Below are 72089 nucleotides of genomic sequence, written 5' to 3'. Positions count from 1 at the left end.
ACTGAAATTTGTGTTTACTTGTAGTTCCCGGTCTGGGATCAAAAATTTGATCTCGGTTCCCCAATTTTAAAAGGAGATGTTTTCTTCCTCCTTGACTAATGGACTGAGAGAGGGCATGTCAGGTGATCTTTGCTGAACTAACTATCCTAGTTATGGAGTTCCATGTCATTAAGACAAGAGAAAGATTCTGCTTCCTAGGCTCTACTAACCCCCCACAGTCCTGGGAGAATCTATCATTGTTATGCCTGTTTTAGGAGAAGGACCTTGAAAACTGTTGGTTTTAGGAGTTGGTGAGTCATTCTTTCGACGACAAGCTTCAATAGCTAAAGTAGACACGGCTTCCAATGAGCAGGACAGCAGCTCCACTTATAATAAGTTAATCCAATGGTTTTTGTCATGAGCAAAACAAGAAATCATGTTTTTAATCACACTAAAAGGTCTCTGCATCTTGTTAACATCTGGAGTTCAATCACTTCTGTGCTAAAAACCGGGGAATGCTTCAGCAGGGCATAAATCTTGCCCCTCGTTGTACATGTGATCCAGATGCGGAGGGGAGAATTAACGTTCGTTTGTAACACATCTGGTGTCGGCAGCTTTGAGCAGCTCTAATAGAAAGAGTGCGGAACTAACATGGCATTACACCTTCCCTCGGGCCAGAGGTTCTAGACCGAAGGTAAAAGCCTGCAGGTGTCCCCTGAGGCTTAGCAATAAACTGCATTAATCAGCTCTGGCAGTGTGGTAAGTGTGGGGGTGTTTTAAATTTTCCACAGAAACTTCACAACCTAGTGAGTCTACATTCCAACTGTCGGGTTTTGACAACTCTTTACATTGGGCACCATCTTGAAACACAGTTCAAACCAGAGTTTGGACTATCCAATAAGATGAGGAAAGGGGGCGCACAGCTAGCAACATTGGAAAGAGCAAATAACAACACTCATCTGTAAATGTATGAGATGGTTTGGCATCATCAGGGGGAGACTAAAGTGGGGTTGAATTGAAGAGAGTAGATCTTAAGTCCGAGGAGTGGTTTGTGTAGGTAGATCTCCAAACGATGAGGTTAGATTCTCACAAAGGTCACAAAACAACCAATCAGATGGATTTTTGTTTGTTTGTTTGTTTAATAAAGTCCAGATTTCTAGGAATTGCATTCCTTTTTCAACCTCTTTTATTCTTCTTATAGCTAAGTTTTAAGCTATAGCAAATGTCTTAGTTTTGAAAAATTGATTCAAAAATTTGTGTTTAAGAATGTTTATCTGTGCCATTCCTATCTGAAATGCCTTCACTCAATCCTCCTACCTTCCCACTAACTCCTAGACACTTGACTTAAGATTCCTGTGTAGAGAAAGTGTCTTCATCATAGTGCTTGTCACAAAGTTTTACACAGTGTCTCTTGATTTTGTGCTTTATCTCCTTAGCTAACTGATTCTGTTCTGTGAGAATCTCTGAGAGAAAGGGTAATGATTAATTTAACATGGTAGCTCATGCCTATAACCCCAGTACTAGAGGCTGAGGCAGGAAGAATGCCATGCATGATGTTAAGATCAGAACCTCACAAGGTAAATTGTAGGCCAGTCTGGCTACAGAGTAAGGCTTTGTCAGCCAACCAAACAAACAAAAAACAGAAAGGAAAAACAAAACAAAATAAAACATAATAAACTATTGAAGACATTAATAGTCTTTTTGTTTTGTTTGTTTAAAAATATCTAGATTTGTGTGAGACTCCTAACAGTGAGAGCAGAGGCTATCTATGACTCTATTGCCTGCTTTTGGAATCCATTCCTCCTAGTGGATTGCCACATTCAACCTTAACAGAATAGGAGGTGCCCAGTCTCACTGCAAATTAATACACCACCATTGGCTGATATCCATGGGAGGCCTGCTTGTATCTGAAGAGAAACTGTGGAGAAGGAATGGATAGGGAAGGGAGGGGGCACTGGGAACAGGGGAGAGGGCAGAAACACTGATTGAGATGTAAAAACAAAAGTAGATAAATAAATAAATAAATAAACGAAAAGAAACAACAAAACATACTTCGATTTATTTTAACATATTTTTATTGATTCTTTAGGAGTTTCACATCATCCACCTCAATCCCACTCATTTCCCAGTCCCTCCATATCCACCCTTCACTCCCACAGCACCTTTCCCAAAAGAAAATTATCTTAAAAAATTAATTTAAAACAAAACAAAACAAAACACCTTGTTCCTCCTGTCGCCTCTGGCTTCTGCTGCACCCTCACCTAAATGCTTCAGATACCCTGCTGCTGCCCTTAGTTATGGGGATCCTGAGGCTGTGCTTCTGCCAAGACCAGTCCCTTCACAAACTAATGCAGGTGGTAGATGGGTAGATGTTGGGGTGGGCCAACTCAAAGCCTTGGATGTGGGTTGTGGGTGGTAGCTGATTTGATCAGTCCCAGACACTAGGATGGCTCCATTCAGCCAAGGAGCAGAGCCAGCTCTCCCAGACTAACCACTCATCACAATGAACATCTGCAAGTAAAGGTGAGTGGAGAAAAGGGTTTACTGTGTGGCCCACTGCAGCTTCCAGTGTGTGTGTGTGTGTGTGTGTGTGTGTGTGTGTGCATATCTCTGAATAGGTTTGTATTTTAAATTTTACCAGCCAGTAGTCATTCAGGATTTTGTATTATGAGGATGAACTGACTTTATTTTTAATTTTGGTGACTATTGACTTTGTAGTATGTTTCCAAGTCAGCTATTTTTATGCCTCCAATTTTGTTCTTTTAGCTAAGGTTTGCTCTGGCTGCTTGTGATATCATTTTTAAATCAGAATAGAGAACTTAGACATAAGTCCATATATACATGGTTTTTCAGTGGTACTGTTATGCTGTGAATAGGAAGTTCCCCCTACAGTCTGATGTTTCAATGCTTGCTTGTTCGCAGGCATTTAGAATGGTGTTTGGGGTGCTATGGAGCCTTTAGGAGGTGGAGTCTAGCTGGCAGAATATGGCATTGGGAACAGGTATTTGAAATTTGAAGGCTATACCTGGTCCAAGGTTCAAATCCAGTTCTTTATTTCCTAGTCTTTTTTTCCATCATCGCCTAAGTGCACACACTAAGCCTTCATGTTACCTATACCTATCAGTCTAAACTGAAACCTTCTAAAATGATAAAGTCTGTATGATCAGATATATAAGTAATAAACACAAAAATAGGGATAAATTATTATATCATATCCTACACACATATACAAAAGTAAAAGTTGGTGGCACATGCCTTTAGTCCTAGCACTCATGAGGCAGAGGCAGGCAGATCTCTGTGAGTTTGAAAAACAAAACAAAGCAAAACAATGCAAAACAATATTTCAAAACTTTAATCACAAATACATATTCTTTTAAACAAGTAATTCCACTTAGAAATTTAGTATGTGGATATATTCACACACACACACACACACACACACACATATATGTGTGTGTGTGGATATGTTCACATTTACATGATTAATGTATGTACATATGATTATTTATGGTTATTTCCTAAACTTTGCTTATAAAGATAATATATGTTAATCACCTAAATAATTGTTAATACTGTACTATTTGTATAAATTATAATGTATATAGGTTGTAGTTTATTATAAACAGGAAATAAAGAATAAAAAAGATTTTTTTTGTAGAGAGATAGGAGATGATCTCTGTGATAATCAATATTGATTGCTAACTTGACAAGATTTAAGGTCAGGTTGAAGGCAAATCTCTGACCTTATCTATAAAGGATTTTCTACATTTTGGGTTAACTGAGATGGAAAGTCCTGCTGTTTATCAGCACCATTTCATGGTGTGGAGTCCTGAACTGTACAAAAAGAAAAGAGATAGCTGAGTGCAGACATTCATCACTCTCTGCTCCCTGATTGTGGGTATGGGATGACTGGCCCCTGCCACCTCCCGACCATGATGGAGTGTCCATTGGAACAGTGAACCAAAACAAACTCTTTCTCCCTTACGTTGCTTTGTCAGTGTGTTTTATCAAAGCAACAGGGCAAGTAGCTAGTGTAGAAAATTGATACTGAAAAGTGGGGGGGGGCTTAGCTGGGGCAAATCTGACCATTGTGTGCTTTGTAAGCTTTTGGTACTGGTTTATGGGAGATGCTAAAGGTTTTAGCTTAAAACAAGTCTTTGAATGCTTTAAACAGAGATCAAGGAGTGAGAGTTTAGAACACTGGAAAACCAAGAGAAATGTAGACAGTGGAGGTCCAGCTCATGAAGTTTCAGCATACAACAGGCCTCTAACAGGAACTGGACCAATTGTGTATTCTGGCAGACTCTGTTCTCATTTCTTCCCAATTGAGTGAATTGAATTTAAAGGTCTATAGGGAAATAAATTGAAAAGTAGAACATAAAGGCAAAACAAATGTGTTTGGTGAGTTGAAGATGTATGAGCAAGTTCAAAGTGTCAGACAAGGAGAAAGCAGAAGATAAAGCAGCTGGAATTATTAGGGAGACTAGAGCTTTGTACTGGATGGTTTTGTGTGTCAATTTGACACAAGCTATAGAGTCATCAGAGGAAGGAGCCTCAGCTGAGGAAATGTCGCTTTGAGATCCAGCTGTAAGGCATTTTCTCATTTAGTAATCAACGGGGGAGGGCCCAGTCCATGGGTGGTGCCATCCCTGGGCTGTTGGTCCTGAGTTCTAGAAGAAAACAGGCCCAGCAAGCCATGAGAAGCAAGCCAGTAAGCAGCTCTTGGCCATAGCCTCTGTCAGCTATGGCCTTCAGCATCCTGTTTTGACTTCCTATCCTGACTTCCTTCAATGGTGAACAGCAATGCTGAAGTATAAGCCTAATAAACCCTGTCCTCCACAATGTGCTCTTTGGTCCTGGTATTTCATCATAGCAATGGAAACCCTAACTAAAACAATCTCTAAAGAGAAACCTAGCACACAAGGGAGGGCCTAGGCCCTGCTCCAAATGATATGTCAGACTTTGAAGATTCCCCATGGAAGGCCTCACCCTCCCTGGGGAGCAGAAAGGGGATGGGCTAGGTTAGTAGGGGACAGGGGAGGAGGGGAGGAAGAAGAAACTGGGACTGACATCTTAAAAAAAAAGAAAAGCTTGTTTCTAATTTAAATTACAGAAAGAGAGAAAGAGAGGTGGGGAGGGAGGGAAACCTGGCAATTTTCTCCCAGCAATAGGGAAGCTGTCTGAGGACAAGAACTCACCCATTGGAGGCTCCATCTTGTGAAAATGTGAATTCATTTGAAAGGAGAAAGCTTAAACCAAGAGACTGAAGGGGCTCCTTGCTTAAAACCAGCTACATTGGAAAGTGTTTCCCAGGATCAGGATACACAGGCAGCTTCAACTGTAGTCTAAAGGGGCTAGGGTCTATTCCAAACTGACAGAAGTTGGCAGTGTCATCTAAGTGGTACTGCTTTTGCAGGTATGAAAGACGAAAGGTTGAGGAGGTCATGGAGGATTATTTTATCATTCCAGAGAGCTTTTATGGCCAGGAAATGTGTGGCAGAGTCAGAGACCCTGAAAGGGACAGGAAAAGCCATTGCATGCAGCTGTTAAGATGAAGCCTAAATTGCATTGGAGACCTCAGAATGTTAGAAATGCCAGAACCAGGAAGTGTCTGCCAAGGAAAGCTGCAGGCATGGAGTGGAGCTGGCTGAAGAGAGTATTTGTTGCAAGTGACAGAATTGAAAGGCTATCCCTGGAACTAAGATTAGTTCATCACAAGCCTCAGATGCCTGGCATGGAACTACACTATTTGTTCTCTTTGCAGCTTTGGTTTTTCTTTGGTCTGATCCCTCTTTGCTGTACCCCATTTTCCTTTTTGGAATGAGAATGTTTAATCTGTGTTATTGTATGATGTTGGAAGCAGTAGCTTTTTTGTTTGTTTGTTTTGTTTTTTATGATACAGGGGCATATAGTTATATGATACAGAGGCCTGAATCTCAGAAGAGACTCTGCACATAAACTTGAATAGTACTAGGTCTATTAAGAACTACAGGGTCTTTTGAAGAAGGACTGGATGCATTTTGCATTGTGAGACAGAAATAATCCTTTGGGCACAAGAGAAGGAGGACAAATGTGGCTATAAATTGATCTCTTGGTGTCAAGTTGACAAGAGCTAGGCTTGTGATAGGAAATATTGTCAGTTTGATAGTCTACAATCATTTGGGGAGAAATATCTGGGCATATCTGTAAAGGATTTTTAAGATTAGGCTAACAGAGGTGGGAAGACTTACTCTAAATATATGATGCATTCCATGGGTTAGGGTTCCAGAGAGCATAGTAAAGTGAAAGCAAGCTAAGCATGGGCAAGCATCACAGGTGAATACAATCTAACAGCCACCTAACCCGAACACTCTATCCCAAAATTGCTTTTGTTGGAGTATTTTTATCCCAGCAATAGGACAAATAACAAATATAGTCCCCAAGACATCGTTGAGTTTTTGGCCAAGGGAGCCCTGATGGAAATCCCCAAGCAACCCGTAATGTTGCTAAGACAAAGGGTTGCTCTCTGCAAACTGACAGTGTGGCCTCATTGCTGAGGACAGCAGCCACACAATTCACTGTACATGGAGAAGTAAGCGGGTTCCTTCATGGAGCCTTCACCATGATGCTCTAGTCTCTGGTGAGGGAAGGTACTCTGCAGGCTATAGAAAGAGAAAAATTGACACCAACTTAGGTGCAAAACATTTGACCTCTGCTTAGTCCGTCCTACCTGCAATGATGGCACACAATTTGTGGGAGTAGCCAACCAATGTTTGATCTGATCTAAGGCCCACTCCATGAGTAGGAACCCATACTCAACACTGCTTAGGTAAACAAGAAGCCATATAGCCCAAAGATGTAAGATAAAATCAAATACTACCAGTTAAAACAACAACAAACAATACAATGATTTCTAATGATATTCTGCCATGTTCAGATTAGTACCTTATCCAGTCATCATCAGAGAAGATTTCCCCAGCAGTATATGGAAGCCAATGCAAAGGCTTACAGAAAGACATTGTTCAGAGAGGAAGGGGGGGTCTAAACTGGAGGACTCCATCAAATCCCTTCCCCCAAAGCTCAGGGAATCCCATAGAAGGGGAGGCAGAGGGATTGTAAGAGCCAGATGAGATGGAGGACACCAGAGGAACAAGGCTGTCTGAATCAACCAAGCAAGGCATGTGTAGGCAGAGTTTCTCTGTATCCCAGTAGCCTTTCCCAAATAGCCATTCAGAGACTTGTTATTAACCATAAATGCTCAAGGTTATTACTAACTAGCTTTTATAACTTTAATTAACCCACTTTTATTGATCTATGTGCTGCCCCAAGGCTCAAGGCTTTTACCTCTCCTACATGTCCTGCTTACCCTCCATCTGGCTGGCAACAATTCTGACTCTGCACTTCTCCCCAACATTCTTTCTGAATGTCCTGTCTAGCTATTAGCCAATAAGCTTTTTATTAACAATGAGAGTAATATATATCATATTGTACAAAAAGATTGTTCCTCAGCAAAGATGCATATGAACTCAGAGAGGCTAGAGCAGCAAGCACATGCCTACATGGATCTACTACATTAGATCCTCTGCATATATATCGTAGCTATTAACTTAGTACTTTTATGGGACTCCTGAGTGTAAGGATGAGTGGGTTTCTGAGTCTTGTGCCTGCTTTGGGGATTCTTTCCCTCCTGTTGGGTTGCTGTATCCAACTTTGATATGACAGCTTTTGCTTCATCTTATTGTATTTCATTTTGTCATGTTTGGTTGTTACCTCTTAAAAACCTATTGTTTTCTAATGAGAGACAGAAAGGGAGCAGATCTAGAGGGAAGGGGAGGTGGGGATGAAATGTGAGGTGTAGAGGGAAGGGAAAAGAATCCACTTTGAATAAAAGAAAAAAGGAAAAATATTTAAATTATTGTTTATAATATACACTCATTTGAGAAAAAAACTAATCACTAGATTGACAGACAAAATTTCAGTACCATGAATTAGAGTGCCCCACACAGACCCTGTTAGAATTGCCATACCTTTGATTACATCCTTCCCTATATAGAATGTCTTTTCTGATTTTTTTTTTTTTTTTTTTTTTTTTTTTTTTTTGCATCTCAAAAATTCAATCCACCATTACACCATCCCGAGAATCATTGTTTCTCCTGTGTTCTTTCTAATCGAAGGTAACAAAATATATCAAGTCCACATAGCTCTATCAGAAAGTAAAGAACAGGCTGCTAAATACTTATCCACCAGTCCTTTTAATGTCCTATGATGTTTAATGCTATAACCAACCTACAATGCAAGCCTATTGCAGTATGTGGCAACTGGTCTGAGGATATCAGAGGATGTACCCATATAAATCATCATATAATTGAAAATAAAGAGGTAAACTCAGATCTCAGATTCTAAAGATTTCTTTGCCAGTTACACACCGTTGGCTTGATGGAACTCCTGCCACTTTCATTAGAATTCAAACTTCTGAAATCATCTAGTTTGACACTTCTGATTTACAAACCAGGAAAAGAAAATAGGAAAGGTTAACCGCTTTGCAAACTAGTTTGTTAATGTCAGTGGGGTTGGATGAGGTCTATAAAAACACATGTATGTAATTAGGGCAAAGGATGTAAGGTCAGCCTGCTATTTTACACTTTTAAAATAGAATTTAGAATTAACAAGATAATTGATGGTCTTTGAAATTAGAATACTGGCACATACCACGGATAGGGGAGGCTCAATAATAGAAAGCAAAGCTATCTGAGAACGAATGACCATTTATGAAAAGTAATGACCACCCATGACATTTATATGCATACTTTTTTGTCATTAATGCTTTGCCAAACATCTTCCTGTGCTAAAGACAAAATGAGTTTTTGGCATTATGATACAAAGCCATGTGCCTGACAATAAAACCAGGAGGTTGCCAGCACTTGCTGACTTGTCTCCTCCCTCCAGTATCTGGCTCCCACCCCACAGCCTCTACCACGTTGGCTCAGGAAGTAGGCAATTTCCTGCCCTGGCTGAGCCGGATATTAAGGCTTCTTTGTTCCCTTATCTCTGAGAAATAACACCTCTCTGTAACACTCCAAAGGTGGACTGGCTTGTGCACACAGCCACCTAAGTGACTCCCCGCTATTCTTTGGCCTTAGTGTTTTCCGAGATCAAGCAATTCACCCACAGTCTAATTATAATAAGCCATGGGGTAAAACACAGCACACTGTATTTTTATTGTTTGTAGACTGTCATATTAGAACTAAGGAGATTAAAAAATAATAAAAAAAAAAACAGCTAAAAATGCTAGAGGAACTTTTTCCATGCCTTCCCACCAGTTCAGTCCCAAACACACTTATTTTTAAATCATTTTGTGTTTGTAGAATCACCTTTTTTTCACAGAGACTTGTAAATGGATTTGTTTATATCTGTGTGGATTAAACTGAAATATGTAGGCTGTGTGACGTGGGCAACTTGTTCTCTTTGGAGACAATACAGACAGCGATAACAACAGCTGCTGACAACTTCTTGATCCATGCCAGCGTCTGGAGACACATGCCATATCGATCTGTACAATAGGCCATGTTCTCTGCTTGACTGACGGTTGGTAATTCCACGTGCGCAGCTTGTCCTGCAGCAGGATTCTTCTATTCAGTTGGAATTTTCTTAATGCATTATTTCTCTTCAACACTTTCAAAGCCTTTTCAAAACAGTTCCTTTTTCATGTAATGCATGTGCTAGATCCCAGCTTCTTCTGTTTGGCACTCCGATACCAGGGCAAGCTAAAAACAGCAATTATGATGACCAAGCATAGAAAGTAAAATTTGGAAGTTAAAACAAAACAAAACAATAGGGAACATAGTCAGCCCTTCTTCACTGGCAAGATTAAAGAAACCAAAATATTCCAGACCTAAAAAACTCTTAACGATCACTTCATCTTGAAGGGTCGTTTTAAATATGTGGAAACTATGTTTAGGATGAGGAGTAGGGATGAAGAATGTTACAGATTAACAAAATAATATTTACATAGATAAAGGGAACACACTGTACCATGGAAAGAAGGCCATGAATTCACCAGGAAGAAACAGAACAGAATTCAATAAATGGGCTTTAGAAAAACAAACCACATACACGTGCACATACACACAGATGCACGGGCATGCACATACAAAACCAAAATAATAAAACAATAAAGATATAAATAGATAAAAAGAAACACCTAGAAATTCACAATTTGAAAATCAATTTTACACTCTCCTAGAAGTGTAGATATTGAATCACATAGATTAGAATACGAAAGGCAGTTGTGATCTCAGCTCCTTTCTTTTCTTCATACTTATCTGGTTGTAATTTTGGTTTTGTTATTGCTGTTCTTTGCTTGCTTGCTTTTCAAGACAGGGTTTCTCTGTATAACAGTCCTGGCTGTCCTAGAACTACTTCTATAGACCAGGCTGGCCTTGAATCCACAGAAATCTACCTGCCTCTGCCTCCCGAGTGCTGGAATTAAAGGCATGAACCACCACCACCAGGCAGATTTTTTTATTTGACGTGTGTACCCTCCATAGCATCTGGTATGGCTGGAAAGATTACAGTAAGCCCACAAAACCTATCTGTTGGACAAATGAGGTCATGAGAATCAACCTTATACATTAAAAAGACACTTTAAATCCCTCCTGGACAGTAGAGTCTAACTATGGTCTGTGTGAACATCTTCAGTGATGCTGCCTGACTGATGGCAAAGTTTCTCAGGCTCCAGGTCAAAAGAACCAACCTGTTTAGAAAGAAGAGGTAGGGATTTCAGGTTACCAGGGTGCCCTAGTACGTGAGTACATTGAATGTTTCTGGTAGGCATCAGATTTTATATAAGAGAGGGGGTGGGTAATGAAGTATCTGGGGCCAGCCTTTTGGTACTTGTCAAAAGATCTTATAGAATTAGGCATTTCTATTTCCACTTTACATGTAAGGTAACTGAATGAGGATTTTGTTCAAGACTGTGTAGCTTGCCACAGTTTGCATGATTTGAAGCCACCTCTGGCTTTGAACCTTGGGTTCTTGGTTCTTGCTTGCTTGCTATCCTGCCTCTTTAAAAAGTACTTTAGAACCTACTGAAGCACAGTGTTTAAAATGCTATAATGGCTGCATAGCTGTGATATGTGCCTTTAATCCCAGCACTTGGGAGGTAGAAACAGGCACATCTCAGAATTCCAGTACTGTCAGGGCTATACAGAGAACCACTGTCTTGAAAACAAACAAAAATGCTATAATGATACCTAATATTTTGCATACTAAACTAAAAATATATAAAACAAAGAGTGTATGTACATCAACCTCAAAAATATTCCTGAAAGAGAAGAGGAGTGGATTGTGGGAGAGGAGGACACCATAGGGCAGGTTGGAGAGGGAATGGGAAGAGAGGAGGGAGGGAACCTATTGAGATGTAAAATAAATACATTTAATTTTTAAAAAATTTCTGAAAAGAATTTCTGCTCTCAAATTTTTATCTCCCTCGAACAAAAAAATTGAGCCTCATCTACTGTGATGCTTGTCATAGTATGTAGATCACAGTAAGCACAGTGGAGGAAGCTGTTATATCTGGAGTTTGGAAATGTCAGAAAAGGTTTCATCAAAGAAATGTCTTCTGACCTGAATCTTAAAGGCAAAGGTCAGATAGAATTAAAGAGACCACAGGGAATCTCTCAGAAGTCAAGGTCTTGGTGGAGATACAAAGTTTTCTAGTTGGGGCATAAGAGGTCCCGACAGGCTTTGGAGACATATTCTATACAATATGTAATGTTTTCAGTAGCTTTGTCAGGCTCTTCTCCACACTCATGAGTTTCCATCCATAAGCATCTGCACATGGACACACACACACACACACACACACACACACACACACACACATGTCCCATTACTATGTGAGGGCAGATGGCTTCAGTGCCTTGTCTACTACACTCACTGGTTCTGAGTATTAAAAAAATAAGCACATGGTTTATGTAACCATAAGAGTACAACGGAAGGAATTTTAAGTGCTAGACATGGCTAATTTAACTGACTCAAAATGCCGCAGACACTTGTCTTACATCAAAATTTTAGGATAGGGTGTAAATACAGAATGAGCAAGAGTAGAAAATTTTCCAGGACTTCTCATGTTTGTTATAGAAATTGGCTGATATCCTTTGCAATTTTGCTTTTAATGTGAATGGAAACACATACCTTCCTGTACATTTATTGCATGTAAGAAAAAAAATAGACTGTCTGGCTTTAAGGCAGCCACAGACCACCCCACTCTCTTACTTAAAGGAAATTCAAAAGAGAACTTAAATAAAAACGCTGGCTTGTTCATCACACAGGAAATCATCCAGCACTACCAGAGTAGCTGCAAAACAGGAGTTATTTGAGGTATTCAGTAAGTGGTTGGTTTTTGATTATTGCTCAGCTGTTAGCATTGTGAGAGTAATGACCTTTCAATGACAGCATTGTTAGTCCTGAATAATGTTTCTTGTCACTCAATAAACTTGGAAGTCTTTGGAAAAAAATATTAAAGTTTAAGTCTCTTTCACCCAGCACATATCCGCATAGCAGCCAGATGAGAAGTGACCATGTGTCCACGACAGAATGGATATGGTGCCCATTTTTATAGCTCTTCAATGATACTGAAGAGGAAGGTGGCATGTGTCAGGGGCTTGGGCACAATTCTACTTACAGAATATGAAAAGTAGTGAAAAATGGTGGTGGGGAGTGATGTGAACAATGTGTGGAAAGATGTTGAATTTGAGCGTGAACTAAATTTCCTTAGACTTGAACCTGATATGCCTGTAATTCCCAACACTTCATGGTCTGCACAACTGGGTGACATTAATGAGATCATGGAAGATGCAGTGGGAGAGGCTATAAGTTCTTACAATGGGTCCTGAGAGGGCAATTTCTGTTAGAGATGAAGAGACTCCAGAGAGTTTGCCAATGCCGAGGGCTTTGTGTGAACAAAGCAGCTGACTTTATATCTGAAAAGGGAATCTGACGACTGGGAGCCACAGAACGGAAGTGCTAAGGACTATAGCAAAAGCACTGATCTATAAGAGAGCAATTAAAGAATGGATACACAGATTTCTAAAAAGCAGACTTACAGAAAGAAGCTCATAGTTATAAGACAAGGTTGAGAAAACTACACCCTGAATCCTCAGAGAATGTTTGTTCTCCCATGTTGGCACACTGCCTCTCAGCAGAGTCTTGGAACTTTAGAATTAGGAAGGCCATTAGACATCATTTACTTCAATCCCACCATTATAAGTTTGGGGAAACTGAAGCACCAAAAGTAGTGGCTGATTCAAGGTTAAGTCAGTAACTGTCAATCAGAATTAGAGGCTGCCCCTTATATAGAAAGTATTCTCTGGCTTATAATTAGAAGACTGACTTTCATCCTGGATCCTACAGCAAATAGCTATTGTGTACTCGAGTCTATAAACTCTCCAAGACCAGTTTTTTCTCATCTGGTCTACTTCAGAGTAATTCCAATAAAATGAAGCTTTGGTGTGTATGTTCACAGGAAAAGGCAAACAGTACTAGCCATAAATAAAGTGTCCCTACCAGATGTTGTCTCTTTGGAGCTTGGAGACGGGTATGGACTTTGTGTCTTTTTCAGGTTCTAGCATAGACAAGACATAAATACCAATAAAATAAAATGAAATAGCCTTTGTTTTCATAAACTTAGAATAACCCAGTTGTGTACAGCAGAGAAACCACCCAGTGCAGCTACTTCCAAGAAGTCAGTGCTATGTTCTCAAAACAATAAATGTATTCTTTGGGGAAAGCAATACCCATCTGCATTGTAATCTAAAGACTGCATCTAGTCAGAATTTAGTGACCCAAGACTGATGAGAATAAATATGTTCTCCACTATGGAAACCAACAAATAATTTCTAAACATTACATAACTCTTTTCCTTATTCCCCTATTTTGGTAAGTAAAATCTACTGAAACTGTTCTTTTCTATATCAGCAAACCAAAATTTGAAAATGTATAGGACCACCCAGTCAGTCTAGTTAATTATTCAATGCAATGTCCAACTCTTTAAAAAAGCAGCACTTTCAGCATTTATGAACTAACTCATTAATTAACTTCTTCAGGGAAACTATGATTCAGTTTAAGCTTAGAATGTTGATGTTCTAAAAATAGAAAGTCTACTCTATATAGCCCAGCATTGCGACAATTGCTATCTATCTTTAAATGGACGAACATATAACAGATACCAAATTTCACTAAATGTTGGCTTTAAAATGTATTGTTGCTATGTCTCTTTTAATATCTTTGTTGCTAGCTAGGATACCAAATGTGAGGGATGTTCATTGTTTTTCTTATTTTTGTGGGTATTTGTCATCCACTTCATAAAAATTACATGTTCTCTGAGTCCCTTACTTCATGGACTTATATTAAGGACAATGAACACCTTTTTATTGTAAAAACAGAAATATGTTCTCAGAGATATGGGCACTTGTGAGAGCAATGCTTTGAGTTATCCTCACATTTTTTTTTCTCTTTTCTGAAGTGCAAGGGATAGAACTCAGGGCCTCACACGTATCAGACAAGTATTCTACCACTGAGGCATGCCCTTGATTCCCCCCACACAAATACTTCAACATTGTAAATTGTAGTTATGGGTGAGCAATCCTGACTCAGAACAACAATAGTATTTTAACATCTATTTGGGAAAATTTATTCTTTTAATACTCACAAGGGAAATTTCTTGAGAGGAAAAAGAAAGTACTTCTGGAAAACACACATCAACATAGTGTGGCTCAGACAAACTGTAATAGAGAATTTCTTAGCAATCAGGGGCACAAGAGGAGATGAAGAGAACCGTGACCCCTTCTTTTCCAAGCATATAGGCTGGGGAGGTAGCTCAGTTTGCAGAGTGCTTGCTAAGCAAAGTTCTAGATTCCATCCCTAGCTCCACATAAAACCAAGAATTGATGTATGTCTTTAATATCAGCACTTAGAAGGTAGAGTAAGGATGATCAGAAGTTCAAGGTTATCTTCTGATACATGATTTTGAAGCCAGCCTGGCATATATAAGACACTGTCTCAAAGAAACAAATCTAGACAAAGTAGATCAAGAGAATCAAATGGTCCCAGAAGTATCAGTTCAGTGTAAAATCATGGAAATTTGTGAGATAAAAGGTCAATTACTACTTCTAAAAGCAGTATATACTCACAACAAATTGTGGGCTTGATAAACCAGGGTTTGAATATTGATTTCTACTACTAAGTTGTGGATGACTTGGATAAGTTACTCATTGTTCCTGGAACTCAGTTTCAGACACTGTGAAGATTAAGGAACACATGACTAGGACTGCTTAACCTGGTGCATGCCAAACAGCAGGGGCTGGAATGAAAGCTACTCCTGGGATCAGGATTTGACTGGAAGTTTTTTTAAAAGGTTCCAGCACAAACACCCCACCCTACACCACGGTTACAAGATAGCACCACACCAGATGTCATAAACCCATCCAAAATATGTCTTTCTTTTTTCTTTCTAATTCATAAACAATTAAAGAATGGAATAAACAGGTTAGTGACAATTGGGAGTGATTTTATGAAGCTGGAAATTCTGTTGTGAAATACTCTGGGTTTGATTCCCAGCTCACAAAATAACCATAATAAGAATAATAAGAAAAAATAGATAATGAAGATTTTTATCAACTAAAAAGAATTGAAGTACATCAGACTTCAGAATAACAGTAGATAATGATCACTAAGAGCATCAAGATACCTCCTACAGAGACAGACACCATGGAGCACACCTGTAATAGCCACACCCTGGAGATGAATGAAGCAAGGGGATCCTGAGTTCTTACTCATCTGGACTCTGTATAGTGAGATCCTGTCTCTAAAGACAAGGAGACAGACAGCTCCTAAGAAGCCCACTGTGTATCCTTGTCTGGACAAGTCAAGAGTAACAGAGGAGACCTTCATTATCCTAGTTAATTGCTGCTGATTATTTCTTCAAACTAGCTACTCAGTAGTTTAGAAACTAGATATAAAAATTGAAGTTTTCATGAACCTAATCCATAGTTTTATTCCCAAAGAGAGTACAAACATATCTTGTATCCTAACATTTTAATTTCTGTTAAATTTCTGAGAAACTATCATATTTCTACTTTTCAGGATATAAGGCAATAGAACCTTAGAATAGAATGTACACTGTTTGAATAAAATTATACCCTTATATTTAAAACAAGTAAACAAGAAAAATTCCCAAATGCAATGGAAAACATTATTTTGATATGATCTTTGTGACTGGTAAGAGGATCAAGAAAGAAAGGTGTGTGGGTGGGGACACAGGAAAAAAAAGAGTGATAACTTCTCTCCCTTGCCTTGTTCATCTTGGATTTTCTCTTTCTCCAGGAACGGTGCACAATATTTTCCAAAGAAATACAGGATTTTTCTTTATCGGTAAAGTACACAGGTTTCAACTGGTTGAGAAATACCTATGGAAACTCACCATCCTGACAATCAATTTAACAGAACCAAGGACAACACATTCTCCCTATGAGTCAGGTTCATGAAGATGAATGAAAACCTATAATCTCCCCCTGGTAAGAAAAGTCCCCAGATTTGATTATAAACACTGGAGTGTTACCTGAGGTTGGTTTCATTGGAGTAACTGTGTTAGACCTTTCTGTTATCAGTTCCCTTAGAGAAAATTATTTAATGTAATTGAATAAGATCCCTGATTGAAGACTTATTCCTCTATAGAACTGTTGGTCCTGTGTTCATTTAAAAAGGGAAAATGGATACTGGAAATAGTGTCCTCTGCAATTCCATCAGTCCAGAGGTTGAGAAGCAGGAGGATCAGGAGTGTAGGGTTAGCATAGGCTATGTAGTAATGTAATGCCCTGCCTCAAAAAATCCCAAACCAACAAACAAACAAAACCAGGCAAAAGAAAAAAAAGTTAAGGAGGTGGGTTTGTTTTCTGTTTTTTTTTTTTTTTTTAATTTTATTTTGAGACAGGGCCTTATTCTGTAGCACAGGATAATCCAGAATTCACTATGTAGAGACTAGGGTAACTTAAAAAGGTATAGGTGACCATCCGATGTTGGTTACTGGGATTATAGGTCTTCCATTGTTCTTTTCTCTGTTACTTTTATGTAAGCTTAACAGATGGTACTCTTGTTACACTGTCTTCTTTTTACCTTCTGTGTATGTGGGTCCTGTACTGATATATCCAATTTTGCTATGATAACAAAGCATTTTATGCTTACCCTAAGGGTCTGCTGTCTTCCACTATTATATATATATATATATATATATATATATATATATAAAACATACCTTCCTTATGTTTTTATTTCTTTGCATCTCTTGGCTATCTGCTCAATGATTTTGTACTCAATTGTTCAAATAGCTCCTCATTATGATATATTTGTTGTTTAAAAAAATTCACACAAAAGAAAAAAGTAACACTTTTCTTTAGGCAATGCAGGCTAATTCAAAATTATCTGCACAGCTATGAAAAACTATATGAATGGCAAATCTTTTTAAATTTTTTAAATTATTTTTTCTTATTTTATATATTGATCCCAGTTCTCTCTTCCTCCCTCCCTTTCTCCCTCCCTCCCATGTCCCCCAAGCCTCCCTCTCTTCCTGTTCCCCACCCACTCAATAGGGAGGATGATGCCTTCCAGGAGGGTTCATCAAAATCTGTCAAGTCATTTGGAGTAGGATATAGGCCCTCCCTCCTGTCTGTAAGCTAAGGGAGTATCCCTTCATGGGGAATGTGCTCTCAAAGTCCTTTCATGTACCAGGTTCCATTGTCAGAGGTCCCATAGACTGCCCAGGCCTTCTAACTGACACCCATGTTCAAGGAGGGGGTCTGAGTTGATCCAATGCTGGTTTCCCAGCTATCAATCTGGGGGTCCATGAGCTCCCCTTGTTCAGGTCAACTGTCTCTGTGGGTTTCTGTAGCCTGTTCTTGACCACTTTTCTTATCACTTCTCCCTCTCTGCAACTGGATTCCAGGAGTTTGGTTCAGTGTTTAGCTATGGGTGTCTGCTTTTTTATGAATGGCAAGTCTTGAAGTCTTAACTGCTACCAGATTTCTGATCAACTCAAGACAGTTTGTCATTAGTAACAAGTCATAGTTATTGGTCCCAAACAATAAAAATTATCAATGGGTACTTAAGTTTATATCACTACAACCACTGTGCTTCAGAAGAAGAACAAACAAAGACTTTGGTGATAGCTGAAGACTCTGGATGTTGCCAATTGTAGAACTTGGTTGATTATGTCATTAAAATTAGGATGGCCAAATACATGGTAGATAGCATCAGGCAACAGCGGAGGTAGTATGTAGAGTTATATAACAGAGATGGCTTGTGACTCATTGAGTATGTTAAATCTCCATGAATAAGGATGCATGAGCAATGTTGGACTGGAGTGTAGCTTGGGCAAAGCACTTATGCAGCATGGCAAAGCCCCAGAATCAATCGTTAGCACTGGAATGATGGAAAAAAGAAGATGTTTCTTGCCATAAACAGAGATTCTCTGCATGCATATCCAAACTGAGCCAGATAGACAATAGCCACAGAGAAGAGCTATTCTGTAGATGAGACACTAGATGACACAGCTGGGCTACATTGAGATATGTTCAAAAAGAAGCTTAAAAAGCAATGTGAATGCCTTAACCTAGATGACTCTATTTTAAAATCATTAATTGATTTAATTTAATGGAGTAAACTTTATCTCAAGCAGGACAGGCTCTACAATTTGAAGTACTAAGTATATCATTTAGAACTCCTTGGAACTACCAAGGAAGGACAGTTTTATTCATGCCCTTGGAGTTCCCAACACGGTAGGCACTGGATGGATGTTTGTTGACTGAGTGAAATGATGATTTCACACATCTAGCAAGTTTAGGCCAGTCAATGTGAGTTCCACTGCCATTAGAGTCATCTTCTAGATTCAGTTATTAATGCCTTGGATAAATTGCCAGATAAGATAAGCATTAGGCACAGAGGAGTAGTTTTTTCTGGAGCTGGGTTTGAGGAGGTCTTAGCTTGCTTTTCTGTTGCTATGATAAAACACTGACCAAAAGTAATTTGTAGGAAGAGGATTTATTTGACTTATAAGTCCCAATCACATTCTATTATTGAGGGAATTCAGGGAAGGAACTCAAGCAGGAGCAGAGGCAGAAACCATGGAGGAAAGCTGCATATTGGCTTGCTTGCCTGGCTTGTTCAGTTACCTTTCTTACACAACTAAGGCATAAATGCCCAAGGATGGCACTGTCCCAGTGGGCTGGATAGACCTCTATCAGTCAGCAATCAAAAAAATGCCCTCCATGGGTCTATCTGATGGAAGCAATTCCTCAATTGAAATTTCTTATTCCCAGGTATGCTAGGTTTGTGTCAAGTTGACAAAAAACTGATTATGACAGAAGATGGGCAATAACATAGACACCAAAGGGAAAAGGAGAGGAAGGACATTATAAATGAAGTCTGCATTGGGATGCATAGACTTGTTTGTAACCACTATTGTTATCTGTGTAATGAACATAGCAGCTTATTAACACCCTCCTCTGTGTCTGAACACAGATTTCTCATATATGTGTGCAAGCTGTGTAATATGAGATGTACTTAAGGCAGAATCCAATACAAAGTCTATTCACAAATGATAGATTTCCAACACCTGACCCCAACCTTCAGTTAATAAAAGCCCTCTTGTGTTTGAAATGTCGCCTCGTCTTGGTGGGAACTCAAAAATTTTGTCTTGTTCTATGAGTAGAATTGTCAATGGAGGTAGCATCACAAATTTGTCTCCACTTAAGTAGAACCCTCCCTCTTTTTTTATGCATATGTGCTCCCTTTCTCCTTACAAAGAAGCTCCAAAAGAAGGAGCAACACGTTATGATGCTATATTGTTCTTGTCTGTTTAGCAGGGGAAGCCACTGGCTGATCCTCTGTCATCACACAGTCTCCAACACTCACAACCAAGGCAACATGAGGGCAAAACCTCCCATGTCTCTCCCTCCCCTACTAAGCATGGGATAGGTACTAAGTAAGGCTTTTCCCTTCCAGAGAGCATTCCCTCAGCATTCTCTCACAAGCCCCCTTTGTTTCCTGCCCTCTGCCCCATCTATATGCAACAGCAGCAGTCACCCAGATGTTCTCTATCAAAGCCCAAACTGTGCCAGCAAAGTTTGGCAAGCATAAGAGTGTTCTGCGTACTGGCCCTCCAGAAATACCTTTCCCCCCTCTGATTTCTGCAAATATTTTTAAATGTTAATGGGTTCCACTCACCCACAACCTAGGGGGAGGTTACAGAACAGGGCTCTGTGTGTCCAGCAAATTAGCAGCCAGGGATACTGCTTGGCGCCTGGGTTCTGTCCCACCCTGAGGCATTGGCTGGGGTTCGCCAACCTTCACCAGTTAAGGTCAGTTTGCCAGCACAGAGATTCTAGTGACAGAGGTTAGGTGAGTGGTTGACAGGAAAGTTTCCTTGTGACACAAGTATGTGGCCCTATCTGACCCTAAAGTTTCAAGGGAGAGATGGAACATCGAAGAAAATGCTTTGAGATGTTTCTTTCCCTGTATACATCCTTCTCCTCCTGTTTCTCTTTTCATACCTTTTTAGGGCTGAGTCAATAGACACAGAATAGTTTGACCCATTTCCTGGAACTTCAGCAAGTCCCTTCAAAGCCTTGGTAGAAATTTTCATAAATAGAAGTTTGGGTCTTATTTGTTGAGGTTGGGAAATTGTCATGTATTTGAAGGAGAAAGAAGGGTTAGTCCATGCTTTCCAAAGAGAAAGGTACTCATCTCATCATACTTGCATAGTGTCACCTGCTTTCATGTCTGACAGGTTCAGATGAAAAATAATTTAAAGCCACTTGGTATGGGCCAAATGTATACATCCTCAAGAATTCATATGATAAAGCCCAAATCCTCAGTGTGACAGTGTTTGGAAATGATGCTTTGGGAAGTAATAGTTTTTATCTAGTGGAGAATCTCCTTTTTTATCCTCCCCTTGGCTCCTATCCCCCAGCTATGCATAAACCAGAAAAAGGACCCTCACCAAAAATCCAGACTGGCCTTGAGCTTCCACCCTCCAGCGAGGTGAGAAACAGACATCTGTTCCTTAAGCCACCTCGTTTAGGTGAATTTGTGACAACAGACTAAGAGGCAGCCTTTGAAAGAGTCCTTGTTCCTAAGCCTATTCTGAGAGCCTCATAGCAACTCTGGAAAGAAATTGCTCAGATGTTGTCACTTCTCAGCTCTAGTGACAGTTTCTCTTTAGCAAAACTCCCCTTTTCACTTAATAAAATCATGATGCTTGAGGTCTGCTGCCCATATGCATTGTCCATACTGAGGAATGAGGCATTATAAGCTGCAAATGATCACTGTCTGCCCCACCAATGTGCCAGGTACACTGTCAGGGATCCCATTTCAGGTACCATTTTATTATTGCAAGTTCTGGTAAGAAACGAGAGACTAGAAGAACCTAGGGGAATTTGACTGTAGAGCAAATGCAGGGTTACACAACCCAGACAACCTGAGAATCAAAACCATCCATGAATACACCAGTCTTTGAGAGGGGAAACTACATCTTACCATCTACATCCATGTGACTTTACTATTCCACAGTTTTTCACTCCCATGACTTCCTGGATAATCAAATGATTTGAGTATTCATTTCAGGAATTCCCCCAAAGGCCCACCAACTCTTCAGTGGAAAGTACCAACAATTATTTCTGAGAGCCTTTTACTTTCTTGTCTCAAAAATTATCCCCTTGCTTTAAAACAAACAACAACAGCCAAAAGAACTGACCCTAGACTGCTGTATTTGACTCTTGCACACTTTTAATGAAGTACCCACAATGAAAGGGCAGGCATAAACCACAAGTCTAATCTGGAATAAACACTGCCTAGCCTTCCTTTCTCCACTCGCAAATGTAATTGAACCTTTGTAATGTTGTACTAGTTACTGACAGTAGTAAGCATAAACTCAGCTCTAATTTACCAACAAGTTGGGAGGAAATCCGCAGATCCAGCTCTTGACACTTTCGTTGAAAGATACCCTGAGATAGAACACTGACTTTTAACTTTATGCTCAGAGTGGGAATGAGTGCCTCAATTCTCTTCTTTCCCAAAGAAAATTATTCTTACCTAGCACTTAGGAAGCTCTGTTATGATTATAAAATTGGAATTAAGGAAGATTTTTCCCATGAGTAAATTCTAAAATAAAATATAAACAAACTTAAGGAGAAAATTAATAAATTTAAAACATAATCAAGGTCCATGCATAAATCTTTTTTTAATGAATGAAAACTTAATTTTGTTAAAAACAAAATGCATAGGTGGAATTTTTTTGTCAGATCCACAGCTCTGTCTAGCCAGCCAGCTCCCCAAATAACCCCATAGAGACTTATTATTAATTATAAATGCTCATCCAATAGCTTAGGCTTGTTATTAACTAGCTCTTACATATTAAATTAACCCATATTTTTATCTATGTTCTACCATATGGCTTGGTACCTTACCTCAGTATGGCATGTTCATCTCCTACTTCCTCTGCATCTCCTGGCTACTCCTGAGACTCCACCCTCATTCTTCCCAGCATCCTCCTAATCTCTTCCCATCTAGCTATAGGCATGTCAGCCCTTTATTAATAATGTGAGTAAGATGTCTTCACAGTGAACAAAAGGATTATTCCACAGCAAAAATACTTCAAATCTTTATGTCATTGTTAAACCCCATTTAGTCTTTTTGAATGTTGGAAAGACTAACTCAATGGGAATTATACTTTTGGCAGTGCCTGTAATTTGACTCGCTCTGTATATAAACTAATAAAGCTCCAAATGGGAATTTTCCAGATATAGGGAGTGTACAACTAACCAAATAATACATGCATGAGACCTTACTAAATGCATTGTACAGAATGTTTCTCCCAAAACTAAAACTAAAACTGCTACATGACACAGCTATAACACTTTGGGGTATCTACTTGAAGTTACTATTCCACAGAGATACTTGAATATTCATGTTTACTACAAATTACTCACAATAGTCTAGATGTCTATCAGTAGAAATGTGGTATGTGGTCACAGGTCAAAATGGAGTTTATTTAGCCATAAAGAAAAACACGGTGTTTGCTGGATATAAATGGAAAGCATGATGTTAAGTTAAATAAGCTAGAGGTTGAATATTTCACAAATTTTATCTCAGTGTGAATCTTAGATTTTACTTTTTCTCATATATTAATTCTTTGAGAATTTTCTTACAATGTATCTTGATCATCTTTGCCCCTCACTCACTCACTCAAACCTGAACCAACTTCCCTCTTCCTATCCATCCCACTGTGTATCCAAAAAAACAAAAACAAAAAACAAAACATGTAGTACAGTTGGTGTCTTGGATGTATATGGCCTTCCACTGGAAGGTAGTTAACCCACTAGGGACCACACCCTTAGAGAGAGATGTCTCCCCTTCCCCCAGCAGTTATCAATTGCCAATTACCTATTAGTTTGAAGTGAGACTTCATGGCCACCACGTCTCTCCATGGTGGGATTTTATCTGGCTTGAGATTACACAAATCCTGTGCTTGCTGTCTCAGCTGCCTTGAATTTGTATAAGCAACTTCCCTGCTGTGTTCACAAACATTGTTTCCTTGTAGCTATCTACCACCTCTCATCTTACAATCCCTGGGTCCCTTCTCCTTCAGTGATCCCTTGGAAGGGAATATAATGTAAATGCCACATTTAGGGCTTAGCATTCTATGGTCTTTTATTCTCTTCACCTTAGCCAGTTGTGGATCTCTATGGGTTTTGCCATCTACTGCAAAAAGAGACACTGTTTATGGGTATAATGGTAAGTTATTAGGAGTTGATTTAATACTATGCACATTTAGGGAAGTAGCAATGATGGGTTCTTCCCTGGAACCTGTGACCTGTCTGGCCACAGATTCTTGTCCCTAATAATGATGACAGACATGGGATTCATCTTGTGGAGTAGACTTCAAATCCAGTCAGAAAGTAGTTCATTAATCCCATGGCATTTGTTCCCAATTGCTGGTAATTGTTTTAAGAGTTTATAGTTGGGTAAAATCGATGATTGATTTTCTCTACATGTAGCATGCATAGCACCTTTCAACATTGTGGAATCTAGCAAGTAGGGATAAATTTCCAGCTAAGTACCAGCTTGATTCATCCATATCTTATTGACTCTAGTGCATGTTATCACCAGCAATATGGTCTTACTATCATTTTGAAAGGTTAGACCATTGGTAATAGCTTGTATTGTAATGCTTGTGGGTCTATGGAACCTCAGTGACAAACAATTCCAAAATACATAACCAATTCTAGGCATTAGGCTATTTACTTATTAGCCTGTGGTATCTAGCAGAGGCATTATTTTTCTGTTACAGGTAACCCAATTTAAATTCTTTTGTTTGTGTATTTTAGAACGATTATACAATAAAAATTTTTGAGATGTCTTTAGTGTTAGTTATCCCTACTTGTATTGTTTTTTCTACCCTGCCTTCCCACCCATATGTATCCCATTTAAACCTTCCTGTTGTTCTACATTTAATATTAATTTAAAGTTACATTACAGAATCATAGTAATGAAAACAGCATGGTCGTGGCATAAAAACAGAAACATGGAAGAGAATTGAGAACCCATATAGAGCACACACTCCTACAGATACTTGAGTTTTTATAGAAAGGTCAACAATACACACTAGAGAAAAGACATCACCTTCAACAAATGGTGTTGGTCATACTGAATAGTTACATGTACATCCTTATCCCTCTCCCTGAACAACCCCAAATGAATTAAGAACCTCAACATAAGACCCAGTGCCCCAAATCTGAGACAGAAGAAAGTAAGAAATATGCTTGAACACATTGGCACAGAAAAAAAGTAACATGACTGCAATAGCTCAGATTAAGACTAATAATTAATAAGTCAGACCTCATGAAAGCCTAAAGCTGAACAGCAAAAGACACCATTATTTCAGTGAAGAGGCAGTCAACAAGATGGCAGTCACTACTTTTCTTTGCCAACAGGTCACAACTCTTGTCAAGGTAACTTTTCCTGAAGTTATTATGTAGCCACATCCATAAATATTTTGGTTCTGTTTGCTGCTCTCTTCATTGGTACTTCCATGGTGGCAATGGATTCTAACTGTTGATGCCATCTCTTGTTAATTTCCATGGTTGTGCTACACACATTGCAAACAGTCCCTTCAATAAATAAATTCTGCTAGGTGATCCATTGTTATCAAATCCTCTCTTACATGTTAATGCCATCCTAACCATAGGTACACCATAATGTAAATCAATGAACGAAAAGCATAAGACATCAACTGTGGCCTATACTGAGCTATCCACCTGCCCATTTCAGCATTAGGCAAACCAAATTAAGCTGGAGCCATGAGACAACATGGTTCAGCTGTTGAATTGTGTTAGTCAGGTGGTACATTTTGCTCTTTAATTTATTTTTTAAAAATTAAAATATAATTATATCACTCCCTTTTCTTCCCTTCAATTACTCTCATCTACTCCATTTTTTTTTTTTTTTTGCTTCTTCTCAGTGTCATTGCCTCTTTTAATTTGTTATTGTTACTAGGCATATATATTAGACAACCAATTACAGGGCTCACCCATAGGGAAGACTATTTCCCCTTCTATGTTAGATATCTATTGATGTGGTACCTCTACAGGCCTTGCTTAGGCAGCCATATGGTTGAGGTTTCATGAGTCGAGCTTCCTTGTCATTTTTAGGAGACACAGTCTCTCTCACAGCAGATTCTCTAGTCTCTGGCTCTTACAACCTATCTGCATTCCTTGTCTTTCATGATATTCCCTGAGCCTCAAATGCAGTTGTTCTGTAGATGTATCCACTGGAACTGAGCAGTCTTCAATCTCTTGTTTTCTGCACTTTGAACAATTGTGGTGAGGTTTCTCTGGTGACAGGTGAGAACTACATTTCTCTACCGGAAGAGGATAAATATTTATTGATGGTCTAGTAAAATGGTGGTATTAGGTTCTTTTCTAAGGTCCATAACCTTACTAGCCCTGGGTAGTTAGCTAGCATTCCAATACCTGCTATGATTTTCCTCATATTAAACAGGCTTTAAGTTGAATTAGAGTTGTTGGTTACTCCCAAGGTATGCCAGTATTACATCCTTAGGGCGTTCATCGGCTTTACAGCTGGGTGGAGCTATTGATTGCTCCTCTCCTTTGGAAGCTTACATATCAACTTCGCATATTATGAAAGTTGGTCCACAGAGAAGAGATTTTGTAGATCAGATCCAACTCAGGTCCTCCACATGCTGTGCCTGATGTACATGGTGTCTTCAGCAACAGCGACTTTCCCAGTCCTACAGTTCCAGTGGTAAAGTGCTTTTCTAGCTTCCACACTCCACAAAAACCAAACTCTAAAAATATGTTGAGGACTTTAAGGAATTTCATTATATAATCTTTATTATTACTCAATTGAAAGTTTTCCTGTGGCTTTTAAAAATATTCCTTTAAACAAATATTGATATCACACATCATTTCCTCCCTCTGCTACAGCTTTGATTTACCCACAAACAAAAACTGGGCCTATCAAATTGTATTTATATTTATTTGTACAAATACATGCATGCATACATATATATGTAATGATAACAAAGAAAAAGAGGCTATTAATTTGGGAGTGAGGGGAACATGGGAAGGTCTCAAGGGAGAGTAGTTGGAAAGGTCTGGAGGAGGAAAAGGAGCGGGAAAGTGATGTCATTTTATTTAAATTGAAAACATATTTTAAAAATTGTACTAGAGCTCTGGGAACATGGTTTCTGTGTATTATTCTCACCTTCTGTTCTGTGTTATGTTTCTTTTTCTTATTTTACTTTAAGTAAGAGTTCTTTACTTCCAATATATATAGTTACATATGCTCATGCATATACATAACTAACCATGTGTATGGATGGATATATATGTGTGTGTGTGTGTGTGTGTGTGTGTGTGTGTGTGTGTGTGTGTACAAGGCATTTCAAATTCTTCCTGACTTAGGGAGCAATATAAGGAGTAGAGATTTATAGTTTCTTGACAGATGATTTCTATTAACTGAAGGTAAGGGTGTAGTTTAGCCACATTACTGTTTAATCTCCATTTTATTAAAAATAATCCAAAATTATATCATTTTTAGCTTTTCTAAGCTCAAAATATATGCCCTTTGCTACCATCTAATTTATCAATGACAGTTTCACAGTGTCCCTTGGTCACATATTCAATTTCCATAAAAACTGTAAAATATCCCAAATTATTGGCTAAGTACACTTTAGATAGGCTTTTTTTGTAAAAATGACTTGAAAATATATTGATTAAGCACAAATCTTGACTTGGGCCATAAAGTTAATCTAAATTACTGATTGTAGAAACTTGGATCAAGTACTTAAGTGCTTTGTTCCTCAGAACCATGCTTATGGATAATCATAGGAACGGGATATGAACTACCACCATAGGAATAGGGTATGGACAACCCTAGGAATGGGGTCACTTTGAAGGGTGCCACTAAAAGCTCATTCAGAGCAGATTATTAGCTTAAAACCCATGTTTCATAAGGTTCAAGTAGCATCGGTAAAATTTTACCACTTTAATCCCTTTATTCATTATGTTAAGCTAATTATTCAAAAGTGACTTAAGTTGAGAACTAAGCATCCACAAAATTTCTTCAAGTGCTATGAAGTTCAGGGGCTGAGCATGTAACTAAGTTGCACAGAATTTGCCTAGCTTGGTTTTGATCTCCAGATCTGCAAAATCAAACACTCACAGACACATACACTTTCTCAGGTGGCCTAAGAACACCAGTTCATCTAATAAAAATTATTAGCACATTACTGCCTCAGGTCTGGGACTTTGTGAAGCCCCAAAATTATAGTTGCTCAGATAACCTTTAATAATTGTGGCTTCTATCCGGACCAAGTACCTAAGGCTATCCCAATCTGCATATATAAAATAAATATGTGTTTCTAGGTGTAATGCTAATATTTCTGAACCAAATTCTATTCCTTTTATAAAATCTGAGGCCAGTCTGAGCTCTAATGGTATCCACTAGGATCGTGAAGAGGTTCTACAATTCCACACAACAAATTAACTTGGAAGTCTTGAGTCATGATGTAAGTGCTTTTACAAAATCAGTTTATTTTATTCAAGAAAATTTAAATCCAGAATTTTTTATTTTGTTCTGTAAATTTTATAAAGGCAATTTTCCAAAATCATTAAATATTTGATTTAACTTGTTAAGATTTTCAGGAATTGCTTTATATTTAAAATAAAAAAAAATCATAGCTACAGCAACACATTTTCCCCCTTTCATTAAGAGTGAAAAAAAAAAAAGAATTTTAAGAGCTTTTCCATAAAAATGCTCTAAAATATTCCATTAAAATTAAAAGGCAACTGCCATTTCACACGTGGTCAGATTTAACTATTCAAAGTTATTTTAGGCATATCGGTCTCTAAAGACCAAAAACTACCTGAGAGTCCAGCTGTGTTCAAAGGAGATGCTGAGCTCCAGAGCCTGCCTCCGATTCTATCTAATTTACTACAAAGAACTGTTGGGATAGCTATCTGTGAACCAAATTAGTATTGTCCTATAAAAAAAAAAAAAATCTTCACTTGATTGATTTCTTCAGCAAGCAATCACCCTCATATGGCAAGAGTTGGTTTTTGTTTGGTTGTTGTTTGTTTGTTTGTTTGTTTTATGGAGTAAAGAGCTTGAAACAAAAGCAGAGTTCCAACACCCATCCTGTGACCCTTTGAAGGATAATGATTTGAGGATCTTAGTAGCAAGCATCATCTCAGGATGTGAGAAATAAGCATCTCATTCAAAACCTGAAGACTTCATGATTATATTTTTTTAAAATGCCTTTAACATGCAGCAGGAGAGAATAGGGTTGCAAGCTGCCGCAACAGCTCTCTTTAACTACATTCACATATGGGCATAGAAATCAATCCATTGAAGATGACCATGGATGCTGAGATGGCTCCCAAGAAAAGGTACTTACACAGAATCTGACACAAGGCATTCAATACCTGGAAGCCAGGTAAAAGGCAGAAAAAGAAAATCAACTCTTACAGGTTGTCCTCTGAACACACCACACACACACGATGATGATGATAAATGAATAAATATAAATAAAATTCATGATAAATAAGTAAGGATCAAAATATTAATGGCTAAAAAAGTTATGCAATGCCATGAATAAGTAGTATACATTTTAGGATGGCCAATTATACACATAGTTAATTAGCCATGTAATCAGACAGTTAAACATCCATTTTGCCTTTTCAAATATCAGGACATATGAATATTAACCTTAAGTATGTTTTTCATATATGTGTTACTGAATTATTTAAACCTGACCAATATTGCAGTAGACTCCTCATTGGGGTGTCTCGACAGCCCAATAAACTTACACAATTCTTTTGCTTGATGTTCTTGAAATTTTACTTTTTGGTGTAAGAAATTGTCAGTAAAGAAAATTTGAGGACTAAAAGATTTTTAAATGGGTATGAGTACAGTCATGAAAATCAAAAGATTCACCACGAAGCCCTTGACTCTTGCTCCTGAGCTGATGTTAGACCCTGACATGGCATCTGGAGCTTTGTGTACCTAGCATATAAATCTCACTCTACTTACTTGCTTTAACCTAAGAAAATCACATAATATCAAAGAACCTAAATTTATGCTTTGTCCTTTGTCAGGTTTCACTTGGGCCCATCATGAACAACAATTCAAAGACATTATTCATGCAAATACAATGTAATAATAGGAAAAGCAGAGTAACAGAGATGTTAGGTTAGGTCATTGATGAGCATTAGAACACCACATATCAGAGGGTGTTTAGCCTCTCCTTTACAATTATTTCTTGTTAAACGAGCAACAACACTATTTAGGTGAATAATTTCTTCAAATACATACACATCCACACTATTGCCCTGGGAGCCAGCGTTCACTTACTTCCCTGAGAGCCAGCATTCACTGGCTTTTCCACCTAAATTAAGGGACCATTTCCAACTCATTTGCCTACTCATTTACTGTGAGCTCAACTTTGTAGATTGGAAAGCTGCCATACATTTATGGGAGCCTAAGGGATATTAGATGTCCGTCATCTTTCTCTTACTCCCTCAATTGCACCAAATGCCCCAGCAAAGTGACCACACCTGGACACTACATTCCCTGCAGAGCAGCTTGTTAACCAGAATTATGGAAAACCTGGACCAAGTTCAGAGAAGAACTACTAAAATAGTTAAGTGACTAAGGGGGGCAATTTATTAGGAACTCAGAAATGTTTGGTTAAGAGGTAATTATCCTACAAAAGGTGTGGTGACTCTGGCATTAAAAACTTAAATCGAAGGCATACTTAGCAAGAGGAGCCCTTTCAGGACTCTGCACTCAGAAATACTTTGAAGATGGGTGGAAGTGTGCTCTCATTGGCTCTCCAACCACTGCACATGCCATTTGGGTGGCTCACACCAAGGGTAACAAGTGCTCAAGCAAGCACAAAAGGGCTTACTTAAGAAAACAGAGGAATGAGTATTGGGAAGACCCAAAGATCATGAAGAAATAACTTAAGATGGGAAGGGCAGGCCCTCTACCTGGCAAGCATTTATTTGTGTCATGGCTAACCATTTCTGCTCAATTGAAACCATTTAAGAGCTGCCAAGAAGTCGACCATGTGCCTAAGAGTAAAGGTAAGATCGAACCTTCCCAACTAGCCAAAGAATACTTAAGACCAGCTATAACAGACAAGGAGACTAGAAATGCTGATGATACTGGCAACTAATACTTCAGATTTTTGGGGGGGGGGTCATCTTGAAGAGCTCTAATAAAGTTAGAGTCAAAAACATGCCTAGACTCATGTTTGTATTCTTCATAATGATGCTAGTGTCAACCATATCCTCCCAATATTTCTTATATAATAGTTATCAACTTCACTAGTCTGTCATTTTGCTAATGCATATATTATTCCAAATCATCTTGAAATCATTTTCTATGAACCTTAATAGTTTAAGCTGCAACATTTCACTTTGTAAATATTACCACATTCAGAATTCCTTGCAAAACTCATCTGAAGTATCTTTTCTCTAAAAAATCAGAATTTCTACCTTAAAAGTTAAACCTATGATACTATAATTTGGCATTCTAATTTAATCCTTTAAGAATCTCATTTGTGTTTATCTCAGCATTTGGAATTTGCTGTAGGCTGTCTGAAATAAAATAACTCAGATTAAACTTCATCCTGTCTGCTTTCCATTTGATATCATACTTTCAAAGATAAAATCTTAGCATTCAATCCAAATTAAAAACATTTTATAGACTAAAAAGTGACATTAATATAATAACCATCATAATTCATTTTTATCATGATTGATAAGCCAGTGTATATGCTTTTCCTATAGATAAGCAATGTTGTAGATTTCTTCAACCATATTTATAATTTGGCAAAAATATTCTAGAAGTCACAAACACACATCTAGCCAATTTTTGTTTTAGATAAAATCAGAGACGTGCACTATCATTTTTTACAACAAGAAAATTCCCAAATACAAAACTCAGATTGAGCATTAAAGCCAAACATTCACCTTCATCCCTTTCCTTCCCCTCATCTTACACAGTTAATGACTGTGAAAATATGCTGAGCCCAAAATAGCGATATTGCAGTGCCAGGTCAGCCCCAGCCATTTCCAGGCCAATGGGGAATTGACAGATATACGCTTTACAAGTCTAGTGTTTGTAAATATCCAATGAAATGACTTCATTCCATCAATTATTTCTGGAGAAAGCTGGCAGAATTGGATGGTAATTAAATTGAGAACTGATGGAAACTGTTAAACAGGGGAGTTATTTTGCCTAGCAACTCTGTTAGTTCTTTTTATGTGTTTTCATTTTTTTAAGTGCTTGAAATACTAGAGCCACTAAATGGAATTGCTGCTTCATTTTGAAAACATATTTAAAATATTCCAGTGAAGATGATGTATAGGAAATGAAAGAGAAATTCAGTTTTCTAGGATCTTCTTAGAGTAGCATGATTCCCTTATACTAAGAACGATGAAGTCTGAAGTCAAAAAATTATAAGCATAAATCATATCCTAAAGCTGACATCACATTGTCAAAACTCTATTGGCCACATGCTGTGCTTTCTTCATACTAAATATGCTGTCTGCCACAAACGGTGCCTAACTACTCTCTCTTTGGCTTTTCTAGTAGTCACTTGCATTATTTGTTCCATCCATTTGTCCTTCCATATTAAGACAGCACCTCAAGCATTGTTCTAGCTATTTGCAATGCAATGACAAATAAAACTTATTTTCTTGTGTACCATTCAACCCTGCTTAATAATCATTCATACAGGGATAGATAAAAATTCTAAGACTATGATTGGGCATGGTGGTGCAGACCTTTGATCCCAGCACTCAGGAGACAGAGGCCAGTGGATCTCTGTGAGTTTGAGGCCAGCCTGGTTTACAGATTGAGTTCCAGGACAGCTAGGACTGTTACATAGAGAATCTCTATCTGGAAAAAAAAATCTAAGACTACAAATTTAAACTTGAAAGTTATTCAAACAGGGAGGGGGGACAAGCCATAACTTACTTACAGCTTGTCACTTGTATATGCATGTGTGTAAATGTTCATGTATGTATGCCTGTGGAGGCTAAAGGTTGGTGTCAGGTGTGCTCCTCTATCACTTTCTACATTTAAAAATGTTTTTGTTTTTGGGTGCTGGGCTGTGATGGTGCACACCTTTAATCCCAGAACTTAGGAGGTAGAGGCAGAGGCAGAGGCCAGAGGGCAGAGGTAGAGGCAGAGGTGGAGGCAGAAGCAGAGGCAGAGGCAGAGGCCAGAGGGCCGAGGGCAGAGGCAGGAGAAACTCTATGAGTCCAAGGCCAGCCTGGTCTACAGAGAGAGTTCCAGGACAGCCAGAGGGCTCTCACTGAATCTGCAGCTAACAGATTTGGCTGTACTGGATGACCAGCAAGCTTGAGGGATCCTTCTGTCTGCAGATCCCCAGTTCCAGAGTCACAGACAGGTTCCACCATGGCTGGCTTTTGAAATGGGTTCTGGGAGTGGAACTCAAATCTTCATTCTTGGGCAGCAAGCATCTTACTGAGTTATCTATTTCCCCATACCTAGTTATTTTTAAATAACTTTTATAGATAATCACCATATTTCACAATACAAATGGCATGGACACAAATGTTAATAAAAAGGGAAATGGCTAGGCCATCTGTAACAATCTAAGGAATGAATTAAGAGATGTTCATAAAAATTAGGACAATTTAGAAAAATCAAGCCAGAGAATTTCAAGGTAAAGTAAGACAAAGAGAGTTAGTAAATAAAAAGTGTCTTAACTTCAAAACTATTTCATATTTCTGTAGTTATAATACACACACTGTATAGATATTATATATAAAAAGCAAATATATACATATATATACATACATTTGCATATATACATTACATATACCACATACAGAGACAGACCTCACAAAGAAAACAAAACAACAAATAACCAACACAAAAAAACATTCATTTAAACGTTTGCCACAGTTCTTTGGAAATTAAGAAATCTCATAAACAGAATGGCAAGACAGTTAAGCTCATAGATCCTGAGCCTACAGCTTCTGACTGTGTGCAGGAGCTAGTTCTAATAAATTAGCAACAACTAATTTTATCTCTTTGAGATTCAGGTTCTTCATTTGTGAAACAGGAATGTCTGAACTACTCCATGAGTGCACGAAGAGTCCATGTTAATCCAGGTCAAGCATTAAGGAAACAGGATCAACCAAGAAGTCCATTAATAGTTGACTGGATAATAAAAATGCAGTACAGGTACACAATAGAATTTTATTGTCATAAATAAAAATGGTTGGATCTGAAGAATATAATAAGATGGTTGGAACTCGGAAATACTGTATGTTCCTTCTCATACATAAATATTCTCTTTCTCCCTCTTCTTTTTACCTCTCTCTCTCTCTCTCTCTCTCTCTCTCTGTGTGTGTGTGTGTGTGTGTGTGTGTGCATGCATGTGTATGTTTACATGTAAGATATGAAGCTAAAAGTGGTCCATGAAGTGGTAATTAGAAGAAAGGGGAGGTAATAGAACACAAGAGACAGGAAAGCATATAGAACACTACTGGATAAAAGGATACAAGTGTGACAGAGGGATAAGGGAGAAACAAAGAAAGGTCAATTAAAAACTAATTATATATGAAAATGCTATAATAACACTATTTTGTGTAGTAACTAAAAATAAACAAATTTTAAAAATAGTGCTGACAACTGTGTTTTCAAATAACAGTCAACAGGAAGTGAATTTACACTCCCACTAAAACAACCAAACAAAAACAAAGAACAATACATAAAAGAGTGACTTTTAATGACACAAACTATATGATAACATGAAAAGACTGTGGCAAGCTCTATGACTGACATATTCTGCATTGTAAGAAAGATCTCTGTTCATAACAGGGAACCAGTAATGTCAGACAAAGCCTGGAGGGCCACCTGCTTGGGAAGATGGAGTTGAGAATGGAAAAAAAGAGAGGGCTAGAATGTATATAAAAAAGTATCAGAAATTAGAGAAAGATGGAGCTTTTTAAAAGAGCCCCAGGGTCACCTGTGGGTTCTTCTAAGTGTTCACTGTAGTGCTAGGCACAAGCAAGTAAGATAGCATGAGGTCAAAGAAAGTGCCATGGGAAAGATGAGTGCAGTACATAGCATTCTCATCAGTGCCTGCTTCCATCTGCCAGTCTGAAGGATTTATTAATTCGCAGGACTTTGGGGAAGATTGCTTGCCTTACTGGTGGGAAATAATTAATCTTTGCTAATCATTTCTCTGATTATGGCACATAATCTAAAAACAATACTAAGAAAGATAAAAACTCTTTCCAAGTAAATGAATTGGATCTTACAATAAGATCAAAAAATATTTAAAGGAGCGTAAAAATAGTAGTCAATAAGGTGACATTGATAGTTATACAAAGTAGTAAGAAAATATGAATCATGATGAGGAAAACAACTAACCACGGAAAGTGGCCCATAACTAACACAGTTCTTAGAATCAGCAAACAATAATATTAACTTTATCATCCCTGTTTTAAAAATTAAGGAGACATTGAAAATACAAATTAAACATCTATAAATGAAAACGAGAAATTCCTATAAAATTAAAATGTCTTATATGGGAACAACATTACACATTAAAGACAATAGTAAATGTGATGTTAAACACAGAAATGTAGCAAAAAGAGTTATATGAAGTAACGCAAAGAAAGATGAATGTTAAAAATTAGAACATCATTTAGTATTTCCAGGAAAACTCCAACACACATGGCATGTGTGTAACAGAAATTACAATAGAAGAAAAGGAAGAAACTACAAAACCTTGAAGAACTAGTGACCAGAAACTTTCCCATTAGATAATATCTATAAATCCACAACTAAGCATCTAAAAGAAATACAATCATGAAAATACCTGGAAACAATGACAAGTTACATCATCTTCAAACTGGTCAAAATTAATGAAAAAACAACAACAGAGAACAGCATGTCATGCATTAAAGAACAAAGAAAGATGAATGTGATTGGCTTTCACACCAGAAATTATATAAGTTAGAAAAGAATAGAGCAACATCTATAATTTACTAAAACACCAGGAAGTCATTCTAGAATTTTATAGTCAATGGGGCACCTTTCAAAAATAAAGTTGACATAATTTTTATACAGTAAAGTCTTAAGGCAGAAGAAAAATGATACCTGCTGGAAATGTGAATATTCACCAAGAACTCTACCTGCTCATGTGTTTTCATCCCCAGCTAGTGGTACCATTTTGGAACATTCTGGAAAACTTTAAGGTAGGGCCTAATTGCCGGAAGTAGGTTATTAAAGGTGTGTATTGAAAGTTATACCTGTCTCTAGTTTCTATCTCCTATTCTGCTACTTATCTGCTATGAAATGAGGAACATCTTTTACAACTCGGTCTTACCTCCATGATGTTCTGCACATGGAGCCAGGTAGCCATGAAATGAGACCTCTGAAACTATACTCACAAATAAATCATTCCTCCTTCCATTTGTTCACTCAGACTTTTGATCACAAACATGCAAAAGTGATTTATACAATGGTTAACAGATAGGACCTTCTTCTTTAAATTTCTTTAAATGATATTGACAGTTTAAACAAAGTTAACATCACATCATGGGCATTGTGGCATATGTATAATAACAACAGCATGAACATTAAATGGGAAAAACAGAAGTATATATTGATAAGGTTTTTATAACACATGTAGCATGGTGTAAATCGCAGACTATAATACATCTATAATCTTAAGCAAAACCTTATTGAAAGTAATGAAAAACAAAGAGCATTGCAAATATGTTAAGAAAGGAGAGAACATTTTGCAAAGGAAAGGGCATACTAAACCTGATATTCATTGAAATAAATTGAGAGTAGCTATTTTAATGTCAAACAGTGTAGATATCAAAGTTCAGGGAAGGAAAGGGTCATTTTACTATAAATATGTGAAAGAATTAAGATTATATAAAATCTAAAAGTTTATGTAGCTAAAAAACATTTTAAAGAGGCATGATGTCAAACTGAGAAAATTTCAAAAATGAGTGCACAAATCTACAATTACAGTGGTTGGGGTAGTTCACTTCCTACCTCTTTTGTTTTGTTTTGTTTTGTTTTGTTTTGTTTTGTTTTGTTTTGTTTTTCCAGACAGGGTTTCTCTGTGTATCTTTGGAACCTGTCCTGGAACTAGCTCTGTAGATCAGGCTGGCCTCGAACTCACACAGATCCATCTGCCTCTGCCTTCTGAGTTCTAGGATTAAAATCTTGTGCCACCAAATGCCAGGCAACTTCCTGCCTCTTGATACAAAATAAAACAAGCAGAAAGTAATGAAGACATAGCAAATTTAAAATCAGAATCAACCAAAGTTGAAATAATTAGCACCAATAGAACATTCCATCCAGTACTTTGATAGCCAATACACCAATAGTTAGGTCAGCACCCATGATCTAATCCTCTCTAGGAATGCTGTCATAGGCACCCAGAGAAAGGCATCTCCCAATTCAAACAAGTGGTCAATCAAGATTGGCTATCACAATCAGAATCCTATAGGCTATTTGACCCCACTTTAATTCAACATTGTACTGGTGGGTATAACTAACCCACCAATAATTCAAGAAAGGAAAACAAAGGCTAGTAGACTGTAAGAGAAATAAAACTACTTGAGGATATAGTTAGTATATTGGGGGATGCTATAATAAAATATCATATATGGAATAAATTGGTTTATTTTTCATTGTCTGGTATCCTTGGACATTCAAGTTCATGGCAACATCTGATATACTGATGCACTGCTTTCTACTTCTTATAAACTGCTTTCTTAATGTATTACCTCATAGTGAGAGAGACATGAGGGAAGGCTCTCTCATGCTATTCCATATAGACATGAATCCCATTTATGAAATTCCAAAGTCCTTTTTACCAAGTTACCCACTAAAGAACTCTTACCTCTTAATTCTGTCATATGGGATTTTTGAAGATACCATCACCCAGACCACAGTGTATATAGACACAAAAATATTGAAAATTTGAAAGGTAAATAACACTATTTATAATAGCATCATGCTATTGACTAGAGATAGAGTGGGAAGAAGTGTAAGACCCATTTACAGGAAACTGTGAAGCTTGCTAAAACAGTATGTTAAGGCTGGTTAAGGTTTGAATATGAAATTCCCCAGACAGTTTTGAATACTTGTTCCATATCTGTTGATGCTTATTTGAAAGGCTCCAGAATCTTCAGGAAGTAGGAACTAGTTTGTACAAGTAGGTCAGTATGGCACAGCTCTTTGAAGATACACCCAGTCTCTGCTGTCTTGCTTTCTGCACCACCATCCTCCAAGATATCCAAAGTCTCTGCCACCATGAACTAAGCTGCTTTGCCAAGCCACTCCTTGGCCATGGAACACTGACTACCATTAGAAACTGTGAGTCAAAAGCAACCTTGTCCCTCCCCTCCCCCATCAAGAATGGTGACCACAGGCTTCACAAAAGAGAATGGCTTGCTGATTTTCCTCAAGGAGCCAAAAAGTTTGTATTAACATAGTTGCAAAGAGAATGAAAAATGTGGTTCATGTTTTTCAGCACCATAGAAATGCATTCTAGAAAAGAATCTCAAATGTGTTTAATGTGAAAATGTTTCAAATGAATGTTTAACTTGAAAAGATTTGTTCTTTAAATACATATTGAAGCTTACAGCTGTCAGTCTGTTTTATACTTGGTAAAGGGGTGCAGTGTCCATATCATGAAACTATTGTCAAACATGTGGGTAGAAAATAAAAACATAAAATATGAATAACCTAGAAAGTATACTCAGTATACAGGAAATAGGAGGCTGACATTTAGATAGTATGGTCATAAAAAGCCGGTGTGAGTTTTGGGACCATAACCAAACAAGGGAAAGAGCATAGCTTAAGGAGCAGCAACCGGGAAAGCTCTGGGTAGGCCAGTAGAGAGTGGAGGGAGAAATTCTATGCATCCCAAAGCCAAAGGAGATCAAATTAAACTAGTTTATGGAGAGTGAAGAAAGGGGAAATACAACTTAATATAAAAGAAGTAGGCAGAGGCCATATACAGGATCGTGGAAGAACTGGGGTTGTATTCAAAGTGAAGGAGGAAGCTACTTGACATGTTTTAAAAATTACCATTGTGTCTATAGGAATGTGTGTGGGAGGGTGTGGGGTGCAAAAATCAACAGCATGTGGATGGAAGTCAGCACCACTCTATATAGTTGGTTCTCACACTTTTTCTTTTTTATTATTTTTTCATTTATTTTACATACCAACTATGTTTCCTTTCCCTCCTCTCTTCCCATTCCCTCCACCACCACCTGTCTACTCCCACCACCACCACCACATCCACCCCTCCTAGTTTCAGAAAGGGCCACCAAAGCAAGGCATATTAAGTTGAGGCGGAACCAAGCTCCTCCCCTTGCATAAAGTCTTGGCTAGGCACCCCAGCATAGGGAATAGGTTCCAAAAAAGCCAGAGCATGTGCCAGGGACAGGTCTTGATCCCACTGCTAGGGGTTCCACAGATCAAGCTACACAACTGTCACCCACATGCAAAGGGCCTACGTCAATCCCATGCAGGCTCCCCAGCTATTGGTCTAGAGTCCATGAGCTCCCACTAGCTCAGGTCAACTGTCTCTGTTTATTTCCTCTGTTGACCCTTCTGCCCTTGCTAGTATAATCCCTCCTCCCTTTCTTCAACTGGACAGTGGAGAACCAGGAGTTGAACTAGTGTTATCAGTCTTCCACAACAAGTACTTTGACCCCCTGAGCCAAACAGCAAGCCCCATTTTATAAACAAACTAGAAATACAATTAGATTATGTGTGTGCATGTATGTATGTGTGTGTATATATATAGACATACACACACACATACATACATACATACATACATACTGCTTATTTTTTTTAACAGTGGGTCTCATATTGCAGCCAGGCTGGTTTGTAATTCATTGTGTAACCCAGAATGCCTTCAAACTCATGCCATAGCTTCTTGAGTGCTGGAATTACAGGGAGGAGACATAACATCTGGCGCTTGACTTTTGATTTTTAAAAGAGTATCAACTGCTGTAGTGAAGAGTCAACAGGAGACAAAATAAATGAAACACAAACACATAAACATGCTAAAGTATATATAAAACTTTTATTTAAACACAAAACCATTTATCAGAGATCTTGAAAGAATACAAAGAGGGAACATTACAATATATATGTGATTGGAAATAAACTAGCTAAGAGACTGAAAAGAACAGACCATATGATGATTTTAAAAACACAACCCACTCCTCTGAAAAATAAAGAAGACTGTCATGGGGGGGGCAATAACACCCCTGATACACATGGTGGTAGGATCCAGATTTATAACACAACTGGGGGAAAGTTAGTTACCTTAAATCTAGTTGGTTTAATATGACTGAAACTTCCAGCAAAACTAATCTGTAGAGATAATCTCTCAACTCCATCTCCCACAGACCAAAGAGTTTTGGAGCTAATCTCACACTAAAATAAGCAGGCTCGTTCAGTAAGGGTCAACAGAACAGCAAACAGGAGATGTAGAATTCTGCAAATGGGAAACTATAAATTTATACAGATGGATTTTATTAGCTTTTATTATATCTTGCTGGTGTCTTGATTTGCACTTAGGGGCAAGATAAGTCTTTTTAAATACCATAATTACCATATGTATTAAGTTTAGTGATAAATCTTGAAACTCATAGAAGGAAAATGAATACATAAAATATGAAATTATGTATAACAGGGAGCACACAAATTGGTTTAATATTGTTATTGGATTACTAGTAAATGGGTATTGTGTGTACAGAGGATAAACTGAATAAACTACCAGACTGAACTGCTTACTACATACTATTCTGGAGTGATGTAATGTATACCTGTATACTTGAATGAAACAAACCCTTTTAGATGGCATGTTATCTTTTAAATGCATTGACAATAAACCCATCTTTAAGATAAAACATGTGTGGCATCCTTGGATTCTGGAAAATCCATTAAGTTTCCAAGTTTAAAGATTACAAGATGTCGAACATTTTTCTGATACTTATCTAAACTGAACTGCTCATTTCAGTCCTTGGTGCCATACTTTATTTTTCAGTATACTCCTTTATTTCAACTTGATTAAAAATATTGACTCTTGCGCCAAAAATTAATACCCTGAAATTTCAAATGTAGCCAAGGTAATGTGGTTTGCTTGTTATTAGCAAAAACAGTGGGGGGAAAATTTAAATGGAATATTTGGTCTTTTAAAAAAATCCAGAGCTACGCATACTTCGACAAGCATTGCAATTTAAAATCTTCTCAATACTACTTAAAAGGAAGAAATGGAAGCTCAAGAAGTTCGCTTTAGGCAAAGCAAAAATTCACCCTTTGGGCCTTTTGTGTGATGTGGTGGAGGCCAGCATAATATCTTGGGATACTGAGACTCATTCATCACAGAAACAAGAAAACAAAACAGATGGGAAGCAAACGAAATCAGCAAGTTGCGATTGTCTAGCACAGAACTGGCCATTGGTTGCTCTCCAGCCCTCTCAGTGTAGCTCCATGACTTAGGACCTGAAAGCAAACGAAGCTCCCGTCCGACCCCGCCCACCTCCCAGGCAACCCAGCCTGCAGGCTCTGCACAGCTGGCCACCAAGCCCCGCCTACCTCCCGGCCTCCTCCTCTGCCACTGCCTCCTTGCCTGATGTCTTCCTTCCTTCCTCACATTCCCATCGCCCACATTTCTCTCCGAGTGATGGGGCAAGAAGAACAAACGCCCGAAACAGAGGCTTGTGAGCGGAGGTGAAGGGCCGGGCGGCGCGGCCCGCCGAGACGGCTCTTCAGGCATCGCTCGGGGCAGCCCTACGGGCGCCCTCACCTGAAGCCCGAGGGGTCCTCGCGCCAGAGCTCGGCGCGCTGATTGGCTGTTGGGAAGGAACCCGGATGTGCCTGGAAGCTGTGTTGGCAGTCTGAGCGCTGAGGTTTGGGCGCTCTTGGGGTCCCGAGGGCCGGGCGGATGGCTCAGGATTGGGCGGGCTTCTCTGAGGAAGAGCTGAGGAGGCTGAAGCAGAATAAAGGTAACGTGTGTTTGCGGAGTCTTGAGCCTGTGCAGGACAGGAAGCCTTGCGGGTGGGCGAGGGGGCGTGGGGCCTGGAGCTGCAAGCGGGCGGGCAAGAATGGGGGGGGCTCCCCAGGTGGGTGTCTTAGCAGCCCGGGCCAGAGGGATGGACCCGGAGGGTTTCTCAGTTAGGATCCGTTTTTCGCTCACTTTTTCCTGTGGGAAGGGATGAGGCTAGAGAGAAAGAGGAAGCGAGGCTACTACCCGAATGGCTCCTACAGAGAGATTACAGCAGTAAATAGTTGCAGATTTAAGGTCAGGGTGACTGAGAGGAGCGTTGCACACATGCCATTGCAGTTGTGTTGAGCTTGTAAAAGCAATTATTGGGAAAGGGATCATGAGAGTGGATAATCGCAAAAGAAGTGATTTTTATGATACATCTGCATTGCGTTTACTTCTGGTTACCAGATGATTTTGCACGTCTTTCCAGTTCTTGGGAGTTAGCAAACCAAAAGGATTTTTGAGAGGTTAGATTTGAAGCGCGTGTGTGTATTTGTATGCACGTGCACAGTACAGTATTGCCTTTAGGGCCAGCCAAAATCTCATTCGCTCTCCTGGGGGCTTTATGGAGTAATTATGTGTCATTGAATGGGCTTGCTATATATGTTGCTTCTGATTAACTTTTCCGATACTTGGTAGGAGACTATATAAAATGCTCTTGACCTGAGATTGAAATTTCACAAAGATAATATGTGGTAATCTTGGTAATGCCCATCACTTCTGTGAGAACTTTAAATCTTCCAATGTCTGTAGTTAGTGAGAAATGTGGATGTAGCGCAGGTAACTTTTCACCTAGATGTGAGAATTATCAAGGGCTGACATGTGCAAAAGGAAGTAAATTGCTAACTTGGAGAATGAAATCACACATTGGGGGACATCGTAAGATTATATACTGTCAGGTGTGTTCAACTGATTCTGTCTGGCTGGGTGCCTTCAAATTCTTTTGTTATGTGATTTCATTCTCCAACCACATACCTATATTTACAAAGTATAGGTGCCTTGTTTCTGATCTGGGTGTTTCAAATTCTGGGTGTCAGCTTCTGAATTAGGTGTGTTGTCTGGTCCAAGGGCCTCTTCCATTCTTGTCAAGGGGAATGCTAACCTATCATTCAACACAACCTCTGCATTAGAGATGTAAAGATGAGCAGGGCATCTTTGCCTTCATAGAGCTTGTAGATTAATGAGACAGGCCATCGAGTAATGTGGTAATAATAGATATTTTACAAGTGGTAGCCATAGAGCAACCTCATGCTGAGGATTTAATGGACTGTGGGGATATTTCATGGAGATTAAATGTTGGCAGATGCTTGTTAGTCAGGGCAAAGGTTTAATGTAGGACTCTAATATGTTTGTTATCTAAAAGTATATTTTAAGGTATTTTTGTAGTTTGGGTTTGGTTAGAAGGTGATAAGGACCCGAATTTGGTGGTGAAATTTAGACTGTGATTATAAAGTCACTTATCTGTGACTGCTGTGAGGACAGAGGAAACATCTTTGCATTTCCGTGTAGCCAAAATGGAACCAAGTGATCTGCAATAAATAAATAAATAAATAAATACACCAAGTCTTCTACCTTGGGTTCCCATTTTTAAAGCCTCAGAAATTAAATCTTCATTGCCGCTGTAAAGAAGGAAGTTAAGTAATCTGGGAAGATGGGATTGGTTGCTGTCAAAAATAAGGACAGGGTGCTTTTGAAACACTTGAGTGCTCATGCAATCGAGAATGTTCTTAGCTATTTTGTTTATAATATTCAAACATTAAAAGCAAAACAATTGTCTACTTACACGGAAGAGGATAAGTAATGTGCTAGTTAGTGAGACTGTTGATCACTAGCCACATTTATTAATTTGTAAATTACATAAATCTATGCAAAAGGAGCAAGTTGTAGCTGAGTAGATATGATCGGATAGTTTGTTCATGAACAAAATCATGTAAAGCAGGTGTATGTAAAGACATTATATCTGAAAATATCAAAGGAATGAAACACAGGATTCTGATTGGCAGAGAGGCAAGGGGATGTGATTAAGGAGGGACAAATACAGCAGTATCGGTATTAAAAACAGTTTAAATTGAAACAAGGAAAAGCGTGAACATAGCCAATTGTTTAAAATAAGCAAGGCTTACTTTTCAGTTTGGTGTCATGTGTAACATAGGTTGCAGGTGAAGCTGATACACAGTCATTCCACACTGAGTTTTGATGCTGTTACGTGGGAGGTATTTATGACAGGGAGAAAAGATTGGAAATTGGACACTAGTAATTAAATGCTTTCGTTAGCAAATAACTAATAAAAAGTTGTAATTGGGGGGGTATGTCAACTATAGTCATTGACATCTTAAACTAAATTATTTTCAGTCATACATATTGGAAGAGTGTATGACATACATACACCAATATGACCATATATATGTATATTCATATACACACATGATCTATGGTTGATTTCACTTGGAAAAAAGTGGAAGAATGCATTGCAACCATACTCTGACAGTTTTAAGGTAAATATTTATTTCTGTGTGTTCTTTGTTATTGTTTATGACTTATTGTATGTATGTATGTGGGCCCTTTTGCTTTCGCCAAAGCATGGGCATGGCAGTCAGAGAATGTCTTGTAGGACTCAGTTCACTTCTTCTACCATGTGGTTCCTAAGGATCATAACTCAGTCTTCAAGCTTCTTGACAAATGTCCATCTCACCCACTGCTTTTATTCTTTCTTTCTTCCTTCCTTTCTTTCTTTCTCTTTCTTTCTTTCTATCTATCTATCTATCTATCTATTTATTTATTTATTTATTTTTGGGTTTTTTAGACCAGGCTGATCTCGAACTCAGAGATCTGCCTGCCTCTGCCTCCCAAGTGCTGGGACTAAAGGTATGTGCCACCACTGCCCAGCTGCCTTTATTCTTCATATCAGTATTCATTCTAGTCCCTTTGTTCTTATTTACTAATATCATTCCTAGTCTAAACATTTACATTTTCATATAAAAACTTTTTAAAATAATTTTACCAAATTTCAGGGAACAGCAATTTGGTTGGAATTGCATTGAATCTTTGGAGATTCTTGACATTATCATATAATTAACACTACCAGTAAGGTGGTATATTTCCATTTATTTAGACCTTTCTATAATACCTTATACATTTTAAGAATTCTCCTCCTATACAAATATTGAATGTTTTCTCTTAGATTTTTTTTTTTTGTGTGTGTCCTGGATATATGACCATTTATGGTATTGAATTATTCTCTCTTTAATTATGTTATCAATTCTTTGCTAGTAATTTGTAATTAATACAAACTAAAACAATAAATATTTCAAAGAAAAGGAATATGAACATCAACAACATGCCAAGCATTAAAAATCAAAAACATGGTGAGATACCCACCTTAGGCTCTCTTGATTGTTGAAAGTCAAAACAATAAACAAAACAGTACCATGTGTTTCATTGGATTCTTATATTTATGATTGTGAACCTAGCCTTTAACAGCTGAGCCTAGCCTTTAATGGCTGAGCTATCCCTCCAGCCCTAACATGGATTATTACCCACTGCTGGATGAAATACACTTCAGAAAGCAGTCTAATATCTAATGTTTAGACTTTAACTCCCAGTACTTTGGGGTAATATCCAAGGCAAAATTTAGCATGTAAGGAAGTGTAACAGCCAGGTTCACAAAAGTAAAATTGAAACCAACCCAAGTGTCCCTTGGGAAGATCAGTAAATTCTGGATTTGTCACTATGTGGGTGATGGGAGATGTCATTCTGTAAATATGTTTCTCTTATTGCTTGATGAATAAAGCACTGTTCGGCCAATGAGGCAGAATGATAGGGTGGTACTAGGAGACAAGGAGGAGACAGAGTAGTAGTTGTCATGTGATTCCAGGAAGAGCAGGCTTGAGTCAGGTAAGATAAGACTATGTGGAAATACTTGGATTAATAGAAATGGGTTAATAATTAAGACAGAGCTAGCCAATAAGAAACCCAAGCCAACAGCCAACAGCTTTATAACTAATATAGCATCCATGTGTCTCTTTTGGGCTGAGAAGGGTGGCGGGACCAGAAAACTCATGCTTACACTGTGGTATGGTTCAGCACTTGAAATGAGTAACTCTAACAGTGTTGATACTGTGGGTGAATATTGTCAACATGTTGCTAAGAAATACTTGTACAGTACATGTTTTATAAAATTAATACTTTTTAGAAATAGTTGTAGACTGATACAGAAATGATCAACACATGATTCAAATGATATTGAAAACATGAATTAGAGGGTAGGGCTTAAGTACAAGATCTAGAGTAGATCTCACAAACTACCTATTGGCTAAATTACACCTACATGAAAAGTTATTTGGGGGCTGAAGAGAAGAGTCATCAGTTAAAGAGCTCTCTGTGAACTTCTAAAGGGCCTGGGTTAAGTTTCCAGCACCCACTTGGCCGCTCACAACCTTAAGTAACTAAGGTTCCTTGGGTCTGACTGTCCCTTCTGGCCTCTGAGGGTCACTGCATGTACATGCTGTACTTACTTACATGCAAGCAAAACACTTGAATGCAAAATTAAAATCTTTAATAATATTATTTGACTTTTCAGGTTTTTTCTCTTCTTGCTTTTGAGTATCCAGTTTTTAAAACGGTAATAGGTATCGTCAGTACAGTACTGTTTACAAAACTAATGTGCTTGTTGGCTTTGGGGTTTTTTTTTTTGTGTGTGTGTGTATGTTTTGTTGTTGTTGTTGTTTGCTTTATGGTTCTCAGTATTCAACCCAGAGCCTCATAATGTTGCTTCCCTGAGCCTGGCCTTTAGCTAGAACATACCACCAAAGATTAAAAGTTTCTTTCCACTCTAGCATAGTCTAGGTTTTTATGATTGGTTGAGTTCCCTACATTTAAAACCTCATGCAATTTGTATAATACTGATTTTTAAGAACTGGGACTGAAGCTAAGTGGTTGAGCACTAGCCTGGCATGTTACAATCCAGCACCACAGGGGGGAAAAAATATTCAAATAGAAATAATTTTTTAAGTACCTGTTTTTAATTGTGAAAATCAAAGTATCCAGCTGTATTGACCTAAATTGCTGTAATGACAGCAGCTGACTGGAAGTGACTGTGGCTAGTCCTTCTTTGCACTAGATTTATGCTTCTTGGCAGGCCCTGGTTTTTTTTATTTATAGTTTCCAGTACTTAGTGCTTAAACAATGTGTTCTATTTTTACATGCCCTTATTTATTTATTTATCGCTAGTGGAAAATGAATCATTCTAAGCCTTATATCTATGCTTTGTAAAAATATAAAGAAAAATAGACATAGTTGAATTACAAAGGAACTATTCACTATTCAGTTAATGTTTTCACAAAACAGCCTCAGTGATATTTTCTGATGGTGTAAATATGAACAAAATAGAGGAGGGTAATTTGTGCTTCTGGGAAGAGTCCGTGTTAGTTATTTTTCTTATGACTGTGATAAAACACTCTGACAAGGCCAGGCAGTGGTGACACATACCTTTAGTCCCAGTACTCAGGAGGCAGAGGCAGGTGGATTTCTGTGAGTTCAAGACCAGCCTGGTCTACAGAGCTAGTTCCAGGACAGGCTCCAAAGCCATCAAGAACCCCTGTCTCTAGAAACCAAAAACAAACAAACAACAACAAAAACACCCTGACAAAAGCAACTTAAAGGAAAAGGGATTGTGTTGGCTCACAGTTGGAGAGTATTGGTGGCATCATGGTGGAGAAGTCTTGGAGGCAGGACTTGGAGTAACTGGTTGTGTTGCCTCCAAAAGCAGAAAACATGAATGCCTATGTTCAACTCATTTTCTCCTTTTTATACACTCCAGGAGATGAGCCCAGGGAATGGTGTCACTTGCAATGAGTGTGTCTTTGTACCTCAATTAATCTACTCTAGATAATCCACCACATGCTCATCCATAGGACCATCTCCCAGGTGATCATAAATCTCATCAAGTTGATGATTCAAATTAACCGACACAGTTCACAATTTTGATATTACCTCTGTCTTCTTTAAAAAAAAAAAAAAAAAAAAATTTCCATGCATATCTCATTCTTGCATTGCCTCCATGGGTAAAGTACAACAAATAGTTACAACTGGTATGGCAGATGTAGAGTCCATTGAACTAGGCTGAAGCCAATGTACTAATGAGTACTAATGAGTAATAATGTACTGAGTACAAAGTTTTCAACTCTACTTTGGAGATTTTAAATTAATACACTTGTACTTCAGAGGTCAGTGTGTAGAATTTAAACATCATATCTGACAAGTCATTTGTTTGGTTGGTTTTTGTTTTCTTGCAGTGCTGGGGACTGAACACAGTGCCTTGTAAATTCTAGGCAAATGCTGTACCACTGTGTGGCATGCACAACCTTAAAGGTCCTATTTCAGTGCTCACTTGCAAGGAATAATAATTTTATACAATGCAGTTTTGTAGGTCATATTAAATGTAGCATGAAAGTGAAATTCCCCTCTTATCTGTCCTAAGAGTTTAATCTTGGTACAAATATTTCTCCCAAAACAATCTGTTGTTTCATTTATGCTTTCTAAAAAATTCCCTGTAATTATTTTAACAATCTCTGTTATTTCATTTATACTTTAAAAAAAATCTCTGTAACTATTTTATATCTCTTTCTGTTGCTTGCTCCAGGATGCTGTTAAAATTAGTTTGAATGCATTAATTAGAACTTACCTGGTCTTTGGTGAATATGCCTTTGATTGATCTATCTGTAAACTAAAACAGTTGTAGAAGTAAGTAGCATTGTTCTAAGATGAAAATCTAAGGGAGGGGCATCTTATTTGACAACTAGACATTAGTTGTGTCTGCACAACAGGGAAAATTATGACTCAAACCAACAATAATAATATTTCAGAGAATTCAATTGACTACCTAGTTTCATCAAAATTAGTTCTTTCATAGTCCTCAAGTTAAAATGAAAACTACCTTGTGCCCTCAGATCTGTGTCAATGAAATAGATTTCCTATAAAGATGAATTGAGAAAGAGGCTGGTTTTTGTTAAATATTAGTGTTATGATATAAGAACTATTGAACTCAGGAAAATGGTTAATTTTCCCCCCCCCCTGGACTTTCAAGATAGAGGATAGGACCTCTAGAATTATAAAATGTAATGGCACTGCTTTATGTTTTTAGAGAAATTATGGTTATTTGCTGTTCACACAAGGACTCTTCATTTGCTCTCTCTTACTTAGATCCGTTTGAACCTCAGCGCCGTCTCCCTGTGAAAAAAACTCGACAACAGCTTCAACGAGAAAAAGCCCTTCTAGAACAGAGCCAAAAACTTGGACTTCCAGATGGATCCGCTTCATTACCTCCAGAGCAGATGCTCTTTACACCCAAACAGAGAGTTAACAATGAAAAAACAAGTCCTTCCCTGGCAGTCCCTAACCCTCTCGCACTCAGCTCTTCCACTGGCAATGGGAAGCCACAAGGTATTGAAAGTCAGCCACAGGAAGCAGGGCTTCACAATTCCCACAGCGGCCACAGAAATGCCGAGGTTCTAACACCAAAGCCAGATTGCAAAGTGGAAAAAAAGAAAATGGAATTGTTAGTAAGTCTGTGAGACTTTCCATCTTTTCCCCGGGGACTGGGGACTGGGAAGAAATATATTTTGCTGTTGTTGAGGTTTTTGTTTTGTTTTTTTTTTTTTATTTGTTTTGTTTTTGCATAGAAATGAAATCAGTAAACTATTGAAAGGAATCAACCACCTAATTATATTATTAGCTAAATATTTTGTCCTGTCATTTACTCTTATAATTCATGCTTATTGTGTTCACTTTATGGAGGAGTTATCTAGGACTTATAAAAGATACTGTTTTTTTTTTAAACGTTAGATGTGTGGCATATTCTGGTAAGCATAGTACTTGTGCAAAGGAAGGAGCTTTCAAGTCCTGACACCAGACTGATCTACATAGTGACTTCCAGGCTAAGCTAAGCAGTATAGCAAGACCCTCTCTCAAATTTACATACAACACACAGAGGCAGGGGACTATCTTCCTAAAGCTAACATCTACAGCCATTAAGTAATAGAGTTGAGACATTCTTTGTATTAGAATCTGTAGTTTAGCTCCACCCATGTAGAGATTTCCATTTGCTAACTTTTGAATTCTTAGTAATGGAAAGAAAAGATGGCATTTGTTTTTGTTTTTCCCAATATCAAATATAGTCCTTATCTCTGCTGATTTTGTGTCATGAGAGTCCTGCCTATCAGAGTTTTGTGATGTAATTCATTTTGATGAGATATATAAAATCACATGAATTAACTTTGTTTTCTTGGTTTTTGGTTTGTTGTACAACAAAGCCTTACTATAGCTCGGGAAGGCTTTGCATTTGTGATTGAAATGGACAACTTAGATAAGATGCCATTAGGAATATCATTGGTTTTTAGATACTCTGGGATATCCATGGGAGATAGTAATTTGAGGAACATTGATTTTTAAAAGGAAGAAATCTGATATGATGAGCTTGGGAAAGGAGAGCTGTATCCTTCAGTGTTCTATGATGACATCTTGGTTTTCTGGGTGAGGCTAAAGAACAGTAGAGAAATAGAAGACAGCAAGGATATCAGAAATGCCTGCTACCTTATATAGCATAATACTAGAGTCCCAGGGGAAAGTGTCCTGGTCAAAGTAGTGATTAGAGAAATGATGGGTGTCTGTGTACAGCTTGGGAGAGGGAACCAGATGAACCAGGCATGAGGTGCTTGTGGAGTGGGAAACATGAGAAGGGACCGGTGCCAACCCTCAAGTGGAAGCCGTAGTAACAGAAAGAGAAGGGCAGGTTTACACATGGTTGCTAGGTCAGTGGATAAAGGTGTTGGATGGTCCAGTAGGAGGAAGAACTTTGCTGTGACCTTTTTTGTGTTGATAGCCTCATGACTATGGAAATATTCATGCGCCCTTTTCAGAATTGGGCATGTTAGAAGCTATAGAACATGTTTTCAGTCTTTGACTTCTGTATTAGTGTATTCCTTTTGCCTTAAGTTCTGACAGCTTCTCATTTAAAACTGTCAGAGTCAGAGATAAAGGACTCAACAGATTGTGTGTGTGTGTGTGTGTGTGTGTGTGTGTGTGTGTGTGTGTATATATATATATATATATATATATATACACATACATATATGTGTGTGTGTAATGATAAAGGCTGTCAACTTGAGGGGGGGTGGGAGGTATTGGAGGAAGGAAAGAGAAGGCGAAAGTGATGTAATTCTGTTTTGATTTAGAAACCTGTTTTTAAAACAGAGTTGGAGAAAAGTGATCAAATTTAAAAAAAAAAAAAAAGTAATAAACAAGCACTGGCTGTTGCCTTAAGATGTCAAGCAAGTCCAGACTTTATTCATAAAGAAAATTCTAAAAGGTAGAACATGACAGCAACCTCAGACCAATATACTTTGACTTCCATTTTACATATGTTATTATCCACGCACATATTCCTTTGTACTCCTAAAAGAATGTCACAGTACTTGGGTCTCCAGTTTGTGGGTTCCTAGATTATATACATATATAGATTTCAAAGGTCCAATTTATGGAAGGCTCTTTACTTCAGCTCATGTTCTTTGTTCGTATTAGAACAGAATAATGAGCTGCAGATGGGTTTCTTTTAAAGGGATTTTTGAAGGAAATATATGTAATCTGCCTGATTAAATTTTATGTGTAGGAGACAGAGTGGTAAGGTGTGGAACTGGGTCAGTCTTTTTTATAAATTCATTTTTGTGCCTTTTTTTTTTTTTTTTTTCAGGCAAGAAAAATCTCGTTGGGAAGTCCTCCAACAAGAACAGCGACTAATGGAAGAGAAAAATAAACGTAAGAAAGCCCTTTTGGCTCAAGCCATTGCTGAAAGGTGAGGTATCTGGGTCAGGGGCTTGTAACCCACAGTTTTCTCTTAGCGCTTGCTTATGTTTATTTTCCCATGCCTTACTCAGTAAACCAGTATTTCATTGAAACTCTTAGAGACAAATTATACTTTAAATGAAATGATACTGAAATTCTAGTTTTACCTTTACCTTTGGGGGGGGATTTATTTATTTTTTTTTTTTTTAAAGAATGAATCATAAATATTTTTGTGGTGTCAGCTGCAAGTGGAGGGCTGGCATCAGTGTCAGCCATCTGCTAACACACAGTCACAGGGCAGCAGAAATGGGTATCAGTGTGTCTTGAGTGAGTAGTAAAAGCAGGCTTTAATTTTGATGTGGAAAATGTTGGCATCTAGCATGTAAAGGGTAAGATAAGTACAGGAGTAACTAACACTGTTGTAAACTTTGATTGTGTTCCTTACTGGCATTTAAAACAAAACAACACAAAACAAAACAAAAAAACAGGTTACTGTGTTTTATTGGTAACTTACAGCAGCCATCATTTAGTCTGCATGAGGTTTGATTACCCTCCCCGGTACCCCACACACACACACCTTCAGTGTTAAGTGTATCAGTAATCTCTTCTCATGTACTATATCATACAGACACAAACTGCAGCATTCTCCATGTAAGCCATTCTTCCCTGTCCCTGCTGCTCTCCTATGCTTTGAGTTTATAATTCTGATTCTCCTGTTGTCTTACGCTGTGTCAAAAATGTCATGATTGAAGTGAATGCAAGCAAACATTCAATGATGTGTTGTTTTTAAGGCCTCCAAATAGGAGGAGTGGGATGTGCCTGCAATCCCAGCACTCCCAAGGCTGAGGCAGGAAGATAGGCCTAAGTTCAAGGTCAGCCTAAGCTGCACAGCTATAGAGCAAGACCCTGTATTATACTGTCCCTGCTTGAAGTTTAAGTTGGTAGAAGGGCAGAAGAGGTGAAGGAGGGTAGGCAGATATAAGAATAATGCAGAGAGAGAAACATTTAAGAAGATTGTTTTCCCTTTTAGAACAATTTCTCATGAAGTATAATAAAGATACAACTCACAGGTTGGCTTATAGTTGAAGAAAAAGAACAAACTATAACTAATGCCATCTTTTTCCCCAGAAGTGATTTATTGCACTTAAAAAAAAAAAAAAAAAAAAAAAAAAAAAAAAGGATTTTCTTAGTCATTACTAAGAGTAGAGTGTTTATTGGAAATTTTACAAAAGAACTTATGTCTGTTCAGCTTGTTGTAGTGCTGCAGACCTATAATCCTGGTACTTGGGAGATAGAGGCAGGAGAATTTTGAGTGTAAAGCTAGCCTGGACCATGCTGTCTCCTGTCTTAAAAAGAATGTATAGTTTCCATACTTCTCTGCTGTTGATTTAAGGCAGGGTAACAGAAGGAGACAGAGATGCAGGGAAACACAGCATGATTCTCTTGTTAATAAATGCTTATGAAGTACTTGAAATGATACTTTGTTGCTTGGTGAACATGGACAGAAAGGGAAGATGAATACCTAATACAGTAAAAGTTAGAAGAGGCAATTAAATGATCAAGTTGGGTGTGCTTTTCAACAGAAGACAGTCTGAGTTCCATGGAAAATTTAAGAACCTGTATACAGTTTTCCTAGGAATCAAGATGAGACTGAAGAAGTTGAAATCATAGATGCTTTCACATGGAAATATTACTTGGTGAGGTTGAGTCTGCATGCCAAGTGAGGGTGAGGTGAAAATGGACTCTGGAGAACAGAATCCAGGCTTCGGGAAGCTTGTTGGATACATCCATGTGAAGGGAAGGAACAGTGACATGTTCTTTCAAAACTTTTTCTTGAAGAATAGTTGAGTCCACACAAGAACTTCAGCAGAAATTTTTATAAGAAGTCTTAATTTTTGCTTTGTTCGTGAGAATGATATGTACTACTAGAAAATTAAGGAAAAACTAGGAGAAAAGAACATTTTTTTTGTCAATTCTGGTTTTTTTTTTTTTTTCTAAGTTTTGAAACAAATGTCATGAACTATAATTATATACACAATCACCATCTTTTTCCATATATATCATGTATGGATATGTGGTCTTAAAGCGTTTTCCTCCAGCTCACACTCCTGGTTTTCCAGATCTAAAAGGACCCAAGCAGAGACCATGAAACTCAAGAGGATCCAGAAGGAGTTACAGGCCTTAGACGACATGGTGTCAGCTGACATTGGGATCCTCAGGAACAGAATTGACCAGGCCAGCCTAGAGTATTCCTATGCACGGTGGGTAGGACAGTAAGGTCTGAAGAATCTGCTTGGAGTCCTGTGTGTTACTAACTATGCCAGTGGGTTTTATGTATCTCTCCAGTAAAGTCTCAAGAGAATGCTGTTAGTTATGTGCTAATTCAGGTGGCTGCCTGGCCTGTGGCTTGACCTTGTTGAAATTCCTCTTACAGCATTTCCTGAATTACTCATTTGCATTTTAGTGTTTCCTGATTAATCTTCAGCTATTTAATGTTTGAGACCCTGAGTATTTCAAGATCTGTTGAATTATATGCCTGATTAGCTCACAATAGAACTATATGATCCTAACACCAAGTCTATGTTCCTTCCATTAAAAGTTTGGCTCTTTGATATTGCCTTTGTGGAATTGGAGCCAAATTTTCATTCTGTTATCAAAGTAAGAAGATTAATTTATTTTGAGAAAACTTTTGAATATATCTAGGAATGCTAGTACATGCTTATATTCTCAGCACTCAAGAGACTTAAGTAGGAAGATCACTGCAAGTTCAAAGCTAACCTGGGGTACAAAGAAAGATTCTGTCTATGAGTAGAAAGAAGAAATACTTGTGGATTTATTTTCTTGACTATCCTGTAGATGCTGAGAAGTTTGTTTTTCCTTGTTTGGTTATACTTTGTACAAAATGGTCTGCTACCATGTGCTTCCTTGTTTTCAACTGTTGGCATTTTTATAAAAGAAAAAAACATTGTGGAATATTTTTAAAGTGAATAAACACATGTAAAGAATTACATGGGCCTTGCAAGCAGATAAAAGGGTAAAAAAAAATATGCCCAGTTTCAGGGTTCTCAGTCCCTTCGACATTGCTTTAATCATCCCAGTTTGTTTTTTTCACAAGGGAATGCTGTGCTAATGACTCAGCCTTGTATCTTTCTCTGTAACACTAGAAATCAATCAGAATGCTTCATTAGTCTCGGGTAAACCACAACATCAGAATGTTTATACAACAATTTAATAAAGTGGAAATGCTTGGTGATAGTTTTGATTCACTGTTTAGTGTTTAAAAGAGGCCTGTGGTTGTCCTTATGATTTGGGTAATTGTTGTTTGCTCACATGCTATGAATGGGTTGCCCTTATTAGTGGACAGCCTAAATTAATGCCATCAGTAGCTGATAACCAGAAGTTTCCGATTTCTGTTACTGTTAAGGAGGTCACTAGGATTTTGTTACACATAAACTCAGCCTTGACTGTCAGCACATCTTATTCTCTATAACTGAATTGGCCACCTTTGCAGCCTCTCATCTTGGTAGTTCATAGCATCTTATAGTCCTGGGTATAGCAGACAAGGTTAATTGTCAGTTTTTATTTAATTATTTCTTTTATTTATTGTGATTATAATGTATCATTTTCCTTCCTTTTCCTCAAACCCTCCAATATACCCCTCCTTGCTACTTTTCAAATTCATGGCCTCTGCTTTTCAATTGTTATTACATATGTACAGGTGTGTATGTGTGTACGTAAATACAATCTGCTCAATCTATGTTTTACTTCTGTCCTGAGAAGGCTGCAGAAAGATGTCCTTTTCACATTGGAAATTAGATAGGAAATGTCAGTATTAACTTTCAAAAACTATAGACAAAGTAGATTTCTATTTTTTTACTGAAACTTACGCAGAGAGTTCTTACACAGTGTTTCACATCATTATTTTTATTCCAGATGTTTAGTAAGCTAAAGATAGCATTTTCATGCCAGCTGTTACTGGCATGACTGTATGAATGGATGCTGATGTGGGAGGCACTTTCAAAGGCTAAGCTGTGAAGGTAAACCAGAGAAGCCATAGATAGTTTTAACTGGAATTAGGATTGTGCCTTGGTCATTCATAAGATTAATACAAATTTTTCTAAATTTGTATTTATGGTTATTGAGCAGTTATGGATATTGAGATGTATGTGGAAGTTGCATCTCCTTTTTGTCTTTAGAAATAGATTTTCATTCATTGACTCATGAGATTTAACAAATTCATTTGAATACACTATTCTGAACACTGATAGTTTACTTGCATGATCAGTTTTACTACTTAGACACGAGGCTCGACTCTGTATTGTTTCAGTTTCCTGGCAAGCTGTGTGCTTTAAAACACCAGAAAGTTCTCATTTTATATTTCTGGAGACTAGAGCCCCAAAATAGCAGGGCCATGATTTCTAAGAGACCCTATAGTTCAATTTTTTACCCTTTCCAACCTTAGATGGCCATATTTATTCCTGGACCTGTGGCCATAGTTCGCTGTCCTGTTTCCTCCTGTTTCCACATTTCCTCTACCCTTACTTACCACAGGTTCCATGAGATCTGAAATTCAGAATACCTCCTCATAAAGCCCTCAATCATATCAGTTATCCTAGAAACCAACTTCTAAAGTTCCACAAATTCAAAATTAATATTTTTTGGGAAGCTGGGCTTTAGTTTACACTCATATTTGAATTTCCTAGTAACATCAAAATGCCTTTCTCTGTCAATTTTCTCTATCTCCAATAGATGCATTTTTAAAAATTCCACAGTTGTATTCAGAGAAAACTAAGAACAATTAAGGTGACAGTATTACACATTCTTGAGGAGACATAATAGTTTTTAAAAAGCACTACAGAATTAACAGATGATAAATTATTCAGTTATCACATCATTTTTACATCACTCTCCATTTTCTTTTATTTTAGTTTGTATCATAGATAAGAATGAAAACTTTCTATGGTGATAGGATAACAAAATGTTTCAAAATAGAAAGAGAATATCTCTTAGATTCTGTTTTATTAACCAAGGTTCTTCTGTTCTTCAGAAATTCTAAGAAAAGGATCAAAATCATATGTTAATTTGTAACAATAGTTGAATTTTTCAGCAGATAGTCCTGTAAGCTAAAAGTGTAACAGTGGGACCCACTAGTGTAGAAAGGGTTAAACATTGAATATATATTTTTTAGACTGTGAAAGATACCAAGAGACAGTTCTAAAACCTTTAAATAACATTACATCACTCAGTATTCCCTTAAAATAACAAAAACAATTCTCTGATTGCATTTCCAGTTCAGTGTGCCCTACTAGCTTATGTATAATGATCTTATTCTCTTGCAGAGTACCCATCCTACCCAGATTCAGCATGAATGACAAGACCCCTAAACTAATCATGGAGTTTGTGAAACTAATCAATATTTTAAACATCAGTCACTCTGTAGGAGAATATATGTGCATTTATAAGTGATTTATCTGGGATGAACTCAGATCACTGGAAACCTAGGGACCTGATTGCAAATGTTAATTTGAATTCAGTGTTCATGATCCCAGTCTGTAAAACTCTCCTGACTGGATGAGCAGAGGTGAAGAGTAGGGGTAGGAACAGACCTGGAGAGAAGAGAATGTTGGGGAAAGCCTAAGGTATTCATATATCTATAATGTCAGAGCTCTTGACTTAATGTTAGAACACATAAGCAGATATGTTACCAAGTATAGAAACAAAGGACCAGATACCCAATAAAGTTATTTTAGCATAATTTTTTAGCATGGGAAATTATTGAAAAACAAAATATTTATTCTTACATTTATTAGGTCACAGTAAAATAAAAGAAGTACAATGAATGACCACTATGTAAATAACAATTTTAAAATTATAAATGCCAGAACCCTAAATATCCTGGAACTGTAGTTTTAGATACATGTCACTAAATGACAATGATGTTTTTTTTTTTTTTTTTTTTTTTTTTTTTGTGTTCTGAAGGAGAAGTTTTTCGGGCACTGGGAAGGATTTATGGATGGTTTATACTGGTGACTCTCAAGCTACATGTCTGTGTGACTCTGTTAATGTCATGGTTTTATAGATAGACACAAGACTGGGTTGCCCTAATTGCCAGAGTTACTGTAATGGATTTTGGTCTTTGCATAATCTCTTCTCCAACCCCTTTTGCAGAAATCCAAATATTTCAGTCATGATGTTGACCTGGTGGCAGATGTAGTTAGACCAAAGATTTGCAGCTATTCCAGGCCATTTCCTTCACAGGCTAACCAGTGGTTCATGACCAGTGATATTAAGAACTCCATTTAAGTTGAGATGAGTGAGGGTTTATATGCTGTGTTTCTGGATGTGGAGAAACTGAATGGAATGAATTTGACAGAAAGCTGATGGCCATCGTGGCCTGTGACTGTGAAGGAGAGTTCAGGTAGAAGTGGTATAGCTTCAGAACATGGAGAACAGCCTGTGATTCTGGTTTCTTGCCTTGTATCCTACAGTACAAGTCCGTTTCTTTCCCTAAGCTAGCTTGGCTAGATACCTGTACATTCCAAAGACCAAAAAGGTATACACAGAGGACAGTTTTGAACCTTCAGTTCTGTACAGTCAAAGCCTTTTATAATTTTCACTTTATGTCCTATGAAGATAATCCTATATTAAGAGGCATAATTCTTTCTTCTTTTCTGTAAGTTCTACTTAAAGCTGCATATTGGAGCTAATAAAGTTAAATAGGTAGGCCATCATAACTGGTAAGCCAACAGGGCCTTCACAAAAATTAAATTGAACTAGTTGGTAAGTTGGAATTTGTTTTCTTTCAGTGGAGGAAGAAACTGACTTTTAAAAAAAATAACACATGTAGAAAATGAAGATATGACAACCTTATTGTGTATAGCAATCTAATGTGAGGGGCAGGGGGGCATTGCAGGGTGGCCTCTCCTCTTCAGTTCCCTTGCTTCACAAGAGAGTGGTATTACTCATCCATACTGCTTATACCTGTGCAGATGAGCACAGTTATCTGCCTTCCTTCCTTCCCTCCTTCCTTCCTTCCTTCCTTCCTTCCTTCCTTCCTTCTTTCCATTTCCTTTTCCTCCCCGTCATGTATGCTAGGCAAGTACTCTGCCTTGAGCTATATTTACAGACTATAAAACCTCTTTTACATATAATAATAGTTCTTTGTTGTGTGGAATGAAATGACTTAGCCGAGAGATTTTCAAGGAAGCACTTGTGTGTCTTGGAGATGTTCTGGCAATGTCCAGAGATATTTTCGATATCATAGTTTAGTGTATGGTGGTACTAATAAGTAAACCAGTGATACTGTTTAGCATCCTACAGCTTATTGCTCAGCTCTTCACAAGAAAGAATTCCATGGTCCAAACTGTCAGTCTGGGCTTTGAGAAGTTTTGCGTAAACTGACCCTGGCTTGGTGGTTTCTATACTTGGTGTTTACTTCTTGCCCCTCATTTGGTATCTGTCCTTATTACGTTCACTCCTTCTTCATTAAAATATTTCTTTCCTAATCTTTTAATTGGGAGATGTGAGTTCTCTAATTTCTCTGTTCATCTCTTGCCTGCCATAAATTTAACCAACTGTGTACTTTGAGTTACTTATACTAGAGCTAACTTATGCTAGCTCCTGAGAGCAGGTTCTGGGCATTCAGTGGTGTCACATAGGAAGCTTGAAATTAGCCAGAGTGGCTGTATTTATACCTCATAGCTTGGCAAATGCTAAAAATCTGAGCTCTCTGTTCTCCTCTTCACCCCTTCACTCTAGAACTAATTTGCCACTAAATGAACTCTCTTGGCCTGCTGTCATGCAGACACAGCTTTGGAAAGACCTACTGAAGAATCACAGGCAATAAATCTAAATAAGTTTATTGCGATAGTTGTAACACCTTAGCCTAGTACATCTTACATGTTGTCAACTATTGTTAAAGCAATAGTTTTCATAGCTTCATTGTACATTTCATTTCCCATTCTTTAGTTTGTTTCTGCCTCTTAGAAAGTTTCCAATTGAAAGTGAATGAACTGATCTTTGTATGTGTCCTTATAGGAAGCGGTTTGACCGGGCTGAAGCAGAGTACATTACAGCGAAGCTGGATTTGCAGCGCAAAACCGAGACGAAAGAACAGCTCACTGAACACCTCTGTACCATCATCCAGCAGAATGAGCTCCGGAAGGCCAAGAAGCTAGAGGAGCTGATGCAGCAGCTGGATGTACAGGCTGATGAGGAGGCTCTGGAGCTGGAGGTGGAGGTTGAACAGTTGCTTCGAGACCAGGAAGCAGAGGCAGGCAAACAAGTGGTTCCTGTAGAGAGGTTGTGCCAGCCTGCTGCAGAGAATGTGTCTTCAGGGTCAGCTGACAGCAACAAAGAGCCTCAAGTGCAAGCTACTTCTCCAGAGGCAGACAAGCCGGGCAGACATTCCAGTAACCCTCCCCTTAGACTAGACTGCCCAGGTCAAGGAGCCAAGAACTTTTCAGCTGCTGTAGCCACATGAGGGGCTGGTGTTTGTTTAGTTAGCATATCTCTGAGGTAAATTAGCCTGTCAATGACAAGAGTTCTTTAAACCTGTTTGTGTTTGAATCCATGCTTAGTGTTGGTATGTTAACATATCTCATCATTTCAAAGTCACAGGTTGTGACAGTTTTATATCTAGGAAGTATTGACTACTCAGTGTTCCTTCAGTCCTTATTACTGAGTTAAAATAAGTAAATCAAAGGATGGAAGAGCCTGGGGCCCTGGGTTTGATTTTCAACACTACAAAACTAGTAGAAGATAAACTACATGGCTAGAGGATTTGAGCAGGTAAATTCAGAAAAGCAGAGTGAGAGGGTCCTCAATGCTTGACCAAACTTGTGATAAAATATTGACTGCATGGTCGATTTATGCAGTCATTAAAACAAAAATTACCTTAGTGAGAGGAGAAGAGAAAAATCAGATTAAATTGCCTCTCTGGTTACTATTAGAGTAACCAAATACAACTTGGAAATCACAGCTTATGTTAAGAACTAGACAACTTAAGCCAACATTATTTTCCCTTTAATTTGCCAGTAAATGGTTTCTTGTTTATACCTAAATTTTGGTCAGTTAATATACATTTATAAACAAACTGTCTATGTGTAATTTTACTTTTGGCATATTCTGTTTAGCTCAATCAGTGAATTGATAGGTAAAATATAGACAAAGGATTTCTAAAGTGAATATGAAAATGGACAATGTTATTGCCACCTGATTATCCAGCAATGATGTATTCCCTTCCTAAAAGTCTGTAACATGGGCATTTTATATGTTGAGTATTAATTACCCTATCGTAAAGTAAAGCATTTAAATTGTTAAAGTACTCATGTTTAGTACTTTCATAGTTTGTTGATTACCTGTTCCCTAATACTTGGCAACTGCTTTGTGCTGTATATGAATGTGTATATAAATATTTTAGTTTTGCCACAAAGTATGTTTGTATTATCATAAATTATGATTTATCAAAAATTATAAAAATTGCTTTCAGTAATAAAAAAGGAAAAGACAGTTATATCCATAATACAGTATAGAAAAGTTGGAGACATCCTATTTTTAAATTGTTTTTTAAGGTATTATCTTCTGATAATAAGAATGCATTGTATTTTTCTAAGACCTAAGTTGCAAGAATAATTTTCCATTACTAACTTCTAAATACGAACATTTATTTAGTGTTATTTTTATTTATGAATGACATACATACAAATTTAAACTTCATTGCCCAATACAGTCTTATTTTTCTAAGGAATAAACAAGTCTGATGTGTTTACAGTATGGTCTTTCATTTACCTAAAAAATTAGTCTCAAACCTTCTTAATATGTATTAAACAGTATGTGCATGTAACACAGACCTGCGGGAGAAAGAAATGTGCTGCTAGCTCAGCTCTGCTTCTGTGAGCTTTTCTACTGCATCCACCTCCTAACAGTTTTGCTTCATAACTTTGTGTGTATGTGTGTGTGTGTAATGCTTTCAAATATGTGTTATATAGAAGTTCCACTGAAACCTTTACTTTGACAAAGCGTTGTCTCACCCAGCTTTCCTAGGGTGGTATCTGAGTGCTCAGGTGATGATATAAGTGACAAAATTATATTGCATAAGTTTTATGCAAAGGCAGCTGTAGCCCATGTGTGAAGCATCCAGAGCAAGTGAGTGGGAACTGGAAGTTTCTGATGTGAGGACCATATGTACTGATTTCCCAGGATAGCCCTGGGACACATCCTTTAAAATAATGCTTGATCAGCTTTGGTCTATAAATTCACAAGTACATTTCTGTAAAGGAAATCAGCCCCAAATTTCTAATCATCATGCTGCTTGAATAGTTAGGAGGCAGTGTTTACTAGATTGTTGTAAGCTACACTTACTGTCGAGCATAATTCTGTTTTGAATTTGAAGGGTTCCTAAAATCTCCAGTCCTGGTGACTGCTTTTTGTTTTAAACTGGAGTCATTTCTGTGGATTTTTGGAGAAGCAGACTTCATTTAAGAACAGTTTTCATTGCGTTGAAAATAACTCTTTCTTAGAATTTTCACCTCTCTGTAATTCTACTGAATTACAGTGCTTGCAGGTGGTAAATCTGTTCTCAGAAGAGCACAGCTGGTTTGCAAGTCATGATAAAAACCTCTGATTGCAATTCCGAGAGCAGATTTCATTGCTGGACTGGCATTTGAGTTACAGAGTAGAAATGCAGCTAGAAAGCCCTCTCATTCTTTGTTTGGAGTTAGCAATGTAGTACTCTCCAGGAGCTTATCTAACTACTCAGCTACTTCCTCTTTCGTGGCATTGGCACAAACCGACTGAAGTTATTCTGACCCAGGCCATTCCCAGTGACCTTTATAAATGATGTTTGGGGTTTTGTATTTCTAAGGAGCCAAGTCAGCATTTTAAAAGGCCTTGATAGATATAATTCAGTCTGCTAGACACGACCTGAGGCCACTCTGGTCCCGGGTAATTATACCTCCTCTCAACATAGATCTACACCAGGCCTGACTTGAACTGTTCTCTAGAGAAATGAAGCAGAGTGCTGCTCCCCGGTTTGCCTTTACCTTAATGTGAGGCTACTTTTGCAAGATCCTAATCCCAAGCAGCTGTCTTCAAAATGCAATGTCATCCTTGCAGTTGATCAAAAACCTGCATTTAGCTACTCATACAGATGTGCTGTTGAAGAGGTGTATGATCTGTGCCCTTTTCAGCTAAGCTTGTGGCCTGATTAAGGGAGTATGATTAACATCTGTAAAAGTCAATGCAAAGTATCTTTAAGTAATGGAAATCAAAATAAGTAGCTAGAATAGTGGACATCCTTGTGTTTTAAATATCTCTAGTTGTTTTGGCGTTCTATGGGTGTGACTAAGAACTACTACATTTTTACTTCACTTTCAGCACTAAAATAATACGTCCCTGTTAGACAGCGCATTAAATTAGAGGGTTTTTTTTTTTTTTTTTTTTTTTTTTTTTTGCCAAAGTTGCCAAAGTACAAGTAAACTTCGAAGAAGTGGGGTGAGGGAAGATGTCATAGATTTAAAGTTAGACAACTTGACAACTCACTGGGGTGACCAGTGCAAATCCTCATCAACTACTGGAAGAAATAAGGACAGATTTTTTTATGGCAAATTTGGTGGTATTGTATCGCCCTATAACGGAAAACAACATGAGTATAAGAGGTAATTACAACTGTTGAATGTGTTGTCAAACTAAGGGGCAGTAATTATTGCATAAGCCAAATCAAGATGGAAATGGAACAGTGAGAAATGAAGAACACGGAGGCTTTGTTCAAAGATCATCAGAGAGTTCTTCCTGAGCTGAAATGACTCCAGGAGCCTAAAATAGAGACAGGATTAAGCAATAAGATATGACAGGGATAACATTTCTTGTTGATTGTAGGATGCCTTGAGGGCTACATCACTAAGCCAAAGGTTCACGTAAGGGGTGAAAGTAACCTTCCAGGTCTAGTGCAGTGCTATTACAGGGAGAAGGAAATGAGTAATAGGAGTTAGAAAATTCTGTCATTGCATGAATTATTACTTCAGACATTGGGTAATAATGCCATGTGTACAATACTTGTGGCCATTCCTTCCATCTACTTGCTGAAGCTCCACCAGAGGCTTCCCTTAAAAACTCTACAGAAATTGGCAATCTGTTGAGAACCTACAGGAAGGCCCTGGATCAAGAGGCCAGTTAAACACCATGTGCTGGGGACAGGTCTTTAACCAAGATAAAAAAGGGGGGGGGGGGGAGACTCAGTAACTATATGGTAGGGTAAGAAATATCCAAATGAAAGGAGCTCTGGCCAGGCGGTTAGTGGCACATGCCTTTAATCCCAGCATTTGGGAGGCAGAGACAGGCTGATCTCTGTGAGTTTGAGACCAGCCTGGTCTACAGAGTGAGTTCCACGACAGGCTCCAAAGCTACAGAGAAAACTTGTCTCGAAGAACCAAAAAGTAAAACAAATAGGCTCAAAGAGAGACAGTGGCTTGGAACAAGGCTCTCCTGTACTGGACATGATGTTAACTTTTGTTCTTCCTGTAATACGAGGTTGGCAGTGATATTCTAGAAAGGACACTACAAACATGTGTTCCTCCTGGAACAGAATTTGGTTGGGTAGATAATAAAAAAGAGAAAACCTCTCCTTGTGCTTATGAGTGGAGGACAGGCAAGAAATGTTGACTCTGCGTCAGCTTTTGGGGTCTAGAGCATGTCAAAGCACCAATTTCTGAGACCCTAATCTTGAAGAAACTATTACATTAGCAGGTCACTTGACCATGAGTATGTGGAGAAGCACTCAATACAGATAGATTTGCAGGTTCGACAAGCTCAAATTGCTATTCAAAGTGAATTTAATTATTTTCCAGATTTTACAGTGTTCAATATTTGCTAGGGTCTGAGTCCTAAGGCAGCTTGCTTGTTTTGAACCAGAGTCCTGCTGGCTATCCCAAGCATTCCTTCAATCTAGGATTCTCCTGATGTTGCTTCTCTCAGTTCTGAACATGTGTCATAGTTCCCAGCTCCAGCCTGGTTATTACCTGTCCATGCTAGTATATGGGACCATTGGCCCCTAATACCTAATCCTTAGGAATATTAGCATACCTGCCAAACTGGGATTGCCCAGCTCTGCTTTCTTTTAGCCACCTGTATATCTAGGGGCCATTGAGAATTTTAGGTCCACTCTCTCATCTCTCTGGGACCCTGAGAATTCTCTATGGTCACCTCAACCCCTTCAGTCTGTATATACCAGACAGTTTCTCTGCCTAATACCAGGCATAAGGATTGCCACTTTCTGGATTCCAACTAAGAAATAAAGCACTGACTGAGTAAGTAGTTAAAAACCCCACACTCCCTCCAAAGCTTAGCCAGAGGAAGGAGTAACAGAGCCACGGAGCTCTCTGGGGACTGCATGGCTTCTAACCCTCAGGCTTTGCCTTAAAATTGCCTCTTGTATTCCAGCCAGGGGAATTTTTATCTTACGTGGGCAGGAAAAAGAAAAATTGGCTCAAATAGTCCTCCAAATCTTTTTTGTCTAAAGCCTGAAGCTGAGCTTTTCAAACTCCAAAGCCAAGAATTTGTCTCTTTTGTTCTCTGACTCTGCTGTGACAACTCTCCCTTGAGGCATGCAATGACTCCTGGTCTAACTACCCAGATGGGGGGAGGGTAAAGGGTAACAGGAAATCATGGGGGAAAACACAGTGGTTAATGCATTGAGATTTCTATTCTCTTTCCCCTTCCCTGCTAAAGACAAACCCGCCCTCCTTGCTTATGTAACTTATGCATTAGATAGGTTTCTTTGGAAGTAACCATTAGGAATCAGCTTAGTTCTATTTGCCTCTTCTCTAGGGGAAATGAAATGTAGCCACTAGAGAAGGAATGGAAAAGACTGGAGTCCCAGACAGATTTTTGCATAGGGAAAGCTCTGAAAATAGGAAATGTCTTCAAAGCTGTGCTTTCTACATCTCCATTCTTCTCCAAATGTTGACCATGAATCCCTGCTTACTGCCTTCCACTTTTCCATGGGAAGAGCCTAAATTATGATACCCCTGGACTTGGCTGACATTAAAATCTCTGGCTCTGGTGTCTGCATTTCAGTGGGGGGAGGGGCTTCTGAATGGGTCAGTGTGGCCGATGGACATCAGCTGAACCTCAAAAAGATGACATCCCATTTTCCAAAGTGTCTGCAAAATATCTACTGTTAACAGCTGAAAAGACAACACTTGGGAAAGTGAAGACTAAGTAGGCAAACTCTTGACTGTCTACTTCACCGTTTCCTGAGTGGAAGTGATTCCAGCTTACTAAACAAGCGTGGCAGCTGATGCACGCCTACCTCAAAGTATCTCTGCTCCTTGTCTTATAGCTATTTATGGACATGTCTGGTCTAATGGACTGTCAGCAAGTTGTGTGCACAAATTTAGCTCCTCTTCCTCACATAGGCAAACAGCCCTGAAGAATTGAAAATTTTAAAATGCATTATTAGATGAATCAATGGATGAGGAACGAAGGTAAGAATTCATTGAATTAGTAAATTCAAGCAATCAATGGACTCAATAGAAGGAGAGAGATACCTAGCATTTTAGTTACTTTCTACATTTGGGGGCAAAATGCCTAGTGAAAGCAATTTAAGGAAGGTTTGTTCTGGCTCACAGTTTGAGGGTACAATGCTGTGCATCATGTTTGGGAAATTATGGTTGAAGGAACTTAAGGCAGCTAGCAGGCCATTGCCTCCAGAGTCAGGAAGCAGAAAGCAAGGGGTAGAATACCAGTGTTCAGCTCACTATTTCCTTTTGATTCAGCCAAAGGCCTCAGCCCACAAGACAACTGCACTTTACTTTAATCCAGGCTTGATAATCCTTCATGCGCATGCCTCTAGGCTTGTCTCCTAGTTGATTCCAGATCCTGTTGGGTCGACAATATTAGCCACACACCGGGCATCAATTAAATTTCCAGAAAAATCTACACCTCTGTTGAGGATCACACAGGCGCACAATTACAGAATTGATCCTGTGCCATTCCTTCATAGTCATTTAACACCCATCTCTGTATCTTTCAATCATTAAACAAAACATTTTTTAATGTACTAATTTAGCAGATCATTAGCCTTTCCCAAACCCAAAGCTAAGAATGTTGTCATATGGCACCCAAAACTGGTAGCAGAGCACCTTCCTCCTCGCTTTGTTATAACCTGCTATCCCCACCAATACATTTGGTAAAGGCATTTTATAACTTTCTTTTGTTCTGTGACTATAAAATTTTATGTAACTGCTCCCACATTGAAACATATTCAGGGCAACCTGAATCCTCTTCCTAGGTCATAGTCATTCATATTTACTCAGAATAAATAATCTCTTATAGGCTGGTGAGATGGTTTAGCAGTAAAGAGCACTGAATGCTCTTCCAGAGGACCCAGGTTCAGTTCCCAGAACTCACATGGCAGCTCACAACTGTCTGTAATTCCAGTTCCAGGGGACCTGACACTTATGGCAAAATACCAACCTACATAAAATATAATTTTTTTTAAAAAAAAGTTGTTTGGAAAAAATAATCTCTTAATTTGTGAGTAAGAACAGTGATTTGCATTCCTCTGTAGTTAGGATTAAGGAAACTGAGGCTGGAGGATTGTGCAAACTAGCCTGAGCTACATAGTGAGACCCTGACTCATAAAAACTAAAGAAAGAAAAGAAGAAAGAAAGGATAAACATAACAAAGTAATAGAGGTATAGTAAGACTATAGTAGCTATGACTTTGGGGGAAATATAGATTCCTTCAATTATACATGTGAACAGACTGAATTTTTTTTCTGGGCAGGGAAAGAGTTAAGTTGTACTTTGCTCACAGGCTTTCTGACATGATATAAAACATTGCGATTTGGGCTTTTCCATTTTAGCTGACATAGTTTAAGTTGATGAATATTTTGATTTGTGCCAGTCTCAGGCAGTTTTAAATGCTATCCCTGCAGGAGTCAAGAAGTCCGGTTATAATCACAACAATATGCTTGTCAATCAAAGGCACCGGAAGATTGTTTAGGTGCAAAGAAAGCATTTTCCTCTGAAAGGAAACAGGGCAATTGAAATCACTACTTTTCAAGACGCTGAAGTCAAAACTGTTACCAGTTTCATGGTGTGAAAATCCAGGTCTCAGCACCCTCCTAGTTAGACCCCAGTATGTCCTGGGGCTATCTATCCAAAAAACACAAATTACAGTCTGAAGTTCAGAAGAAATTAGACTAAAGGAAAGCACCGCAATCGATGTTGATTTCCCATTATTTTCAGGTCAGTATTTCAGCAGGGAATGCATAATGAACCCCTCCATCTCTGCAGCCAGTGCACCTTGGGATGGATTTGCAATGCAAGCTAAATCAGAGAATTCCTGCAATTACCCAAGATCTGGGCAGAAGAAAGGTACCCACCCCCCTTACCCCAGCAGACTGAGCAAACAATGCTTGGTAGAGTTGACCTAAAGGTTTGAAGTTAGGAACTGTTAGCATTATGACAGGCAACATTTAGAAATCGCACAGAGTTGGGATAATTAGACAAGGGGAAAGTCAGAAACCACTGTGGGAGAAAGAAAAGAAGAAATGAGAAGCCCAAAAGAATGGGTTTCAAAATTGGAAGCAGCCCAAGATTATTCAGATCTTTGAGTATGTTGATGTCAAGACCTTCATTTTTCATAGTGTAGCCTTGAGAATTTCAGCTGCTCAACAAATTTGCCCAGTTACTGTCCCCCAACCAGTGAGTCAAACAGACCTGCCATGCTCCTTCAAATTTTATAGCATCAGTAGGAGTTTCTACATGGGAATGAACTAGTTAAAATAAAAACTTTATAACACCTTTCACCCCCAAAGAATTCCATATACCCCATGCTGATATCAAAAGAGTCTCCTCATGGGAACAAGCAATGTGGAAAACAGAGGGAGCAAAGATCTGGTATTCAGAGTCCACTGGGAGCTTCAGACAAATATGAAGCAATGACTTCATGTACTAGATAAATTTCTCACATTCTTCAACTGGTTTTATTGGCTCAATACTTATGTATCCAGTTATAGGAACACCACACCCCTCAAAGAAGACTTTGAGCCAGTATTGAAACATATAACCAGGATGGGAGTTTAATCGTGTGCTGGGCATTCTGTCCAGAAATTTACAAGCATTTTTATTAGTTGGTGACTCTCAAAGTCATCTAAAAATAGGTCCATAATTATTCTCTATTTCAAAGGGGAAGATTTCATAGATTAGAAAATTATTATTTACTGTCAATATTGCATACTATAATGGTTCAAGCTGCTATACATATTCCAGGCACACCACCGTATGCAGCAGACTGTCCTATCCAAATCTGCTTCTCAATTATCTCCTATGAGAATCTTTCTTTTCATTTAAGCTGTTTCTACACAATGTTCCTAAATGGAGCCTCCTGCCTTTGCACTGTATGTGCTTATTGGCTCATCTCTCTTGCTTTAGTTATGTCTTTCAGACTATGTTTTCATCAGAATTTCGTGGAAATTCTCTCCAGCCCTTTTTCAGGTCCTTCATCTGACACTTAACCTAGATGTCACTTCCTATGGTGTCTCTTAGAGCTTCACTAGCCTCTAAACACCTTGTGAGCTAATAGGGAGCATGCAAGCTTTGGAATAAGACTGTGGTCCTAATAAACCACAGTAATTGGTTTTATTTTATATAACATTATATGAATAACATCCATCGTTGAGGGTTTATTTTTCTTGTGTGTAAACTAGAAATAATATCTAGTTTGAGAGCCCTTGGGAGAATCAGAGTTACATATCCAAAATGCCTGGTCCCTTAAACTACAAAGTAAACCATTTGTGTTCACTGTTTTGTGTAACACCTGCACGAGTTCCTAGAACAACAGCTATCCAGTAAATGTTCATTGAATGAGCTGATGGCTTGATGCATAGAAAACATTGTTCTCCCTCCCCCTGACTCTCCCTCTGTCCCTCCCCCTGTCCCTCCCTCCTTCCCTCTCCCTCCCCCATCTCTTCTCTGCAATCTTGTGGAAGACAGAGCCTATGCACACATCTCTTATGCAACAAACTTGGGTGCATCTTTCCTTATTATCCCTCCGTCTTCCTGTTACATGCCTCTCTTTGGTGTAAACACATCTAGTTGTTGATGCAATTGTCTACAAATGTCTGTTGCTTCTCACTGAGAGAAACAAGGGCTCAGTGAAAGCAGAATAATCTCAGAGGGAAAACAATGAACTGGAGTCTACCCAGGTCATTGGTTTAACCTTTTCACCTGCTTAGAGAGCTGAGTGCTCAATGAAATTAAAAAAATCCAAGTCAAAGCAACAATAAGGAAGATATTGATTAAGGAAGGAAGAGAGAAAGAGAAAGATGGGGGAAGAAGGAAGGAAGATAGAGAGGAGACAGGAAAGGAGGAGGGAAAGGGGAAAGGAATACAAAGCAATGACAGCTGTGAATGAACCACTGTTGCCACGAAGTTTCATGTCTCATGTTTGTTCCCAGACCTTCCATGACCATTCTGGCTCAAGCTGCAAACAGCCTCAGGGCCTGAAATCCCTCAAGGATAGTGGTATTTGAAGTCAGAAATATCGGGGCATAATCTCTCTTCAGAGACCATGCCAAACTACCAAATCATCCATGTCATCAGTATCTTTCAGTGGTTTTCAAAGTAAAAGACTGTATCTGAGAAACTAAATAAGCCTTTCTCTCTTTGCCTTGTGAGTGTGCTTGTGTGTGTGCATGTACATGTGTGTGTGTGCACATGCAGTTTCAAGTACATGTGCTTGGGAGGTGTGTGTTTGCTTTATGCCTCTGTGTGCCCCACCTATTCATGCACATCTGGAGGCCTGAGTTTCACATTAACTTCTTTGATTACTCTCCTTGTTTGTGGCACTCATGATCTCCCACTGAACCTGGAGCTCGCTTTTTCAGCTAGACTGGCTAGCCGGCGAGCTCCAGAGATCCTACTGTCTCAGTAGGTAACACTGGGTACCCTTACACTGGGTAACAGAAGTGACGCTGTGTATGGCTTGGCTTTTGCTAGGGTGTGGGGGGATCCGAACTCAAGCCTTCATGCTTGCATAGCAAGTACTTTGACCACTGAACCATCTCCCCAGTCTCTGATGTCTTTGATTTTAACCTAGGGGTTTGAGGTTTCTAAAAACAGGTTTGTCTAGAGGAGAGGCTTCGTTACTATAAACCACAGACTATTTGGAGCAGTGGGACAGGCTTTTCCTTGACGTAATGGAAACCACATGCACCATTACAGACTGCTAGCACTCCATTGAGGTGGGCACATATTGCTTTGAAGAAAAGGAAGCCATTTCCATCCACATCTCTCCTGATTTATGTGTGGGCCTCAGAAGGTCCAGACAGGTTGGAAAAGATTTGGTAACTGGAGAAGTGACAAGGGGTGAGAAAGTATATTTTGTGAAAGGCTGCAAACTTGACTCTGACTTTAAAACTTTGCCTTGGGCAATGCGTGCATTGAAGAGTTTAAATCACATTAGTAGTTCAAGTCAGATTGAGGGTGAAAGGCTACACAGCTCTAAGAATTAGGACTGGGCTGTGTTGGTAAAAACATTGTCTAACTTGGCCAAACATAAATCAGCGGTAATGAGGTACCTGTGATTACAGGCAAGCCTGATGGACCTCATTTTTCTCCTTCCATTCTCATTTTTTTCCATTTGCATTTTTCCCAACCAGAAGAGCAAAAAGCAATGAGGATTTTCTTTTAGATGTTGCAATCATCCCAAAAGGTAATGGAAGAGTCTAGAACAACACAGGTGCAGGACAGAGACTACAACTGACTGCACAAGTATTTAGGAGTGGATCAGAAACAGAACTGGATGGTGGATATGGGAAACCTTTCCACAAATAGCAGGGAGCAGTTGTCCCAGATTTTAGCATAAAGTCCAAGAATTCAAAGTAGCTGTCAACTGGCTTCTGACTCCAGCCCTCTGCTCCAGCCAACCTCCAAGTAGATACAGGAGCTACATGCCAGAACATGCCTGCTTCTATCTCTTACTCTGGCCTGTGACTCTCTTTGGTTCAATGTATTCTGCTCCCTCATCCTTTAGAAGGACTCTTGTTTATACAATACATACACACTTGACTAGATAGATTTAGCCATCCAAGAGGCTCATGAGACAGTAAAAGGTGACTTGTCAATCATAGTTGTTTCTTATTAAGCTTTAGATTTTAAACTTTCTCAGTTTTTGAGACAGGCTCTCCTTATAGAGCTCCAGCTAGCCTAGGATTCACTATATAGGGCAAGCTGCTCTTGAACATGTAGGTGTGAGTCACCACACTAAGCAGAAATTGGTGTCTTCCTGACTTAGTTATTCTGTACTTCTGACTTAGAGAAATGGCATCAGCCTTGCGCCCCTGCTCTTTCCAGAAAGGAACAGAATATCAGAAACAGAGTAGTAATATGATAAAGACATCACGGTCATTTTTGCCAATTTGTAAACCTTGTCAGAGAAACTTGAATTCTTTTGTTCACTAATTCCAGTGGGTTCAGGGAAAACTGTCTTGTGGTTGTTTCCCATCTTTTACGTATTTCTGAAACTTGACTTAAAAATAGCACCCTCTGTCATTTGTAAACATGTG

General features: G+C 38.4%; 1 protein-coding gene and 1 pseudogene across 1 annotated transcript; one reads left to right on the top strand and one right to left on the bottom strand.

Moving 5' to 3' along the window:
* The first annotated feature begins 41473 nt into the window (after window positions 1-41473).
* Gorab (golgin, RAB6 interacting) lies at window positions 41474-61288 on the top strand. Its single transcript, XM_051186123.1, has 5 exons — window positions 41474-41639; window positions 48881-49235; window positions 51426-51527; window positions 53638-53778; window positions 59555-61288. The coding sequence occupies exons 1-5, from the start codon at window positions 41579-41581 to the stop codon at window positions 59997-59999; spliced, it is 1104 nt and encodes a 367-aa protein (XP_051042080.1). The 5' UTR covers window positions 41474-41578; the 3' UTR covers window positions 60000-61288.
* LOC127223789 (uncharacterized) lies at window positions 42700-42796 on the bottom strand (annotated as a pseudogene).
* Window positions 61289-72089: the final 10801 nt, after the last annotated feature.

The sequence above is a fragment of the Phodopus roborovskii genome, unplaced genomic scaffold (assembly GCF_943737965.1).
Source record: "Phodopus roborovskii unplaced genomic scaffold, PHOROB, whole genome shotgun sequence".
Classification (NCBI taxonomy): domain Eukaryota; kingdom Metazoa; phylum Chordata; class Mammalia; order Rodentia; family Cricetidae; genus Phodopus; species Phodopus roborovskii.
The sequence above is the reverse complement of the archived record's forward strand: the minus strand, read 5'-3'. Positions and strand labels throughout refer to the sequence as shown.

Excerpts from the sequence above, each read along its gene's own strand:
- Gorab (XM_051186123.1), top strand. The coding sequence starts at position 41,579 with ATGGCTCAGGATTGGGCGGGCTTCTCTGAGGAAGAGCTGAGGAGGCTG. Across the intron at positions 41,640-48,880 it reads GAGGCTGAAGCAGAATAAAG|ATCCGTTTGAACCTCAGCGC; the intron begins GTAACGTGTGTT and ends TCTCTTACTTAG. Across the intron at positions 51,528-53,637 it reads GCTCAAGCCATTGCTGAAAG|ATCTAAAAGGACCCAAGCAG; the intron begins GTGAGGTATCTG and ends CTGGTTTTCCAG.